This window comes from Periplaneta americana, chromosome 1 (assembly GCF_040183065.1).
Source record: "Periplaneta americana isolate PAMFEO1 chromosome 1, P.americana_PAMFEO1_priV1, whole genome shotgun sequence".
Lineage (NCBI taxonomy): Eukaryota > Metazoa > Arthropoda > Insecta > Blattodea > Blattidae > Periplaneta > Periplaneta americana.
Window position 1 is genome coordinate 165,743,514 of NC_091117.1, and position 67,196 is coordinate 165,810,709.

The 67,196-nt window shown below is 36.3% G+C and overlaps 2 protein-coding genes across 6 annotated transcripts in view; both read right to left on the reverse strand.

Annotated features, from left to right (window-relative positions):
* The window catches only part of LOC138703350 (carcinine transporter-like), a 45,461-nt gene extending 45,095 nt beyond the window's left edge, over positions 1-366 (reverse strand). Inside the window, exon 1 of one of the 3 annotated variants that reach the window (XM_069831156.1) lies at positions 164-366. The gene's annotated coding sequence lies outside the window, so the exon portion shown is untranslated. Of the gene's footprint in view, positions 1-107 lie in introns of all 3 variants that reach the window. The other 2 variants (XM_069831176.1, XM_069831161.1) reach the window with 2 other exon arrangements.
* A 4,213-nt stretch (positions 367-4,579) lies between these two features.
* On the reverse strand, positions 4,580-52,109 carry LOC138703377 (carcinine transporter-like). Of its 3 annotated transcripts, XM_069831212.1 has the most exons (11): positions 48,690-49,065; positions 42,690-42,767; positions 33,358-33,635; positions 32,026-32,135; positions 29,238-29,403; positions 27,432-27,589; positions 18,287-18,458; positions 17,548-17,769; positions 14,245-14,459; positions 9,787-9,974; positions 4,580-6,850 (listed from the first exon to the last, which is right to left on the reverse strand). In XM_069831212.1, exons 3-11 carry the CDS (start codon positions 33,609-33,611, stop codon positions 6,581-6,583), a joined length of 1,755 nt encoding a protein of 584 aa, XP_069687313.1. In that variant the 5' UTR covers positions 33,612-33,635; positions 42,690-42,767; positions 48,690-49,065; the 3' UTR covers positions 4,580-6,580. The 3 variants fall into 3 exon arrangements, with proteins under 3 accessions (XP_069687313.1, XP_069687322.1, XP_069687306.1); XM_069831221.1 differs by lacking the exons at positions 42,690-42,767; positions 48,690-49,065 and adding an exon at positions 51,963-52,109; XM_069831205.1 differs by lacking the exon at positions 42,690-42,767.
* Between the last annotated feature and the right edge of the window lie 15,087 nt (positions 52,110-67,196).

Below are 67,196 nucleotides of genomic sequence, written 5' to 3' on the forward strand. Positions count from 1 at the left end.
TCTCCTGGCACAAGGTCACCCCTCGCGACGGTATTCTACAATAGGCCTAAGTCCCCTAAGTAGTCTCCTTAGCAATGCCATTTATGCTATTTCATTTTTTATTTTACCTTAAATTATATTCACTCGAACCATACCGCACTCACTCAATCACTCTTTTACTCACTGCAAGCTTCCGGCTCGTCGGCCCACTAACAGCAGCGACCAGACACTTGGCTATTTTGTTCTTGTATGTTCATTAAATGGACCTATCAACAAAACTCTGATAAAGCATTACTCGAGTCTTCTATCTTGTGGCCAACTGATAACTAACGTACACTCTCATATTACACTACACTGTAAACCACTCGGAATCTTGTGTTGGTTTAGCGACCCCGCACTCAAACGTTTGAATTGTCTTACATCATCATCACACTTCTTGATTGCATAATGCAGCTCTCAGAGATGAAAGTACAGTCTGTTCACTGTGTTTTTAATTCTGTTGTCAACAAAATGCTGACTCTCTCACGTGTACTACCGGTATATCTAAATATACCGGCCAGAAGCCATTTTAATAAAAGTTTTCTTATTTTGCAGTGTCCCTTTTTCTGTTCCCTTTTTTCCTTAAAAACAAACGTAACACCCATGCCTGAGGCAGGAATCGAATCCACGATGGCAACAATGATGTATGAAACATGTTCAATAATATGGTCAGAACTGGTTAACATACTTAATAGAGATGAAAAACGATCGAGAAAGCGAGACTAACAGCGCCCGCAATGACGAAAACCCGCACGACAATGTTGTATTACGTCGCGTCCTTGACGCCGGAAGACTCGATATTGATCATCTCCCGAAGTCCCGAAGCCAAGCAGCCTTCAATCGCCACAGTTGTTTATACCTGACTGAACTTTTATCTACTTGGCAACTGTTATATATGTATAAACAATCAAGTAGCCTATTTGAAACAACTCTACCTTTCAATGTATAATAATCCGTTCCCCCGTCTTTATTTAATTACTAGGCCCTTATTAAAAGGCTAGAATTTTTTTTTCATATGTTTAAGATCAAGTGTCCAATCTCAAGTAAAAAGAAACTAATGCCATGTTTTATGTTTCTTAGAAATGCAAATTTATTTGAGAATTGTTTTTTTTATATAGCCATAGGTAATATCATATAATATAACCAGAACTAAGACAACTGTTCTGTTTTGTTTTTTTTTTTTTTTGTCTCATTTAAACATTTATAATGCTATTTATTTCAATGATGTAGGCTATGTTATTCAAAGCTACGAAATCTTTCCAAGCCGACCAAATGCTATTTCGAGAATGATGAGCGAGACTCGAAGCGCAGCGAGAATGACGAGCCGAGACTCGAAAGATAAATGCAACGAACACAGCGAGCGAGAGCGGCAGTTAGTTTTGTTCATCTCTAATACTTGTGCCCCTCCAACGTAAGATGACCTGAAGAGAATTGCAAATTATTATTATTATTATTATTATTATTATTATTATTATTATTATTATTATTATTATTATTATAAACAGTGACAATTCCCGCATTGTATCGGTGATTGACGGGAAGAACTGTGAATTAATTTGCCCTGATCATTCTAGGTCGTCGTATTATATTATAAGAACTAGTATATTTTGTCGGTGTTATTACAAGGCGTTCCCAATACTATACTCAGCGCATTTTGAACTGGCGGATCAAGGTCAAACAATGGACTGCATTTGCCGTTTAAATCATGCCCTACACAACAATAGTTGTAGTAAAATGCAGTTAAACAATTTCCCCAATCTAAATTTATGTTTTTGATACAACTGCTTTTCGCCAGAGCGAATTTTTCTCCTCTAATAACAATTATTATTGTTACCATGACAGATACACGTAAATTCTGTAGGACCAAAAAATTAATCTTTATGTAAATTCTTATGCCTATATGTTTTAGCACGAAATCATTGTTTTCTAAAGATTGTATATACAACCATCTATTAACATAATTAACAGCTTAAACATGTATGCAGGGTGTTAAAAAATCTGTATTTTGAGAGATGGCAGTATTAATAAAAACAAGAAAAGAAGTCTAATAGACATGCGACCTAAAATTAAACTTTGTATGAAACAAGGGCTTTGAAATTGGTATTGCGAGAACATTATACCTTATAAAGTGAGGTCTTTCCTTGGTCCTTATTAGCTTACGAATACAGTAAATAAAACTGTTACAGTGTATGAATTCCTAAAACATAGGGCAAAAGAATGTGTTACAATGAATGGAAATCACAATGAACATCGCCTTTGATGTTGATGAACAAGTAGTCATTTCTCGGAAGATATTAATTTTAGGACCCAAGTTTATTAGACTCTGTTTTTTTTTTTTTTTGCCTTGAAGAATACTACCACCTCTAAAACATTGAATGCTTTTTCCTTAACACTCTGTATGCCTGTTCTTTCACCTACTGGCTAAACAACATTTAACTACTTATTTTAAAATATTTATTTTACTTTCAACATTGAATATATTCATTCATACATAGTGTTTTGCCCGAGGGCAGGTCTTTCTCCAGTTTTTCCTATTTTCTGCCTTCTACTTTGTCTTCTCATATGATCCATATCTTAATGTCGTCTAACATATGATAATCTTCTTCTACCCAAAACTCTTCTCCCGTTCACCATTCCTTCCAGTGCATCCTTCAGAAGGTAGTTTCTTTTCAACCATTAAAGTGTCCTTCTCCAGCATCCTCCTCCCGGACATCCGAATGGAGGGATAGTTTACGTCAGGAATATTTTACTGTGGAAGGACTCATCGTGCCATGTTTGAAGTTTTTCTTGAAAAAAATAAATGCGGTAGCTTCCCGTTGCTTTCCGCACACTACTCTCTCTTTCCCATCTTAAAAGATACCAGGGGGCTCCAGCGTGGAGGTTAGGAGAGTGGATTTAGCTAATTAGGCTCTCCGGACTTCACTGAAATGCATTTTATGAGTTAAATATCAGTTCTATCAGGGTTAGTAGGCCTATAATAGGCCTGTATTTGAAGCCGTTCCTTGGAACGTTCAAAGCTGAGGCAGTTTCTTTTGATACTATGGACAAAGGAACAATAATTTTAGAGAAAATGTTTTGAAATTGGGCGGAAGATGCTGGAATGTTAAGCAACTTCTGACAACTCCTTATGTCGTTCTTTCTTTGCGGACCACATTATCAAAAAGAAAACTGCGTGAATGTCAAGGCTAGGATTAAAACAAAGAATATGAAACACATGCACGCGAATAGCGATACTTACATTATTATTATGATATGGCTGTCTCAGTTTGTAATGCTACTATAAATCTTAAGAACATAAAAATTCCGAAATGAAAGTTTGTTTTAAAGACTTTTTATTTTCTCTCTTATATTATTTCCTGACTTAGTTGTCTCATGAGTAATGCCTTACAGGTATCACTTACCAGACTCAAGCATGACTTCGCACAGTTGACTAAACAACAATATAATAACAATAACCGTCGCAAAAGTATGTTCTGTCTAATGTTTTTATGTTCTAGACTTTTACGTAATTAGTGTTTTCTATGTCCTATTTTACATTTTCCAAAGAAAAAATTTTTACGAGTAAATTGCACAATCCTGCCGCTTACTAACAGAAACTAATATCAATCACGCCAAATCTAAGCGATTACAGGCGCGTCTTAGGAATTATGCAGTCGTTACACTCTCTGCGACTGAGTAGTGAGGGTGAATCGCACGACCCAAGTCGCAGCTGCTGTAACGACTGCACCAATCCTCACGACGCGACTGTAATCGCCTAGATTTGACGCGACTGGTATCATTGGTTTCCGCTAGCGAGAGTCATGATTGTTTAATTAACTCGTAAAAATGTATTGTTTCCTATGTAACAGGTAAAACACGTAAGAAAACAGAAAAGATTGTGAAGTAATTATTCCAGAGAAAACGCTTACCTTTCATTCACAGATTCTTTCTTTGTTTTTTTTTTTTTTTTTTTTTGTGTAAAGGAGAGTAAATTTTTTGTCTGAGGAAAATAGTTGTCTTTATTCGCTGATCAAACACATCGTCGGTTTAGAGTGTAAACCTGCTAACCGCCAAAAAGAAAATTTTACAAGGCAAGCAAAAAACTAAGTTTAAATTAACTCTGAAAATTTAGGATCAAATTCGAAGTACAGTTGGCATTTGTACCTGTACTTTGGATTTGGCCCTAAAGTTTCAGAGTCAATTTAAACTCAATTTGTTGCTTCATTTGTAAAACTTTCTTTTTGGCGGTTAGCAGGTTCACAATCTAAGTCGACGACATTACTCATTTTAACTTGATATTTTACAATAACGTCTACTAAACAAGCCAAAGTCTTTGGTCCACGTATAATTATTTGGAATACATTGCATATGGTAGCCATCTTTACTGATCTTCACTTGTTTCTCTTCTCTGGCTGGAGGCTCGATACGACACGGTGGCTAATGCTGAAACAGTTTGCTTACCTATATTCTAGAGTTTATGGATCGTATGTTCCGTATTCATGAACTGTTGTCATAGCAATTTATTAAAAATATTAATTGTGTAATCCATATTTTAACAAGAAAAAGAAATAAAACACATAGCAAACTTAAAATTATTGTTTTTATTTTTGGAATCTTCAATAAACCTGGTAGTGTAATGTGAATATGTGGCAGCTTTCTCTAAATTTTGCATTGAGGCACTTAGTTTCCAGAAATTTGAATTAGTAAATAAAAACTGAAATATATTTGCAAGGTGAAATAAGGTAATATTTTCAGAACATCGAACTTGCTGATGAAACCTTAACTGAATGACCTTTCTTTACCTTTTAATTAGCATGAAACTAAATTTAACTCTTCTCATTGCTGTTACTTGAGTAATAGCGATACTTGATATGAGAGTATGTACCTTTTTCTGTCTTCAAATCATACACATTATGTATATCTGTGGAGTGATTGTATTTACGAACTTAACATATTATTTAGTTTAAAATTACCTAATATGTCTGTCAAGCTCAGTGAGTTATATGACAGTCAGAATGAATAGGACGGTTAGGATTTCTTGCGACTTCTGAGGTTTGAATTAGATCTACCATTTTCATACTATTTCTCCATTACTATCCCATCTTAATTCACTTCTGTTAGTCTCTGTCGTTTATTTGCGATCTAACAGTAACACGTGTTTAGCGTATCTATTATTATTATTATTATTATTATTATTATTATTATTATTATTATTATTATTATTACAGCGCCTTTAACTATAGTATTTTAACTACACTTTTCACGGAGCAAACTTCTCTGCAGAAAGTGGATAAAAGTATAGAGTACTGCTTGTAGCATCTTTGTTTTAATGTTAGAAAGAAACTCTATGTATAAAAGTTACAGGAAGTGAAAAAAGAATATTTAAACATGTTTCTAAAAGCTATGTTTTTTTTTTTTTCAACAGCATTAGTTTCTTTGGTGGATTTCCTATGCTAAATCGTGTAGATTTTCAGTCAACAAGGAGGAACTTTCTGTCTGCATCAGTACCTACTGTCTGTTTTATTTCAGGTAAAAATTTGCTATTAGTAATAAATTTGACACAAATTTTAAGCGATTTTAACATCATTTATAAAGCTAGTGAAATAACTGAAGTGAAAACTATTTCTGCTTCAAAGTATTTTGAAGTTAATGGGCTTGATTTTTGTAACATAACACGTCTTCTGTCTTTTAAGTTATCAGTTGAAAGAACAGTAACGTTCATACTACAATTTATTCTTGTATGTCTTGTAAACTACTATCCTGTCTACCATTAATCTCTTCTTTCTTATTCATCTCAGGTGGCAAGGTAACCTGTCCTTCCAGCGTTAACAATCCCTTCACATAACTTTAAATTAGCCAGAGATTCTTCTTCATTTCGATAATAAAATTGATCTCTGTTAAGAATAGCCTCTCTTTGTCTATTAATTTCAATACGGAATGAATGTGAGGTTTTGAGGAACCGGAGAATTATTTTACAATATAGTATAATGTAGTAATTATTATTATTATTATTATTATTATTATTATTATTATTATTATTATTATTATTATTAAGGATGAAATTACAGGAGAATGGAGAAAGTCACACAACGCAGAACTACACGCATTGTATTCATCACCTAGTAACATAATTAGGAACATTACATCCAGACGTTTGAGATGAGCAGGGCATGTAGCACGTATAAAATGAATTTGAGGGAGATGGGATATGATGGTTGGGACTGGAATAATCTTGCTCAGGATAGAGACCGATGGCAGGCTTATGTGAGACCGGCAATGAACCTCCGGGTTCTCTAAAATAATTTTATTATTATTAATATTAATATTATTATTATTATTATTATTATTATTATTATTATTATTATTATTATTATTATTATTATTATTAATCAGATAGGCTACAGATATGTGTCGGTTTTTTCGTTACCGAGCGACGTGAACAGCGAGATGAAGAGAGGTCAAACATGTCTCTGTGTAACCATGGTGATGAAAGAACCCACAAGGCCACATCGAGAAATGCGCAACGTCTTTGAGTCATTTACGTAATTGCAAGATACAGGATTATAATGTTTGATTAGTTGTGTCATATTTTGGACAAAAGGCTGACGTCAGTCTCCTCCTCTCGGGGAACGATGTACTGCGCGGGGTTGGTAAGAGCCTTCTCGTAATTCTTGGTGGAGTTCCTCCTGGGCATGCTCCAGAACTTCTGGTCCAATCCGAAGTGTGCGGCATCGTTGAGCGTTTCCGGCAGCTTCTGGTTCAGTGTCTCTGGTAGAAGTGACACGCAGACCACTCCCACCAGGCACAGCACGCTCAGAATCGCATACGGGTACCGGGGGTCAGCCACAGTCCCCTGCAAGTAGATAGTCTCTTGTCATTCTACTGAAAACCGGGCTTATTATATTGGAGAGGTTTGGTTGTGTTTCCTAATACATGATCTTTCATCAATAATTTAGCCATTATCTATCACTGTTAGTCGACCTGGTTGGCGAGTTGGTATAGCGCTGGCCTTCTATGCCCAAGGTTGCGGGTTCGATCCCGGGCCAGTTCGATGGCATTTAAGTGTGCTTAAATGCGACAGGCTCATGTCAGTAGATTTACTGGCATGTAAAAGAACTCCTGCGGGACAAAATTCCGGCACATCCGGCGACGCTGATATAACCTCTGCAGTTGCGAGCGTCGTTAAATAAAACATAACATTTTAACATCTATCATCACTGTTGAAGAATTTGGAAAAAATGTTCTTCGTTAGGCCTATAAGCAGGCAGTGCCCGATAGGAGAGAGGCAAGTAATTTCAGGTTAACTGTGTTCTAGAGTCCCTCTACTGTGTACAATCGAAGGAGACGTAAGTCGTGCTCCGTTTAACTTAAGACGGAGTCACCCAGTCATTTACTGTTTACTTGTTTTGTGTTGTAGTCGACGAGTAACTTACATCATGGACTAGAGACCACAGAATTTTGCATTAATTTCGAAAACATCGTGATATAATATATTTCGCGTTTTATCGCTGATTAATTGTAAGATAATCACAATAATTTTCTATAAATTGGAAAGGGATTTTTACGTGAAAAAATAACCCTATATACATAATTAGGCGTCAAAATAATGATAGAAATGTTTCATACATCAATTTATTCTGCATATTAAAATTAAACGTAACTTTATAACACCGAGGAAAAAAACATTATTTGTAGTATGCAATATCTGCTGTTTTATTTGTGAAATCAAAACATAGCGGGAGTCAAATATTATTTTCTTTCATTTTGCGCCTGCGATCACTAACAATAATTGTACTTCGAGAAAAACCTTTTTGCATCAACAGATGCACAAGAAACAGACACATTTCAACACAGCAAATGTAAGTTCAGGGCACTTCAAGATGATGCCTCAATCACGTCATATTTAACATTGAAAGTGTTGGTTGATTGTTTCAAAACTATTTCTTTCAAAGTATGAAATGCTACACTCCAATCAGTACTTTTTATATCCTTAAAGTAACTCATTGTTTTAATATTGTCTGTGTGAGTTCATTAACATTATTAACATTTATCTGTACAATATTTGCAGGGTTCAATAATTCATTTACATTCACAAACAATGAATATGAATTATGTAACTCGCATTTTAAAATTTTCTGAATTACCAGTTTACTGAGATGCTTAAATTATTCTTACATTTAAGTCTTTCAGTCCAAACTGAAATAGTTAATTAATTTGCCTTTGACTTCCCTACATTACCAGAAATTACTATACTCATTCTACACTTCTGTGGATCTGTGGTCTCTACCTATCCCTCTCCACCGCTGACCATGACTACGCACGCGCAAGTAAACAAACCCGTACCTATAGGAAAGTAACAGCAAATCTGTTTCATCGAGCACTAAGTTTCGCTGCTTGGTTATAACCTTTATCGCGTAACTCACAGGGTACAGCTGAGTTTGGACACCCTCTCTTTGTTGACGGGTTCTTAGAAAAATTACCAACAAGTAGAAATCACTCTTCAACCCGAGAGAGGTCGCATAAGCGGCGTTTTGCTGAGTTTAGCACCACATTTGATTTTTCCTGTTGTAACTTTTGAGAGGAGGTGAAATACCGTGTTGAAGTGACCGTAAGTGCAAGTTTGAACCAATAAATTATTGAGATTTGCGATAAAATAATGAGTCTAGGAAATTGTATATTTAGTATGTAGAATTACATTTGTTTATAGATCTTTTGTTATATTATTAAGTTTTGTACTTGTGAACTATATCAATAAATCAATATGCCAATATGACCGTGTTGAAGTGACAACACAGTTTTTTTTTTTAAACTTGGCGCTTCTTCTGATGTATCACATTATATAGCTTTTGTTTAAAGAATGGCTATGCCTGTTTTAATACTTCCAGGTTTCATTATATTGAACTGGCCTTTGTACTGTAAAGTACATGTTTTTATTTTATACTGGAAAAAGGTACGTTGTCTGGCAAAATACCTGCATTCAAGAAAATGTTTAGGAACTTTTAAAGGGAAATAATAAACCCGAATAGGAATAGCAGTCTACTGACTTTACAAAAACGTGACAGTAATTATCCCATCATAATTGAGCTACTGGTCTGACAAAGTAGCGTGTATTGCTCGAAGAAAATTCAGGTACTACCAACACTTATCAAGTCAGGTAGAGAGAGAGAGAGAGAGACAAACTTGCAAACCTTTCCATTTTGGTGCGATTTTCATTTGAATTTTATATTTAGCAAAATTCTCATATAGCGACCAGCGGCGGGTTAAGGGGTTACCAATTTTGATGATCTCTACGGCACTGTTTATACAAATTTATACAACACTGAAATATTGAAGTTGAATTTGCTCGTTCGATTTAGAGAATATCAGTGGTAATAATCAAGATGATGGTTCGTCATTCTACTGAAAAGTGGGCTCACTACGCTGGAGAGATTTGTGCTTGTCTTTTTAATGCATGATATGTCATCGTCAGTTGGTGCAATTACTGTGTGTCTAATCAATTGGATTAGCCAATTAAATAAAGATCTCTCATTGAAGAATTCAGAAAAGACTGCTTCGCCATAAGCCTCGTCTATCACAGATGGCTCTTAGAAAAATTACCAAAAAGAAGAGGACATGATTTGTGTCACAAATTTTCGTGATAGGCACAGTACTGTTTGTTCGGTTTAGATAATGTCAGTGGTACACTTGTAATGAATAATTGTAAGAATTACTTTCAGAGCAAATGGACTCATATTGCATAATAAATTAGAGGCAGAAAAACAATAATAAATGGAGCCTTGCTGTAGGTACCAGATAAACGATGTAAGGTCCCAGCGCTCCCAGCAGATTGGAAATGAGGAACCCGACAGACGTGCCGGTCTGCCGCAGACACGTGGGGTACAGCTCCATGCACTGCAGGTAGGACGAGTAGGCCGCCACGGTGAGCGCGAACTTCACTATCAGCACCATCGAGATCAACAGCCACGACAAATCTGGACCTGCGAAAAAGTTTCGTTATTAAAGTGACATCTAAGGTTTTACATGTTTTAAATATAGGCTGCTCTATCTTATTCGTGAGTAGAAGCTTAAGAATTTGATTTGGACTTGTCTAACCTATTTTGTTTCCTAACCGCACATAGATCCGCTCTCTATATGTAAATCCCACAAGGGTAGCTGCCCTTCAGTAAGGGTTGCCAAAAGACACAGCATACTGAACAAATAAAAATAAACATTTGTGTTATCAGTATTATTTTCAAATGGAAGCTACCCTTGGGAAAGTACGTTTATTCAATAATTATTAGTAATCAGATAGAATATGAAGAAATTTAGATGTACAGGTGATTACGTAAAATCTGAACAAAATATTTCATTACGTCTATATCAATAATTTTTAAAATTTTTTAAGGAATTCCAAAAGACTTGAAACATTCAACTGAGAATTTTGGAACTGTTCCCCTTGCTCCGAACAATAATCCAAATACTTCAATCTGTCCTTGTTTATGATAATGATCCCTAAGTATTGAATTGTAGGGTCATAGACGGTCTACTTTTCTTCATGTACTGCTATGAGTTGTTCAACTGCAGTTTCAAAGCTCACGGTGGGATCGATGATATTTGCTCTGTCATTTCCTCTATCAATGACAATGGTGTCAACTCGCCGAGAACTTCCATCTTTTGCAAGGCAGTGGACTTCTTGGTGAATCTCGTAGAAGGAAGGAAGACTTTTAGCAATAAGTTAGCAATAATTGAGCCGTTCAGAGCAGAAGTGGTGTAAGTCAAAAATGGGTAATGAGGTTTAAAGTAGGCCTAAACATTCTGTAAAATACAGCGCAAAGTAGCAATTAATATTCAGTTTATTTAAACTATTAGTAGTCAGTGGATAGCACGAAGGACATATGAATTGCTACTTTTCCTTGTATTTTACAGAATTTTTACTTTAAACTTCATTACCCAATTTTGACTTACACCACTTTTGCTCTGAATGGCTCAATTATTATTCTCCTTTGGGGGTGGTTAGAGGCGAACTCATTGCACATGTTTACTGAATGTTGACTTGTAGAGTATTTGCTTGTGCCGCGTTCGCTGAATGCGGACTCTTGTGGACTCAGTATTTTTCTACTCTTTTCACTTTCATTTTTCCAGTTTTTGCTAAAACCTTTACTATCTTAATTTTCTCGCGGCACACCAGCGGATCACTAGTGGCACACTGGTTGGAAATGGCTGCTCTAGTGTCAAACGTATAATACGTCACGAAAATTTCATCATTACTTGCTTAGCAGCGGAAATGAATTACATCACACTATTCTAACGTCACTTGCTTAGCAATGGATCTTTCAAAAGAAACACAGTCAATTCGATTGTAAATAACTGCACAGATGTGTGATAGCTGTGTATTGAATGAATAAAGAATAACAGCCAAATTAATGATATAACACATAAATTGGATTAAATTTAATACACTTTCAGTGTTATTCACGATCCTTACAAATAAGAACCAATTCGTTAAAAATCTAAATCACAACAGCCAACAGTGAACATAAACGTTCCACGTTCCTATGACTCCCTGTCATTTTTCTTGCACGTTCATGTGCAATGTTTAATGTAAGGTCAGAAATTGCTTATTTCATTGTGAGGAACAGCATCGCATGCAAATTGACAAGACTGACAACAAGGCTTAGAACTCAAAAGATATCATTACATTACGTGTGACGTAAGGAAAATATTTGGGGTTGAGAGAGATGAAGTTATAGGAGACTGGAGAAAGTTACACAATGCAGAACTGCATACATTGTATTCTTCACCTGACATAATTAGGAACATTAAATCTAGACTTTTGAAATAGGCAGGGCATGCAGCACGTATGGGCGAATCCAGAAATGCATATAGAGTATTAGTTCGGAGACCGGAGGGAAAAAGACCTATTGGGAGGCCGAGATGTAGATGGGAGGATAATATTAAAATGGATTTGAGGGAGGTGAGGATAGAGAGTGGATTAATCTTGCACAGGATAGGGACCGATGGCGGGCTTATGTGAGGGCGGCAATGAACCTGTGGGTTTCTTGAAAGCCATTTGTAAGTAAGTGACGTAAGTTGGAGAGGTGTGAAACTGAATTCCAGATCTAGTTATCAGTGAAATACTAATGTTGATAATCCAGTTAGTTTACATATAGCGACATTTTTTGCATTGCATGTTATTTCCAATACTGTTATTTCGCATACCTAAAAAATGTGGGTATTCCGTGTCATTTCCGATACCAAACATAATTCCCGTTCTCAATTAATTCGTTGTCATTTCCAATACCACCCGCTAGAGCAGGGCGTGACGTCACACAGCGACTTCCTGTCAACTCATGCGTTATACTGTTCATTTATTCAGTTATTGTCTAGAATCGTTTCCTTGAGGGCAATATTTACAAATACTCACAGGGAATGTTCAAGCACTACGTCTGTTAGTCGCTGTTAGCCTTCAAACATAGAAGTCATTGACATGTTAGTAACGACAAAAAACAAGCCATCTTGTGTACATAAAAGTTATAAGTACAACGTAAGTAAACTAAATAAATCTACGACGAATTGGTTGTGTGAAAAATATTACACTGTAAAATGCAGAGGAAGAATTACAACAAACGAAAATCACCAACACAGCTGTATTGCAGATGTAGCAAGATATGAAATAGAGAAACTTAAATTCATTTGTAAGAAAAGGGCAAGAGAAGAAGTGATGCCCATGCCAGCAGTGTATAGGGACGTATTTCACTAAGTTTCAAGTTTAGGTTACAAGTTTATGACGGAAATTTTCAAATTCAATTCTCTAGGGGCCGTTTATTCATAGATATTCTTAGCGCGGGCTACCGGTGGATGATCAGCGAACTAACGTTTTTCGTATTCATAAATCAGTGTTAGCGATATGATATGATATGAATCCTGTACAAGTAACCAGTCGATATCCGGGGCTAGTTTAGCACGCTTGTAGCGCGGGCTAGCAAAATATCTATGAATACCACCCTAGTCTACAATTCTGACTTCGTTCTAGATTAGCTATGTTGTAATTATTATTTAACATTTATGACGTATGTGTCAAAATATACGGTCATTGTGCTAAGCAGTATTGAAAATGACAGTATGGCAGAACCATGAACAGACAGTATTAGAAATGATTCGTTTTTGAGTTAGTGTTGGAAATTTAAGTATTGTAACTATAGGCGTCCAACAAGGAAAACTCGGTGCGCAGAAACCAGCGGGCGTGGCTATCTCGCGCAGATGACGTATGCTGGTTAGCGCGTCTGGCTGCGAAACCAGGTGGCCTGGGTTCGATTCCCAGTCGGGGCAAGTTACCTGGTTCAGGTTTTTCCGGGGTTTTTCCTCAACCCAATATGAGAAAATGCTGGGTAACTTTCGGTGTTGGACCCCGGACTCATTTCACCGGAATTATCACCTTCATCTCATTCAGACGCTAAATAACCTAAGATGTTGATAAAGCGTCGTAAAATAACCTATTTAAAAAATTGACGCATGCTCCCGTTCCCAGCATGCTCTCATGCCTACTATAGGGGGGTAAGAGGGGTATAGCATGCGCGCCGCGAGGAGTTCGAGCTGAGTTTTGCTTGTAGGATACCTATAACATATTCATTTTTCGTAGTTTTCACGTGAATACGTCTTTAAAAAAATCGACCGATATATGGGGTACCAGGATAGAAACGGCGATGTAACGACGTAACGTTTGCAGGGCGATCTAGTCCGACACCTTAACTTCGTGACTAATAACACGATTGGAATAAATAAATGTGGTTTCGTTCGGTCGGGTGTACTACTACGATGCGAGTATGAACTTGATTGGGGCCCCGGGAAATTGGCGGCCATTTTCGGCGTGCTCAAAAATGTTTCGTGCAATAAGCCTATATCTCGCGACTCCGATGTGCTAGCTCCCTGATTTTGATGCCAAATGAAAGAGAACGTCTAGATCTTTCGATGCGTATTCACGTAAAATCCACGGCCCGACTCATTTTTTCTTTTTCTTTAATGCTCATTCTGCCATGGCTGTCCGGGAAGTGGTGTTACGATGGCACGGAAAAAAATATGACATTATTTTTCATATTTTCCATGCATATTTTGGAGTCGCATTGACTATATCAGCTACCGGATCGTGTATGCTGTCCGACATAAAATGAAATACTGCACCTCCTTAAGCCAATTAATCGAATAACGTCATATTGATAGAATAATGAGCGTATACTCTATTAATGCATTATTTTAGATTTTTGTACTCACGCACGACGGCGAAGAGGCACGCGATCTGGAAAATTGAGGCCACTAGGAAGGCGCAGGCCTGACTCCAACGTCGTCCCAGTCGATCACACAGCGCTCGGCCGATCAGGTAGCCGGGCAACTCGACCAATGCCTGCAGGAAGAAGTTGAGGAACGGGTTGCCCGACATGCCGGCCACGTTCAGCACGATCGTGTAGTACAAGATCTGCGTCAGCGTCCTGAGGAACAACCATCGCATTTCTGTTTAATTGATAACTGACTTGATAACTCGTGTTCTGTTAAAGTTTGTCGAGTATGGCGAAGTTCGATATTCGCCGATGTTCGCTCTGCAGGAGGAGGCTTGTCGTGTTTGTTCCACCTTGTTATAAATATTTTTGCTGTTCTCTACACTCACTCTTTCATGTTTTAGCACAGATCTTGCGATTAGTTTGTCATATGAAATAAGACGAAGTTTGTAAAAACCTTGGTTGTCGCTCTCATGTTCGAACATGGCAGGACACTATTTTGAACTGCTTAAGGATTTGAGCACAGATCTTGGATAACTTTTCATATGAAACAACACTGTAATGTCTTGGTTTCCTCTCTCGTGTTTGAACATTGCACAATAATAGTCGTTACTATGAACATATGCGGTTTTTAAATATATTTTTGTGAATGTTTAGTAATATTAATAATAAGAAAAATTATCTATATTCATTACCAGGCTTCGAGACTTCGGACCCAATAGAGCAGTTCAGTGGGAAATCCGCATAACGGCGTACTGAGTATAGTGGTAAAGCGTACAGAGGGTGGGGGTACTGTAGAATGAATGCCAACAAGTACGCAAAGGAAAACGCTCTGGATTTGAAGGTTCTGATGAATAATTTGGTTTTCATACAAACTGTGTCTGAAACTATTACACGGTTAGAGAAGTCAGAGCAAGAGATGCCGGAAGCCCTCAAATTAATTTAGAAAATGATGCAGAGAATTAATGAGACATCAAGTACACCGGCTACTGAACGTGTAAAACAGAAGTGGAAATCAATTTTATGTAAAAATAACGGATATGGAACATTGTGTAATATAAACAGCAAATTAGTGGACATAGAGTCACCCGAGAATAAAGGACTGTCTCTTAGAGACTGTAATGATGTTAGGTTTTTTCGTTTTACTCCTATCACGTCATGCGACGTAGAGCGCAGATTTCTACAGTACAAACTTTGGCAGATAACCGAAAAAGATTTACGTTTGAGACACTGAAAATGTATCTTGTAGTAGGTACATTGCAATTCGGTACTGTAACTGCACTTCCTAAAGACGACCACTAGGTTAAATAAAAAAAAATTAAAATTGCTACATGCTTATTTCCATCATTAACACTGTGTATAATTAAACACAAATGCTTATAAAAGACAGGAGAATAAATGCTTTTCACATTCTTTTGACATTATCATTGTGCAATGTATATTTACTTTCAGAATGTCCATATGTGTGTTTCCCCATTCTACCGTGCTTTACTCTAAATACCAACGTTATTACCACAACACATCTATCTACCTGCAGCGAGTCAACAACCTATAGTGCATGCACAGTAAACTTATTGTATCGGGTCCAAAGTCTCGAAGCCTGTTCATTACTGTGCGTAACTTTGCAAGACATCCTTATGCAGCTAAAATATAAAGGCGCAGGGAGAGGAGGAAGTATGGAGAAAGGCACCGAACATATGTAAGAAAAGGGGAAGATTGAAGAAACGCAAAGGAAGCTTCGGGTCTACAGAGACTCGACAAACATGAACCGAACATAAGGCCTCTGACCGGTTTTCAACAGACTGGGTTATTTTAGTTTACATGCTTCATTTCCACTTACTGTTGGGATGCCTATGGAGTAGGGCAGCTGTGGCTAAAATGCGATCGTGCGCCGAGCCACTGTGTAACCTGCAACGTGCATAGTACCTATGGAGGGAGGCGGACACCCGAACGGGAAGTGAAGCAACTGTCTGACTTATTAACGGATTTTCATTTTCCTTACGTCAAGCACTTAAATATAATTTTATACAGTATAAGGTTACAAACTAATGTTTAGTACGTGTAACGAAGAAATAAATGAACAAGAAAACATAGGACACATTATCACAACCTAAAATTAATTGTCTTCAGAATGTCTCTGCGGCAGAGTTTCAAAATCAGGAATTATGTCACTTACTGCCAGTCGTAGTTGATCACGAAGGTATTTGTCTCTCAGTCGTGATCTAAATTTGGTTTTTACTATTTTCATTGTTGAAAATAATTTTTCACAAACGTAAGTTGTAGCGATAAATGGCTTCAAAAGAGCAAGCGAAAGAACGAAGCTTCGGATATTTATTTTTTGTCAAAGATTTGAAAGGTTGAACCTTTTTTGTCAAGTCCTTACACCTAGCTTTCATTGTAACATTACATTGTAAATCTGTGAGTTTAAATTGAAGACCTAACCGCATTATTCGTACATCTGCTGAAAAAAAAGGTTGGAAATAATAATAATAATAATAATAATAATAATAATAATAATAATAATAATAACACTTAACCTTTTAATGTTTCATCAGTAACATGTAGTAACTTATAATGCCGTTTTATGTTATACAACCGTTTTCCTCGTAATACTTGTGAACAAGTCATACATTTAATATTCTCATTACATTGCCAGCAAAAAAAATGCGTCCTCCCATCCTACTTGAAACTTTAGTTTTTGTAGAGGTACACGGTTTTGGGAGAGACATTGCGACGATACGTCACTCGCAGATCAGAGACAAATACAAATAGAACAAAATTCGACTCGAGTGAGTGAGAGGTGGGGGTTGTAGGAGGCAGGAAGAAAGGGAAATGCACAGCTATCATTGAGACCCACAATGTGCTCGTGAGTCACATTTTCGCCACGGCTGGAGTAGGGCGAAGTTTGTAATACCGTATCTTGTTATCCCCTCTCATGTTCGGACATTGCACGACACTAATGGGTACTTCAAGGATTGCGCAAGGAAGGAAGTTCAAAATCAACTTGGAGGAATGGTATACGACGCGCTATGCTAGAACTACATCTGGAGGAAGGTCAGTAGAACAACAAAGAAGAATGGGGATGGGTTCTCGGAAGATTGTAACAACCGATATAATAATAATAATAATAATAATAATAATAATAATAATAATAATAATAATAATAATAATAATTTGATTAAATGATTAAACCACCACTTAAACATAGTTTGTTTACGAATACAAAACTTTTTTTGATGCTGTTAATAGTATTTAAACGTATGGATATTCAATAAATATCAACTAACATTTTATTACTTACAAGCTCAGAGAAATGAGGATTGTGTTTCGTACAAGACGACGGTTTGCAAACAAACTAGCAACTCCATAAACTTTTTCTTTCTTTCCTGAGAGTTTCTCCAGCATCGAAAGGGCGTTGTCTGGTAGCTTGGTTCCGTTCTGCCTAGCCATGTATTTCAAGACTTTCAGACATTTTCTTGCCTTTCCTTTCGTTGCCAGCCATCTTGGAGATTCAGGAAATGTCCTGTGGTTTGGAGACCATAAACAATGTAATGTAAATAACATAGAAATATTCTTAAAATAGAAAGGAACAAAGGAGAATGAATAAATAAAGTCAGAAACACAAAAAAAGTAAATGAGAAGGGATATAAAAAGTAAATAATTAAAAAAGCAAATAATATTTCCTAAATGTTGGCAGTACCGATGTATAACGAACTACAACCACAATAAATTACTTAAATTATTTGTATAAATGTTGTGTGTGAAAGTTTATTAGAAACAATGTGCGTCACTCATTGCTCATCCTGTTCTATCTCTTAGCTTAGACAATAAGATCTACATTGATGTCCCTGCTAGTTCCAATAGAGCTTTCACATCGCATGAATATTGCCTGATATGATAAATTTGAAGATTTCAGACACAGTTCACTAGTTTTTAATGAAATAATTTTTCAAAATATGGTCAGCACTGCTTAAACAGCTTCAGTTTATTGTCCTCAGTGTTCTAGAGACTATCGTGTTTAGTAATAAGTAGCAACTGACCTGAATGCGATAAAAACGATTGCGCAAGGGATTGAAGTGATAATCATGAAGAGCTTCCATTCTCCGCCAGTAGCCCAGGCGATCATAGGCATCAAGCACATGCCAGTTGTCCAACCCACGCACTGCAACATTGCTATCAGCGCCCTCTGCGATGCAGAAGACACCTCCATTCCTAAAATCATGCGTCAGAGAGTGTCATTGAAATTCAATAGATAAAATTATGACACAGCTTTTACTGTATTTCTTTTAGAATAGGCTTATCCATGCCCTTTTTAATGTTTAACCATTTATATTAAAAAAATAATAGTTTGTAATTTCGCTGTTAGTTATTTCTGCACACCTTCTATTTTCCATTCAACTCAGAACAAACTTCCATCGTAACACATTGATTTTTGTTATTACTTCATACCTAGTCAGAATTGGTTCCCCACATGAGTTTATATCTCTATACCAATGGTGGGCGTTCCTGCGGCATTACCGCAGTGACGTCAGACCTCAGCGAAGCATCGAACATACCTCCTACCTTCCCCTTCCCCCACTCCATGAAAATACTGCGCGTGTACGTGTCGGATTATAGTGGATTGCTGTACTTCGGAGCTTCATTACTGATACAATGTCTTTCGCAGAATCATATGAATCGAGAGGATATCACACTTACAAGAAAGGCGGTTCTTTCATTTCTCATGTTTAGGATCAGTTACAAATATTCAGGATGCGAACTTAAATATGTAGGTACATTCTTAAAATATACCACCTGTTATACGAGTTCAAAGAACACAGATTCAGTGATTTTCAAAGGATGGAGAAAGATTTCAATATTTTTTCCACTCCTTTTCATGTTTAAATTGAAAATGTTATTCCAGAATTGCAGTTAGAGGTACTGGATTTGCAGAATGATGGCTTCTTGAAAATAGAATGTGAAGGTCTACTGGGGGCTAAAATTTTTTAAAAGGTGTCCAGTACTACATATCCACTGCTTAGACAGTTTGCTTAAAAAATAATGAGTACCGTCATTTCCCATAACTATGGTCCTGGAACATAACTATTGTCCACGATACAACTATTCAAATTTTATACTACATAACGTAGTACCTCGTTTATATATATTCTTGCTGTACTGCAGTTTGAATTCAAGTCACTGCAGCTTCTACGAACGGTCTATGTTACTTCTACAATTATCTTTAAATGGTTGTATCGTGGACCATATTTGTGTTCCAGGACCATAGTTACGGGAAATGACGGTATGTATTCATCAACCTACCAATGCGAACAGCTGTTTTCTAAAATGAAATTTATAAAGTCCAACCACAGATCCCGCTTAAGCGATGCTCATCTCCTTGCGCAACTGAAAATAGCATGCACAGATATAAATCCCAATTTCAAAGAAATTGCTTTGAAAATGCTTAATTAAATATCACGTGAATGGACTATTCTAATTACATGAGGTAGGTAGGAGTGTAGTGGCGCAACTGTCTGTAAATCCGTCACTGCACTGTAGAGTGCAACCCCTCCCACAGTATGTAGTTGCCATTTAAATTCTGTCTTGTGCGTTGCGTTCATTTTGCCCACCACTGGTCTATACCATACCGGGAACACGCTATTTCTCTTATGATGCCTGACAGCTATAGTTGACGTAATATGACGTCAATAGTTACCGCCTTCTTTAATATCATGTTTTGTCTCATTTACGAAGGATAGGTTGCTTAGTCTCTGTTTGTCAAAGTGGTACAATAATTGAGGCATTGACATGGGAAAGGTCGTAACTGCCAAAAATTCGAATTTCTAGGTTTTTCATTGAGAAAGTAGTAAATGGCCATGCCAATGGCACAGAGAAGGTAGTATGTCCGTATGTAATGAAACGAAGTTGGAAACGTAGTCACTAGATGTTTTAAGTTGTATGTGCACAGCTGTTGGCGCGGAGAAGGTAGTAACTCCTTTTACAACATCAGAGTGTGTCTAGACAAATATGGGCTGATAACTGTGCAGGGCAGAATAAGAATCGGATGATTCTAATGGTCCTGATTTACATTATTGCCATGAAACATTTTTATTCAGTGGACTTGAAATTCCTGGTTTCAGAACATTCTTACATGCCATGTGATAGGGAATTTGGCATCATAGAGAAAAGAAAAAAAAAAGATGGAAGACCATGCTTCCAGAAATGGTAAGGCCTAATAATGTAATAATAATGAAGGATGAGGATTTCTTCGAATTTTCTGCAGAATGTGACAAGTTTTTGAATACAACTCCTATCAAATCAGCACCCTCAACTGGATTAGACTCTCAAGAGCTGATTTTCCTCTAACAAAAACAAGACAGTCATTTAATGACCTTGAAATGTGGACAGAGCACAGAATTTTTAAGAAAGGACAGTCATTAACGTCAATCACTAACTTACAGTGCTTACAACGCCTTGAAAGAAGACCAGTCGTCCCTGATGCCAAAAAGAGAGACTTGTTATCTATGTTAGACTTTCTCGATGAAAAGTATCATGCATTTTACCGAAAAATCTGTGCATAATGTATAAATAACGTTAATTCTCAGTTTGGCTAAGGAGTGATTTCAATGTTGTATTTTCATAAAATAGGATTTCACAGATAAATCTGTGCCAGACTTTTCAAATTTCATATGTAACACAAACATGAGTGTATGCCTTTCATTTAAAGCAGTTTCTGTAATAATGTAAGTGAGAAAGTGTTTATAAATTTGTTTTTTGCTTCCCCTGAAAAATTTTGTTTTTGGCAGTTACTACCTTTCCCATGTCAGCGCCTCAATTGTGCTTCACTAACTTTGTAGTAGAATTGTGCAATGGATAATACGAGCGGGTTGAAGAGCAGAAGACTAAAATTGTGAAAACATAAAGTAAAATCAGTAGTAATAGTGATAATAGAGTTATGCATACACTGTCAGTTTCGTGCAATTGCAGTGTTTTCATTAGTAGAGTTAGCAGCAGAGTAAACTAGAATACTTTTTAGCCGAATTACTCTACTCTATCGAATTTGGTAGAGCATACGTTCACACGAAAATGGAAATAATATGGTAGAGTAGACTCGTACAGCGTAAAATTTAAATCACAAAAATGAACATCAGGCATCGTCATTTTGCTGTGAGGAAGTCTTTGAAAATGATTGCTGCAATTTTCCTTAGGGAAATGACTTCCAGTTTATAAGCCATGTTGATCATGTAATTACGAAATGTACTAAACACATTCATTTTAATGTTAGTAGAGGAGCTGACAACAGCATAGCCTAATTTGTTCGGACAAATTGGTTGTAGTGATAGTTGTAATTAAGTGATGTTTGCAACTTGTCACTCGTGTTGAGAAGGGCAGTATACTATTTTGCGGTATTGGAATGTATTACCTTATAAATAAGCAATATTCAGTAAGTGGTAATCATGATATAGATTTTAATTAAGTTACTTTAGCCTTACCCGCATACATTTTTAGCCTGGTAAATTGCATAAAGTATTATTCCACTCTTTATTTCGTAATAAAGTGTGTGCTGATGTATTTCGCTATTTATTTTAATTCATTTTTAAGTTTCTACCTTGAAATCTTGTCCCTTTTCCTTCCCACTTCTTTCACAATTATGAACCAAAATTAGACACTCAAATGTAACGGGATATTCTGGTCGTGTTGTCAGCATGGAGCAAAACCATTACTTAATACAGGAAAAATACAAGGTAAGGTATAGCCTACTGTATGTATATTGAGTTTCTTCGGAAAGGAGATAAATTTCAAATTCCTACCGGTAATCGAACCCGTATATTCCGGATTTCTTTGTTAAACACGCCATCGTTTGGGGCACAACGGAAGACATGGGATTTTTATATAAAATAAGTATCACTATAGATAAGAGACATATAGAAAAATGTAAAATAATTCAGCAAAAATTGCAGGAAGGAAAACAGTATTTATTTATTTATTTACTTATTTATTTATTTATTTATTTATTTATTTATTTATTTATTTATTTATTTATTTATTTATTTATTTATTTATTATTTTGCTAATAATTGTAACATAAAATATAAAATATACAGAGAAACTTTAGCTCGCCCCTGAAAGAGTAGAACTCGTGCTCAGGGGCGGATTCCTGAATTGAAATTAATAATTATACAATACAATTTGCAATTATAGTATATAAATTTAAATTTACAATTTTTCAATTTTTATAAAATCCATGCATAACTTTTTAAATTTAATATTAGAACTATTCGAATTGACAAGATTAGGATATTTAAATATAAATGTGTTATACATTCTTGGGCCTAAATTACTACTATGATTAAATGCTGTAACAGTGTTGCATTTTGGTTCAAACAATCTTAAAGAATTCATATCTTTTGTTTCATAACTATGAGAATACAATTCAAAATCATTTCGATTTTATGTATGAATTTTATTAATACAATATAATAAATTTGTCTTACGTTAAGTACATTAAAAGTCTAGAAACAAATTTTGAGATGGAAAATCAATAGGTTTATGAAGACATATTTTAATTATTTTCTTTTGTAATAAATAAATTGGATTAAAATTGGATTTAAATGAGCTACCCCATCCTATAATTCCATACATAATTACCGATTGAAATAAAGTTAAATATATTGTACGTAATAAACTTATTGACAAGTAATTCCTCAATAAAAAATAATATACTATTTTACGTAATTTATTACAAAGGTAATTAATGAGTTGGTTCCATTTTAAATGATTATCGAACATTATGCCTAAATACTTAACTTCAGAGGACTCTTTAATAATTGGACATGTACACTGTATAAGACAACAATCAGAATTATGTAATTTAATACTTAATATAGATGTAGGAGGTTTGTTACATTTTTCAGATAATGAGAATGGAATAATTATGGTTTTATTTTCGTTGATAGAAAGATAATTTATGTCAAACCATTTTTTTTATTAATTCAAGTCCATTATTTGAATTATTATATGCATCATACCAGGTTTTTCCACCAAAAAGTAAAACTGTATCATCTGCATAAGAATAGTGAACACCATTGTATTGTTGTAAGTCAATTTTTAATAAGTCATTAATATATATTAAAATAGAATAGGGCCTAGAACTGTGCCTTGGGGAACACATATATTAATAATTAAAGGTTCACTTGAATAATTTTCAATTTTCGTTATTTGAATTCTGTCGTTAAGATACGATTTTATTAAGTTTAAAGCATTTCCTTTGATTCCTAATAAGTCTAATTTCTCAATTAAGATATCATGTTTCACTGTATCAAATGCTTTTCTTATGTCCAGGAAAATACCAATACATTTGTTACCTTGATCAAATTCTCTAACAATTTTTTAGTAACTTGATATATTGCATTATCTGTACTGAATTTTTTTCGAAAACCAAATTGATTATCACTTAATATATTATGTTTATCAAGATAATTCATTAATCGAACTTTAATACATTTTTCTAGTAATTTTGAAATACATGAAAGAAATGATATTGGTTTATAATTGTTCATATTTCTTTTGTCTCCTGTTTTAAAAATAGGTTTCACAATTGCATTTTTAAATTTATTTGGGAATTTGCCATTTAGAAAACATAAATTAAAAATATGAGTTAGAGGTTTGGCAATATAATTTATATATAACCTTCTTAAGTATTTTAGCACTTATGTTATCAGGACCAGGTGATACATTATTTTTTAAAGTTTTGGCTATATTGATTATTTCGTCATCTGGTCGGGGTAAAGATACATACAAGCATTTATTGAAGTTACATTGCTAAGGAAATTGTTATTTTTTATAGACGATACAATATCCAAGCCAATGTTTGTAAAATACGAGTTAAATTCTGTTGCAATGTGTATTTTATCACTTGAGATTAAACCATTTCGAGAAACAATCTCATTAAATTGTTCTTTTTTATTTACTTCAATATTTGCCGCTTCTCGCACAGTTTGCCAAAACATTTTAGAATTATTGCTATACTAGCCGTACCCGTGCGCTCCGCTGCACCTGTTAGAAATAAATATAAAGTAATTACATAATTAAAATAGAACGTTTGATCCAGGGAACAACTTTTACAACTGCGCAAGATAATCTGCTTCGCTCATTACCCAATTTTTTTTGCATTGCATTTATTGCCTATATATTTTATGTACTTTAACACTATTCAATTGAGCATAGTTAAAATTTGAATTATAAATTAATGGATTGCTAAGCTAACGTACTATTACTGCATACTAAATCAATACACTCTCGTTCTTCGTTAATTCTCTGAGATTAAAATGAGTGTACATAAATATTATTTTAAGAAATACAGAAAACGAATGTACAAAATAGCCTATCAAATTTTCTGTGCATAAGAAGCTATTTTAATCTTACCTGTCCTCGATTTACTCAGACGTTACTATAATAACATTATAGCATTATGTCCATCTAGAGAAACTACACTTTCCAATGGTGAAATAATAATTAATTATACAAATCGGTTAATTTAGCTTCTGATATTACTTTATACAAACACAGAAATATTCTCTGTAGGCTATGTTTAGTAGCTTTCGATTGTTGATGTTCAAGGCCCCTGTTTAGATTGTTATTGTCCATTTGTTCTTAATTCATTGCACCGTCTTAGATGGCGTTATTTTAACTTTAAAACTCATTTATCTCATTAAATATCAGTCCTATCAAACTTTTGTAAAGAATAAAATTTATCGAAAATCATTTTTAAAGAAACTTTTGTCATGTAACATTTTTCACAAAAATCAATAATAAGCGATATATTTCGATTTATTTAATTCAGGCCCCCTTATAACCTCCCTTTTAAATAAAGTATTTTGAATGCCATATAGCCTAAAATCTAAGTTACAACGAACTTAATTTATATTCCAATTTTCATATAAATCGGTTCAGCCATTATCGCGTGAAAAGGTAACAAACATACAGGCAGACATACAAACAAAAATTTCAAAAATGCGATTTTCGGTTTCAGGGTGGTTATTATATTTTTGGAAAATCGAAAATTACCAGAAAAATTTCGGCTACAGATTTATTATTAGTATAGATTTTTCTAATTTGATGGACAAATAATTATAATATGTTATTATAAGTATAACGATTGTCATGTGAGTTTAGATATTTTTCTGTTATGTGGCTGTTAATCTTGAACATTAGGAGGAATAAGTTGACGCGAACAGAATATGTAGCAATTGAAATCATTAGAACCGAGCATGATGGTGTCGTGGTTAGTAGCCTGTGCTTACCTTGTATTCGGAATGTGTTCAGGATTCGATTTTAAAGGCCCTCTATCTTGGGTCTTTTATGGTTTCCCAAGTCCCCCCCCCCCCCAGATAAATACCGGAATAGTAATAATTACATAATGACCACAACCCTCTTACTACCTAATTTATAATCTTCAATCATCACATTTAGCATGTTATCAGTCATCTTCCGTGACAGGCTAGCCATGTGTCCGGTATCAAGCACACTGAATGGCCGGAGATACTGTCCTCTGTCGCCAAACATGAGAGTAGATGTGGGGAAAACCGTGGACAACGAAAACTGCAGAAAAAATTAATAGAAAAAGTTGAAAATTATACTTTGCTGAATAGAAGGCTTAATAAGGATAAAGGGGAATAACTAATAATTACAAGCAGTAGTTACACAATTTAAGTACGCCTACACACAACAAATTGGGAAGACCATGTTGAGCAATTAGTAATTGAAGAGCAGCTAAAAGCAGCGTTTTACAACCAGCAAGCAAGAAGAATTTCAAATAACTGAGTAAGAGATTATATTTATTTATTTATTTGTTTATTATTATTATTATTATTATTATTATTACTATTATTATTATGCTGCATGTTGGGATCATTACACATTAGAACATATTAAAACATTGGAAAAGATTAAAAAACGGACTCTCGAGCGTTGTCGTAATAATTCAACATTAAAATGGGACACACTCACGGACAGGAGAACGCGAATTCGATTATGCGCAATGTTCAAAACATACAGAGGTGAGCCTATCTGGAGAGAAATAAAGAATAGGTTGCAGCCGTCATATTACTCTTCAAGGAACGACCACTCACATAAATTGAGGGAAAGAAGACAGAGGACGGACACTGGGAAGTTTTGTTTTCTCAATCGTACTATCAGGGATTGGAATGCTTTACCTGCAAACTTACTAAAGGTTTTATCAATAACCAAAAGTCCACATCTGTGGAGTAACGTCAGCGCATCTGGGCGCGAAACCAGGTGGCGCGGGTTGAAATCCCGGTCGGGGCAAGTTACCTGGTTGAGGTTTTTTCCGGGGTTCTCCCTCAATCCAATACGAGCAAATGTTGGCTAACTTTCGGTGCTGGACCCCGGACTCATTTCACCGGCATTATCACCATTTCATTCAGACGCTAAATAACCTGAGTTGTTGATACAGCGTCGTAAAATAACCCAATAAAATAAAAATAAATAACCAAAAATGTATTTAAAAATAGACTTAAGGACTTTACTAATAGACGGTAGTATATTATGCACACTATTTAAAGGGTGCAGTTGGTCTTTTGTTATTTGAAGTGTTGTATCAGTGAAGAAGTGTGTTGTGTCAGTGAAGTGTGTTTGTGTAAGTGAAGTTTTATACTTTCTAGTGGTACAGCAAAGCATTTGAACAGTGAAATGTTCTTGAAGTGTTAGTGAAATCAGGATAGTATAGATGAAATGTGTCGTAGTACCAGTGCAGTGAGTGAGTTGACAGCGAAATGAGTGTAGTGCTGAAAGGTATGTACTTGTGCATGTAGGAACATATATTCGTGGGTTTTAGTTCGAACTTAAGGTTGACATACAAATTAGATTTACTTTAAATGTTATTTTAAGTGATCGTGCTTCATTTAATTTAGGATGCTCCTTGTTAATTTTATTATACTATTATTATTTATTATTATTAGCATTAATTATTATTAATTGTGTTTATTATTAATTGCCATTATTGAGTGTAATTAGTTACCACTGCCACCGAATATTTATCCATTTGCAGTGTGAAGTAAATATATGCATTACATACATTATTATTATTATTATTATTATTATTATTATTATTATTATTATTATTATTATTAATTACATACAAAAGCAAGCAATGTTACTAGAATGATAGAAATATGAAGTACTTGCCTATGATGAGAGGTGACTGGAAAACTACTGCTACAGGCAGGCTAGCTATAATATTAGCTGCAAGAAACAAGCTGTAGTAGCTTGCAGTCAGGGCGGTAATGCATCGACCCAAAACTAGAGTTGTTACTCCTAAGAATAGCACAGGGCGGCGGCCGATTCTGGAAGGTAAAAATATTGTAAAGACCTTCTTGACAACTGTTAATTCTACACGAGGTTAATGCCATGTTCTTTGTGATAAAAAGTGGATTCCTGAACTTTTTAAAATATCTACTGAAGGAAATACTGTTTTCAAGCATGGAAGGAGTGGTAGTAGGAAGAAGAAGAATAAAGTGCATAAGATTTGCTGATGACATGGCGTTGTTAGCAGAAGAGGAGCTGATACTAATGGATATGCTACTGGAGGTAAATGACAGCTGTGAGCGGTATAGGATGAAGAGCATGGTCATAGAAAGAAAAATACAGAAGATAAACTTGCGAATTCTAAATGAGAAAATAGAGCAAGTGGACAGCTTCAAATACTTGGAGTGTACTATAAGCAGTAACATGAGCTGCTGTCAAGAAGTCAAAAGGAGGATAGCAATGGCCAAGGAAGCTTGTAATAGAAAAAGAAGCATCTTCTGCGGGCCTCTGGAAAAAGAACTAAGGAAGAGACTAGTGAAGTGCTTTGTATGGGGTGTGGCATTGTATAGGGCAGAATCATGGACATTACGACGAAGTGAAGAGAAGCGAATAGAAGAATTTGAAATTAGAATATAGAGAAGAATGGAACGTGTGAAGTGGACAGGCAATAAGAAATGAAGCTGTGTTGGAAAGATTGGGTGAAAAAAGAATGATGCTGAAAATGATCAGGAAGGGAAAAGGAATTGGTTGGGTCACTGGCTGAGAAGAAACAGTCTTCTGAAGGATGCACTTGAAGGAATGGTGAACGGGAGAAGAGTTCGAGGTAGAAGAAGATATCAGATGATAGACATTAAGATATATGGATCATGATATATGAGGAAACAAAGAGGAAGACAGAAAATAGGAAAGACTGGAGAAAGCTGGTTTTGCTGTGAAAGATCTGCCCTTGGGCAGAACACTAAATGAATGAATGAAGGAAATGGCTAGCATAATTACTTTTGTTAGATATTTGTCCATAAGTTCATGATTTTCTTCAGCGTAAAAACGTTATTCACTTCCTTCACCTATTTCAATACATACTTTATACATCATTGAAATAATGTGTAATTATTGTCACTTTCTCTAAATCCATCTAGACCTTTCCTTATACTGTAATGACTGAATTACTGCCATTCCTTGTCCTTGTCATTTCAACCAACCTAATCTTGTATCTAATAATTCATTTTTATATTTATCTTGAAGTGAACTGAACGTATTTGACCTTCATATATTACTGTCGTTACATTTGAATTTTATGTCAATTTGTCTATTTTATATAGAGTGATTAATAAATACCTGTAAAAACTTTGTAGGTGTAATATAGAGGTAAAACTGAGATTAAAAGTTGTATATAACTTTTCCCGCAAATCCTTACTTTCAGAGTTATGATGCATAATGTCGTATCTTGCTAGGCATAAAAAACATGGGCCAGTAAAGCCATCAGATGTATCATACAATAATGTATTCGCCTACATAGTTACTGCGGTAGATGTTTGTTATTCGTAAACCCCAATACAGTTGAGCTGAGGAAAAGTATATTCGTGGCCATTCACCTTGAAGTTCATACCGATATCATCTTTGTGCTTCAGAAAAGTATGACAAAGAAACCAGACAAGATAATATTACATAAGGAATGTAATTACTTACGTGTCGCCGAGGGACCCAAATACCAAGGTGCCAGCCACTTCTCCAACTCTTGCGAAGAGCAAAGTGTTGGGCACGTAGAATTCCTTGTCACAAACCCAGTTCTCCTGGGACGGAGCCGTCAGGGAGTACCAGTCCGTGTCGTACTCCCATCCATGTTGACATGTTACTGCACGAAGAGACGTGGAAAAATCTTTGAGTTGGTGGCACAGTGCTTTCTGGATCGAATGCGTGAAAGCTGCTTATTAAGTACTAGAATGATCCAAAAAGTAAAGTAAAAAGAGCTCTCACGGGTGACATATTTTACCCCTTGTTCCATTTTTCCGACCCGGTCGCAGCAGCATTCCACAGCTGTGTCACGCAGATGGCGCATATTTTGCGTGAGACCCTCGCAATAGAAGTTGTAAAATGGCTGCGGCCATGGCAACGTAGTCAAACGTGGAAGTGAGTAGTGTGATCCGGTTTTTGCGTCTGAAGGGCACCTCATCAGCAGAAATTCATCGTCAACTTGTTAAGGTGTACAGTGTGAATTTGGTGCTTCCGATGGGAGGTACTAGATCATCCTCCCTACAGCCCCGACCTGGAACCAGTAATTTCTATATTTCGGAGCGCTGAAGACGCACCTGGGTGGCAAGCAATTCAAAACCGATATGGCCGTTCAACAAACTGTCATAACGTTGCTTCAGGGACTTAACACAGATTTATTCTATTCCACGTCGATGCCTTGGTCTGTCGTTGGAACAAGTGTTTGGACATGGTGACTATGTTGAAAAGTAATGCGTACCAGTGCACTTCTACTGTGTATCAGTATATCTAGTTTTGTCCATAACAGCTCTTATTACCCTACTTTTTTAAGCACCCTGGTATTATATTAATAAATATGTTCTTTCCAGCGAAGAGCGCTGTTTTTTTTACGCCTTTATTTAACTTATCTCTGCTATGGGATTGCTTTGTTATTTGGAGTGATTGTGTTTCGTTTCATCTTGCTCACTTAAAGTTTGTATGAAGTTTTCACTTACTATCCCGCTACATTTTATTTATATCATAATTTATAGTTCAAACTATACCTATCTCTTAATGGTCATAGTTACCTATGACGCTAGCGGTTTTTAAAAACTCCTTTCCAGTAGTACAACAAGTAATCTCCTATTGGCAATATTCAATTCCCATCTAACCTAACGTCGTCTACTCCCACAAAGTCTATTTTATATCTAGCTAGTTCTTTTGCTACTAATGTTACCCTTTCTGTTCTATAAAGACTAGTGATATTCCAAGTATCAAATTTCATAATTTTATTCCTTTGCTGTGTTCGCGCCAAAGAATCAGTCTCATTCCGAGTCTTAAGTTAGGGTTTCGCAACATGCTCTTTTTTACGGTGATGGGTTGTTAGCCCTTCGTCCAACCCCCAAGCTATCCGCAACTTCTCATTCAATTTATTCGCAGCTACCCCCTCCAAAAAGAGAGACTAGAATGGAATTTACGGAGAGGGGGCACTACGGCCCAGCACTGCGACCTGTTGAGATCTATTGCGCTGTACTGTTTTCGCTGTAAGAAAAATCCTAATGTAAACATAAGCACGTTGCTGTCATACCCGTGATTGGCTCCCAGTCGAAACACTCACATGACGCAGCTAAATATAATTCGTATTTGGAAACCACAATCTTGTATTATTTGAAAATAAAAAATTGAATTCTAGTTGTTAAATACGATGAAACATATTTTAACTCCACTCATGTGTAAAACGTTATGTAAAAGAAAAGCTACTTTTATATTTTGTTATGTACTATGAACGCGGATGAATACCAACAGTAATACCGAGGTAGTCTGTTCTTGTAACAAGCTGGCGTCACTTGAGCTGGTAGTTGTTCACGTAAGCACGTGGTACTGAAGTATGGCTTCTGTATCCTCAACTGTCCTTTTTGAAGACATAAGACTTAAAAATAATTTAATGCAGTAATTATAAAGTAAATGTTTCCTAGGCAAACGAATGCATAGTAGTGAGGTTAGGCCTACTTGACGAATAACGGGAATTGTTTAACATGAAACAGAATGTACAACAGTAGGCGGGAACAAGTACTGAGAATCTATGGCGCCAAACAGCGGCCAATGAAGCCTCACTCCAGTCACGTGCTATTGTTTACATTAGGATTTTTCTTACAGCGAAAAGATTTTTATAGTGGTGCATTCTCAAACCCACACCTGCTGACCGCACTAAGGTTCTGTGTGTACCCAGGTTTCGAGCAGGCAACCACACTCGTCCCTAGGCCAGCCCCTCCATGCGTCGCCAGCCGGCGATAGGGGATTGCTGCGGAATGATAACGAAATGGAGAAATGGTGACGGAATGATGTAAATGTCTAATATGGGGAAAAACGGGACAGCCCCAAGAAAAACCCCAACTGCGACCTTGTCCGCCACAAGTGTCACTATGACGGTTTTTTTCGATCATCTCGGGTCCAACCCTCATAAAGCCAGCCAGTCAGCCACCCAAGCAGTGCATAAAAATGTACAGAATAACAGAGCGCATATAGGTTTGGCCATTCCATGCTCGACGGGAGCAACCGCTAGGCTTATGACTTGGCGAAGGAAACTCTTGAGTTATAGAGTAAGGCAGACTTGTAGAAATATGTTAACAGGTCTGTCTTGAAGAAACAAGGGTGATAAAATAATATTCTATTTTATTCTATCTTTCTACGAGACTTCAATAAATATTGATAACTCGCGAACAATTTTCCCAACAATTGGTTGGCATTTCTGCCACAACTAAACTTACAGTAGACAAGTAATACTTACCTGTTGCTGTCTCATTGTTGACGTGTTGTAACGTACCAATATCGAATGGAAAACTCAAATTGAACATGGTGCATTTACTGAAAGCTTCGTCCATGCCGGGCTCTTCTACTCTGAAATTTAAGTACTACCGATCATTAATATGACTAAATAATAGGTTTATGATTTGTTCTGAATTCTTAATATTATTTATTATTCTCTGTCTGTTCTCCATTGGAAAGTTTTTATCGAAAACACACACAGCAATGTGCAATAATTAGCTGTAATTCGATTTTAATTTTGACAAGGATCTCATAACATTAAAAAATGCTTCTTAACAAAATTGTTTTTCACATCTTTATAAATATAACGTCATTGCTATCGCCATCATCATTATTACCACCACCACCACCACTACCAGTAATAATATTCTGTGTGTATTTTCAATTCAAGTGATTATTATCCAATTCTAAAGAAGCTTTGTGCTTTGTAGCGTTTTTGAAATAAATTGCATTTAATTGAACATTACTTTCAGGTCTTGTATGGATTCAATAATTAAAATATAAAGTTATATAAAATTTAAATATAATCGATCTCGCACGTCAGTTTCATTTCAGAATATCCTTCATATCGTACCATTTAAAATTTATTATTATTATTATTATTATTATTATTATTATTATTATTATTATTATTATTATTATTATTATTATTATTATTATTAGTCATTGGATCCGAAATTAGAGGGTTGAAATTCATATGAGGATACTGCAAGATTTTAAGAACCACGGACACTGGCCTAGATTGAGTTTTATTTTAAATATTCCTATTCCAAGCTTATGGAAATGGACTAACAATGGCGGCCTACTAGATGATTGCGCTACTCTGGATATTCACGGACTCTGATGTTACCATTCTCACTAGCTATATGATGTGTTTACGTGACTTTGTTTTATCAGCCCACAGGGACCGTGATATATGAAAGTGGAGAAAAAGTAGAAAATCTGAGGGCAATTAAAATCATTTGGATTGATTACGTGACCTATAATAGTCTAAGTATCTCCGCAGTGCTTTGAGTAGCCGAGAATCCGCTAGGCAGAGAATTCAAGTGTATTTGGTAGAGAATTCAAGTGGCAGCACTGGCCGCTAAACCTATGATGGACTGGATGTGCGAGGCTATCAAACCGGAATGAATGGAGGAGTGCCAACTTTCTACAGCGTTGTTTTCTAGGGTTACTAGAACTTTTAGAGCTGCGGAGAGACTTTTTGATCGCACTATAGAAACAGTTAAACAATAAATGCATTATTATTATTATTATTATTATTATTATTATTATTATTATTATACTTTCTCACCTGGGAATTGTGAGTCTTTTCCACTCGGCGACAGTCAAGTTTGTCTCATTTCTTCCCGGCACGTGGCACCAGTGGCTAGGCAAACTGACGGCCAGGATGACATTGAAGGACGGCATGGCCACGGCCATGATAAAGCCCATATTGAAGAAGTAATTGAACCGTGATTGAAACTTTCCGTCCATTCCGACGTATTCCAAAAGATCGTTGAACACGTCATCTTCGGGATTCTTCTCCTTTGTTTCTGTGAGATCCATGTTTCCAGACAGTGTGACCTAGAACTAGTCGATTTTCAAAATTAAATTGTTGGAAATGCTACATAAAAGTATTAATGCATTAACTCGTCAACACTAGGAATACTGGATATGATGACCAGAGCCTGATTTATCATTTCAGAGGCCTGGAGCTTAATTTAAAACTCGTTAAGCATTATATTCCCTCTGTCCTGGGTATGTCCCTTTCTTGTATTCATCCTAGCCTTAAGCGAGCGCCTTGGTCCACGCTGACTACATGACCAGAAAATCGCACTGCTTTTGATTGTTTAGTAATGTTGCTTCATAATCTTCAGAAGACTGAGAAAAAAAATTAGTCATTGTATCCAGTATATAGTGGGCGGTGATGGTGATGATGGTGATGATGATGTCAATTAATAATGATTGAAGTGGACATGAGATCGAGAATTCCAGGTAGTGGAATTAAACATGCCGATTCTCAATAGAACTCTGAACAGGAGGCTAAACCTCTTCATTGATTTGTGGTTCTGGTTGTATTTTTATTGTCCAAGTTAAATAAATATAAAACACGATTGTAGTAATTCTTACAGTTATATTTTTCCCCGTAATTAATACAGTAAAAACATGCAATTTTTTAAAACAATATCCACCCTTAAAAATTAAATGTTAGTTTAAATTAAAGTTTCATTACGATCTTCGATCATTCTCACGCACTTGACTCTAAACTCAGCCCTATTCCAACGTTGACAATTCTAACAACAGCATGGCTTGTTAATTTAAGATGGCTAAGATGTCAATAATATGCGTAAGTACTATAAACATCCAATAAACAAAACTCAGTGCGCAGAAACCAGCGGGCGTGACTGTCTCGCGCAGATGATGTATGCTCCCTTTCCCAGCATGCTCTCCGTCTCCAATCACACTACCGGCACTATGCGCATGCGCACGTATTATCTTCTTGTGCTGAACTGAACATGTGTTATTGCTACAGAGTCAGGGAGTCACATAGCGTTTTACATTAAATATTAATTTAATTTAATTTAAATATTTAAAATTTAAATATGAGGACAATTCCAGTGAAGATAGGCACCGATTGTGACTTAGAAAGAGACGATGTTGACATCTTGTAATGTTATATTCACTTAATTGTTTATCGTTACAGCTGCTCTTTGAGTGCACATGTCTGCAACCGTAGCCGTGATAGCTATACCAGTAGCCGCTTATTAAAGAATCCGCCTACTGCAGGGGGGTAAGAGGGGTATAGCGTGCGCGGCTCGAGGAGTCTGAGCTGAGTTTTGCTTGTAGGATACCTATAAAAATTAGTTACATCGTGCAAAAACGAATGAAAACGTATTTTAGTATTAAAAGCAATGAAACGATATTATTCTTCTAAGCATGCATTATTACCAAAACCATACAAAGTAAGAGAATAGTCCAAAGCATAGGGAACCTAGTACGGTAAATTTTGGATCTCATGAGACGAAATTTACGTTGACTTAGTAAGTTCTTTATAGCTTATTCATAGTCATTCTCTGTTTAATCCAATACTAATCAGCTTTAAAAATAAATAGATTAAAAATAATATTTTCTAAGAAATATTTAATGAAAACTAATTAAAAATAACATGTTCTAAGAAATATTTAATTAAAACTAACCTTCAATAGAAAATGTACTCCACTTCGTCCTCAAAACGTTTAAAAAAGACAGCGAGTTTTTTAGGACTGATGATAAGCTTTGACCCACATTAAAATGTCATATTCTCTGTGACATATCTTCCTCAATAATCGAAAAAATTATATATCTTAGCAAATGTGGGCGGCGTGATGCATGGGGTAGCCTCAACACATTATTAAGGTGCTTTGGTTGTGAAACGCGCATGAATCATTCGTTGTGAAGCTATAGTGGTTGTCAAGTACAAGAAGTATGGTTCTTGGAGACTTGGTTTATTATGGCCAAATAAATGTTCAAAGTATAACATGAACTGTTTCTGATTTGACCACCCGTTCTTCGAGTACATGAATTAAGTTCCTAGAGATTATTTTTTTCAACTGCAGGAAAGAATATATGAAGTGGGGGATAAAAAACCAACAACAACTGTTTTGATGACATAAACTATTGTTATATAGTTTTCCTTTCACAGCTTGATTAAACCCTTCAGGCTCACGTTGCCCTTTCGGCGTTAAAATGTTCCCTGATTCTTGTACTGCGCCCACTCCTGTCTCATACATGGTATATTTTATGGTGTGCAAATTCATTCATAACCTTTTTCAGTGTTAATAATGTGTCGTAATATTTTATTTTTATTAAGGAGTTAGATACAGCTTACAGAAGTAAAATTTTTTAAATATTTAACATTTTTTCCTTCATTACTGTAGCTTGTACAGTAATGAAAATTAATATGTGTAAAACACTGTCCTGCTATATGAAAAAAAAAATATATTTTTACGATTTTTATCGTCATCCAGACTGCAGTGAACTTGAAACACTTGGACACGTGCTTGGACAATGTCCTAAAGGCGAGCTGCTGTTCAATGCTAGACATCATCGTGTACGACATGCTTTGGGGACATCGTTAAAAACTTTAAATTGGGAGATTCATGAGGAAGTACATTGTGTATCATCAGATGGTTCTTTCAGACAGGCAGACATTATTGCTATTAATGCACGCTTAAAACGGGCTTTTGTTCTTGATCCTACTATCCGTTTCGAAAGGAACCTAAATCAGGCCACCGAAGTTGATATTGAGAAGAAGTCTATATATGAACCTTGTCTGCCGTATCTTTCTCAAAAGTACAACGTCCCTCTTAAACAATGGCTGTCATTGGTTTGCTGTTTGGCAGTAGAGTTCTATTACAAAATTCACATGGAATTATCTTAAGGAACTTCACATTCCTTTTGATTATGTAAGGTCTATTCTTATAAATATTATCAAGGATTCTCTTTAAATATTACATCATCATCTCTATTTAAATTAATCCACTTACATTATTTGCCTTCAACAAGTAACTTTCTTTTTTCTTTAATATTTCAAATCGCATTATACTGTTCATGTATATTGTATTCAGGTCACTCAAATTCTTTGTTCTGATGTCTTTCATAAAAATATATTTGTATATTTTTTTAAGTTCAAAATGGTGCCAGTTCACTAAGCAGTGATGAAGCGTTTCCCCCATAACTCGTACATTTTTTAACTTTTTCATGTTCTCTCTTTTTTATTTTATTGCTGAAACTCATGTTTACAATATCATGCTCTTTCAACTATATTCCTTAATAAATATATATTTTTTAATTTTGTGATTAATATTTGACCTTTTTTTAAATGAATTTATTTTTTATCAGACAATCTATCAAAGGTAGAGAAGTGATTTTGCATGTCATGGATAAACACATACAAAAAATCTCATCACAGAATGTTGAATAGTTTTTGAGTTATGAGAAAAACGCTTCATCACTGCACAGTGAACTGCCACCGTTTTGAATTTTGAAAACAATATATATATATATATATATATATATATATATATATATATATAGGGTATAAATATTTTTTTAAATCATAAGAATATTATTTTCATATAGCAGAAGGACAGTGTTTTACACATTATTGATTTTAATTATTGTAGAAGATACAGTAATGGAAAAAAGAATGTTGAATATTTCCACAATTTTACTGCTGTAAGTTATATCTAACCCCATAAATCATTTGATCTTTGCCATGCTAGTGAATTCTGGTTTCAGTACTGAAGTACATGTAGATAGATTACTATGCAGAAATATTTGAAGCCAGTCTCCTCCAGCTGTATGAGGATCTTTACTACAAGTAAAACAGTTTTTTATATTGCTGCTCGTCGCAGGTTGATGGGCGACAAACGCACATGTTTCCTATTTTCTTTTGGCCCACATGTTCCGCAATTTCAAGTTCTTGCTCTCACGTGAAGCTTGATCTCCTTTCAGATTTGCAAGAATAACAGCAGCTTCTTCGTTCGACCTTTACTTGGAAGGATGGTGCAAGGTAGATATACATTTCTTTATCGACAAATATAACTAGAAATATAGTATTTTAGTAGTTACAATTTATATAGTCATATAATCCATTAGATGTGTTGAATGTTGGGAATCACTATCAGTTGCAAAAAATGGTGATTGCTGTGACTGTTATTGTCCTAATACGTCTAGAAATACACTGCTGTCCTCTACGCCAATATATTTTTTATTTTTCCCAGCGAAATATGGCTATTATGGAGTTCATAAGTGTCGCTATTCAATGACCAGATTGTTTATACATTACAGTAGAACATTAAATACTTACATTGTTTTCTTGATAATTCCAAAAATCTAAGAAAATTCTGTAGAACATAAAAACACAATTCACCACACAATAATTGTGGCTTGTTGCACGGAGCTTAGAAAGGGCTTCTGAAGAGAGCAGCAAATATCACCGTCATTAAATATGGAAGTGGAAACTTGCCCTGAAGTATTAAGGTACGGTCACACGTCGCTACTTTTGCAGCGCTGCAGTACAAAAAAACTTCGCAACTTTCGTACTGCGATGTGTGAACAACGGTGCAACCCGAAAAGTAGCGGCTGCCGAACCTGCTGCCCGCTACTTTTTCATGCTGCACGTAGCGACGTGTGAACAGGATTCTCAGATTTTCAGTTTTGATATCGGTTTTGTTGAAACTTTTTTAGCGGTTGAGACCAGTGTTGCCACCCAAATGTGTCAATGATCCTTTTATTGTTTGGATATAGTTTAATGTTAGATGTGATGAAAATAAATTATTTGTAAAGTACTAAATGTAGTCAGAGTATATTTGCTAGTGATATAATTAATTTTTTTTTTTTTTAATTTTTCGTGGCGTAATTTCAAACAGGAGGGCTGCCAACATTGATTACGTGAATATGGTGTTGGCTATCATTTAGGTATATAGGCTTTTTAGTAGCTTTATAGTAAAAAATAATGCCAATTTCTGAACTAGTTAGGAAATAATAAATAATTAAGCTATCGCATGAGTTTCATAATCCGAAACTCTAATGCCGACATAACCACAAAATGTATATTGAAAAGTCAAAACGGAGATGGAAAGCTTCAACTAGACTGCGGGTGTAAAAGTAGCGCCTTCTGTGTGAACAGACTCACAACCTCCAGTTGCAACTTTTGCAGCGCTCCGGTTGCGCAGCACGAAAAGTAGCACCGCCGCTGGGTCGAGGTGGGTCTTCTTTGTTAATGAAATAAAAGATAAATATCTTAATAATACCAAATAACCCTGCCATGAAACGTTATGATCAGGATGGTAATCTACGTGTCGAGGTAGTTAAGTAACAACACACACTCCCAATGTTAAACACAACCATTTATTTAGAATAAACAACAAAATAAATTCGTAGCACAGAAAATATCTTCTTCGCAGAGTAATATTAATCAAATCCAGCTAATTACCTTACATAGGTAGGTACTCCCCCTCGCTGGCATCCATCTTGTCATACAACCTTGACATAACCAACACTCAGCACACACATAGCCGTTACACTCAAATTGGCCACCCCTCAAACGTCACACAACAATGGGTGCTTTCATTGTGAATTTCATACTCGTCAAATTCGTTCTGCTGCAATAACTAAGTAAAACGTAAACCAAAACCAACTCACTGAACTCCTTGTAGTTTGTGGTAGACTTTTAGTTATATCACAGCTAGAGAAAGAATAACCTGAAATAAAAATACCGACCGGTATTTAACCAGAGTTGACTGCACGCTAGTCAGACAGAAAAATGAATGCAGTTCAAGATAATTAGTATATCACAAAACTCTCCGCTAAACTCCACACGAATATCTTCCGCGATCCAATCGCAGGTTCCCACAACTCGTTCGGCTACGGTGTTGCTAGTAGAACTATCGAACCCCGTTCGATCCCCGGTCTACATTCGAGCCCGTGCCCTTCGAAACATTCACAACTGCCGGCACACATCCCACCTGAATGAGTCCATCCACCAGACTGACGCTACAATCGAAAGAAAAACTCGGCGTCTCTATCTTAACCAATCAGAAAACGTAATGAAAAATACTAATTTCTCCCCAGGATATCAACCAATCAGCAATAAATACTAAATACCAATCACTCGCCAGCCATAGGCTAGGCCCTTGTTTTCAACTCATCACAGATTACAAGAAAGAACACCATAGACTACGGGAAAACAGAAAGGTGAGAGGAAAGAAGCCATCTACGAGAAGTAAGAACACCTAGATCAGAAAGGAAAAACCTACAAGCCATCTATGAAGAGTTAGAATAATTAAAACTAACAGAGAAAAGTATAAAGACAGAAAAATGTAAAAGAAATAGAAAGGAAAAGAAAGACGTGCCGAAATGAAACGGCACAAGTAGCGTGCAGCGCGCTGTTTTTGACTTAAGTGTGAACACGACACACAACTTTTGCAGCTGCAGTACAAAGTTGCGCAGCAAAAGTAGCGACATGTGACCGTACCTTTACTATGGTTAAATTTACCTATTCTCATTGTCACTATGAGAAATGTAACATACGAATATTGTAACAAAATTCAGGGACCGAAAATAAAATTACAATCTAATACCATTTTCTTCTGGATTGAAGAACACAACAAGTAATAATGTAAGAGAAATAGTGATAGCGATTATTCTCAGTTATCGCGATTATTACCTCCGCTGCGAAAATGAATTTCAACCTATGTAATAAAATGACATTTTTAGTACGTGGAAGTGTGCTCGAATGAAACATTTCAATATTTCAACCGAGATTGCAATTTGATGGTGCATTTCATTAGCGTTACACCAATCTTTAATGAATGTATATTGTTCGACCGAACAATTTTCTAATTAATAACTTATTTGTCTCTCCATTACCCAAGAACGAAAGTCACGAGTCTGTCTAAATGATTCGGTAGGCTACAATGCTATATCGTCGTTGATTTTATAAAACCTCCTGTGAGACAGTACAGAAAATAATTTTTCAGGAGGAAGAAAAAAATAATTAAACATTAACAGGCCTACACTGACCCTCGATGGTGTCATTTATGTTCATCATATTCACCAACGTTTTTAACCGAAGTATTTCATATTTTTACGTATGCCCATTGACTAATAATTAATTTTTCCTTCCTCCTGAAAAATTAATTTGTGTACTATCACATCGGAGATTTCATAAAATCAACAACGATATACCTACTCATGTAACGAATATCATGTCAGTGTATTGGCATGACTGTTAGAAAGCTTCTTGTCGTGGCAGAGGGAGACAAATAGAGCAATTTTTTTGTAAGAAACATATGTCCGGAAACGTATATATATATATATATATATATATATATATATATATATATATTTCCCGTCAATTCCTGTATAGGAACACTTATATAATCAGATTCAGCAGATGATGAAAATAACATCGAAACTAGTCAATCAGGTACAGTAACATCGTTATTTAAAATATTAACACAGTTAAGTCGTTATTTTATTAATTTAAATAACTTAGTAGTTAATCAGTGAGTTTAATTATTATGTTCTTAAAATTATTAATAAATGCATCCGTGTTACCTTGCAACAGGAAAGAATTCTGACATTATCTGCTGGTTATGTTGCTTAGCGTTTAGAGTGTTCAGACTCTCTTGACCAGCAGGCAGATACATCGCGTATATTTATGCCACTTGAAGTGCAACTTTAATTTAGAATGCAGCATTTGTTCCCGAGGTCGACAGTACAGTTTACGCTTGTTGATAGCGTGTCTGCCTCGGTGCACCTTATCAGAACTTGACGTGCACTTTGTGTGCGGAGCAACTGCGAGTGGGGATAGAGAGACTGAGCGGATTTATCGATAACTATCGGTATCCATTACGACGTTACATAGTTCATACTAGAGAAAAACGAGCGAGAATGCAAGACTAACAGCGCCCGCAAAGCTGAAAACCCGCACGACAGTATTTCCTGTCGTTGACTGCTTGTAAGCAAACGTTCAAAACATAGGGACTTCGGGAGTGATCAAATCTCGAACGTCAAGCAGCCTTGAATCATCACAGTTATTTATACCAGACTGAACTTTTATCTGTTTTGAAATAATTAATTAGATCCTTCAAAATCGGGAAACAAAAAATCTATAATACAATTTAATAAACCCTGATACACAAGGTACAATAAAAATCTACTTTTACAAGTTAATAAAATAACCTATACAGTAAAAATAAACTTTTGACACCTGTTATATGTATAAACAACCAAGTAGTCTATTTGAAACATCATCTCTGCCATTCAGTGTAGTAATCCGTTCCCCAATCTTTATTTAATTACTAGGCCCTTATTAAAAAATTAGAAAATTTCTTTTCGTATGTTTGAGATCAAGTATACAATTTCAAGTTTCTTAGAAATTCAAATTTATTTGAGAGTTTTGTTTTATTTATATAACCATAAATAATATCTGATAGTAAAACTAGAATATTTTGATAACTGTGATACTGTTTTCCTTTGTCTTTCTGTATCAATTAAACATCTCTAATGTTATTTATTTCAATGATGTATGTTATTCAAAGTTACGAAATCTTTCCACGTCGACCAAATGCTATTTCGAGAATGATGAGCGAGACTCGAAGCGCACTTTCGTCTCATTACAGACAATGCGAAATAGTACCAATACAGTCTATTGTTCCTAGCACCCTCACAACTCAAGCTTCGTGACTGCATACACTAGACTGTGCCATTATTCTAATAACTCTTTTTTGTAGTAGGAATATACTATTACTATCTATAGAATTTCTCCAGAATATTATTCCAAAACCCATTACAGAGTGGAAGTATGCGAAGTACGAAGTACGTATATTGTTTTTAAGATATTGATATTTACTATCTTTTGCATAGATCTAATGGCAAAACATGCTGAATTTCATTTGAGACAATTTTATATTGGTACCTATGCCACTCCTCTGCGCAATGTTGTGTACATCTCCTGTCTAAGCCATTCCTGCACCCCCACTATAATTACATGATCTTCATTAGCAAGAACTTTAGCAAGAACAGATAGATCCCCTGCAACATTGGACAGAGTAGAGTTGAATTTAATACAACTGATAACAGTATATTTCTCACCCAGTGAAGCCTGGAGCCGTTGAGTTATTCCTCTGCCATGACTGCTACCATTAGCGCAGTGGCGGCTCCTGCATATTTCTTAAGAGGAGGAAAGAAATTAACAGCACAAATGACACCTTCTTGAATGAAACATGCTACAAATTAGCCTACATGCATACATGTAAGACCAGGTAGTGTTGGGGTTGGCCTTCCCTTCTGTATAGCAGTAATCTGTTCTTGTAAACTGAGTTTCCTAAATTGTCCAAAATATATTATGATTTCACTTCCATTCATTGTTGAATAATTGCACAAATGAACAATTACAAGGAAATCCACAACCTCGTAGCATTTTTGAGCACACTACAGCATCACACATGTTGGAAGAGACTAGCTACTAAGTCGTAATCGGAACCGTTTTACGGAAATGGAAATGGGAATGGGAAATAATCTGAGGAAAGCGTGAACACTGCACCCACCCACGTGGTCTGTGTTGCTACATGTACATTTTACAAGTTCAGAATCACATACTTTTGAAGAGTTCTTGTAAAGTCATACTATCATTATTGTTCAAAGCTGCCGGTGGCCGATTAATTTTTATGTTAAAAATGATGTAGTTTGGAGTATCTACTTTCAGTTTCAAATATATTTGTACAAAACTGACAACTTGGCTGTTGCCCTGTCTAGTAAACAATGAATAGAAGTGAATTTTAGGAGCTAACTACGTAAAACTACTTCCTCTTTGTTTTACATAAACCCGACTTTAACTTGCAATAATATCCACGAAAGTTTCAAACCATGAATAGTAGCCTATATAATGTGCAATGAATATAATGAATAATATTTTTGATTTAAAATTTAAAAAATGTTTACATGGTGTCTTTCATAGCGTTGCGTTAAAACTGTTTTTGTTGTCTCCTCTTAGATGTGTTATAGTCCGGTTGAATGTAACATCGTTAGATGGCAGCGGTAGCGAGCTTGCTGCACGACCAGTCGGTTTCTATTTCCCGCCCATGACTGATTCAGAGGAGGATCTCCTCCCTCTCCATTCATTTACTTGCTTTAAAACTCTGCTTCTTTCTCTGGCCGCTAGTGCGCTGTTGTCTATGTGTGTTAACTGCAGTAGAGGAGGAATGGAGTGCCTTTCCTCTACACAGACAATCTCGCATCTTTCTCACAGTTTTCTACAGCACATGAGCGCGCGTCGTTTAAAATTCGATCAACCGAGTTTTTCTTGTAGCTGTGAACTTAAAAATTATGGAATCTTCCTCGAATTTCAAGGCACATATTTTATTCGGTATTTAATTTCAAAAGAAGAAAATGTGAGGACGTTCCTCCCTTCCCTCCCCCGAGGAACCGCCACTGCATTAGCGTGAAAACACGCTGGAGTATTTCACTTCGCCGCGCACCACGCCTTGCACCTCGCCGCGTGGTGATCAGAAAACAACGCAACGTGAGAATATGTTGAAGCCGTTCATCTCGCCGCGCATCGCGCCGTTCAGCGAGATTTAAATAGGTTTGATTTTTCAGAGTAGCTGCCTGAAACTAGCTTTCTAATTATTGGCTGTTGTTGCAAGACAAGTCATTATTCTCTCCATCCGTTCTCTCGATGTAATCCACAGTACAATTGTGATATTTATGACCGTGTGACCTCCTGCCGATGCTGACAAGGATAATTCAAAACAAGTGTAAGAAAACGAGTGCGGTCTGATTCCACAGGCAAAGTGCTACTGGAAATAGAGAGGGAGGAACATTGGCGTAATATAAAAGAAAAACATGAGATATGGATTGGACAAGAAAGATGAAGATATTCGTTTTACGTCTCTGTTACAGCATCTGAACAAGCTGTTTCCGGTTGACAAGATGATATTAAGAATAAATTTTAAGCAAATGAGTATGGAAAGAGCGTATTATGACATTCACAGTGCAGTAAGAACCATTTCTGTGCCACTCTCATCTTAGATGACTTCTTGAGTACCGTGAGACAAATAATGACTTCCAGTGGCAATAATTAGTTCATTTGCTATTGCACATTCTCAATTTTCCCTCAGGTCTTACAACAAAATTCTTGTTGATTAATATTTTATGGTCATTTTTGAAGCTATTATTATTATTATTATTATTATTATTATTATTATTATTATTATTATTATTATTGTTATTGTTATTACTATCATTATTTTACCGGTGTAATTATTATTATTATTATTATTATTATTATTATTATTATTATTATTATTATTATTATTATTATTATTATTATTATTTTAACGGTGTAATAATAATAACAATAAAAATAAAATAATACTTTTTGTTTCGTTTTGAAATAGTTGGCAGAGTAGTATGTACTGTAAAGATGGTAAGAGTAGATGAGCTAAGAGTAAAGATTAGCCTAAATGGGTATCAGTAGGGATGAAGAGATAATATATACAAATGTTAAGTTAATATTAGAATGTAACTAAGATTATTATGTATGTAATATAAGGGCGAGTTAGTAACAGAATCGTAGCATAATCGTATAATAAATAGGGAATGTAGGACTAGTAAAGGAAATTGGTATGAATAGGATATAAAATAAGATAGGATTAGAACGTAAGAAGAGTTAGGTAATAAATGTAGAAATATAGTGAGTAACAAGTGTAGTGAATGGACATGGAGGACATATTGGATGAACAAAGAAAGTGTGATTATGGTAGTGTGAAAGTTGTAAATAGTGTAAGAATGGGACTGCTGGCCCGAATACAGAAATGTGAAGGGCCGCCAGAACCAGAATGATTAGTAGAAGAATAAACACTATCATATATCAAATAGCATCGTGTTCAGACAAACGAAGTGAGAATATCTGATTCATTCATGGTCTTCAGAAGGCAAAGAGAACACACTCTTTTGCCGCGTCTGTGGCTCAGCGCTACCGTGCTGATCTTCCATCCAAATGGCCCATTTTCAGTTCTCTGTCAGGTCGTGATGGAATTTGTGACGGAGAAAATCAGATGCTGGGGAGAATTTTCCCATGATACTTCAATTTCTCTCTTTCATTCTACAAATACTCTCCGCTTCCCCTTCATTTCATGTACCATCTGCAATAGTAAAAAATAAATTGGGGTGAAATCTTGGGTGTAGTACTGGTTTCCGATAAAGGGCTTGAGACCCGAGGTCCTGGAGTATGTCAGGCACTCATATGGGGGTAAAGGGCTGAATTAGGATGGTCCACCAGGCAGCATTGGATTCATAAATATCACCCAAGCCTCTTGTCGGAATGAAACAATCACCGCATATAATGTGCATAATGGACCAATGTGAGCCCAAGAGCGAAATTCTGGAGCGATCCTTGAACGCATCCTTAAGGCTCTCTCTCTCGCTTAATAAAGAAATAGAAAGGAAGCTACTTTCCTTACGCTCAAAAACGCATTCCTGGACCTTCCTTACAGCCATCTTCATTAAGGTTTTCGGCCTTGAAAGGCCTAACATGTTAGATACCAAAGTAAAACAAATTGTTTCCACGCATTGGCCATAGAAAAAATAGGCCTATTAGTAGTTACTCGTACTTAGTCGTTTTGTAAGTTGAAAATAATCACTAGATTAACCTAAGAAATTTATATGATGGTAATATTATTTTTTTTTTGTTCCGTAATTTTAGTATTTTTCAGTATTCTTATTCTTTAGGTTACTTACGAAAATATTTATTATTTTTTTGCATTAATATCCTTTAAATTTGTTGATTTAGGCCTATGTTTCAAAACAAAAAAATATATTTAAAAATATGAACTGCATTTATGGTAGGGTGTAAGAAGTACTCACTCGAAGTTCCCAGTAACCTAGTTGGTGAGTGATGAACCGCGAAGACGAAGCTTAAAGTAGGCATCGTAAAGTTGCGCCGATTATCACGAAACACTGACTTTTACTGTGAAAATGTGCCTACAACAAGATGTCAGCCTTGCATATTTATGGCATGCAATGTCACAGACTGCTGTGTGTTTATGTCCACCTTAGTGTGCGTCACTTGCTGGTTTGTCACTATAATTCTTTACAAGCCTTACAGAAAAGTATTTTGTCATCAGTTGTGAACACCTGTTTGAATTTGGTAACATTCTGACTCAAACAAACACTGTCGCTACATTTCACTTTCCCCATTGTTACTGTACCTTAGTCCATCAGTGCTCTATATTTTTTCACATATATCTAATCTATGCATACCTAATCTATGCATCGTTCATGTAATGGAGGGAAAAAAACTTCTGTAGGCATCAGAAAATGCTAAAACCGGCAAGCTGACAACAGTCAGTAACTTAGGAATTACACATCTTAAGCCTGCTCACGAATATAATTATTATTATGATCAAGATGCAAGACAAGCAACTCAGTGCGACCAAGCGTTGAGCCGTATAGAATGAGGATGATAATAATTTTATGTATGGTATCCTCTCTCTAGGATTCTATCCCCCCCTCATCAGAAATCTTAATTCGCACCCTGCCTTACCAACATTTTATACAGTTTACTCTTCTGAACTGTATGCAATTAAAAAGCCTATCAGAATGTACTGAAACACCCTGATGGCGATCGGTATCTACTATTTACTATATGTAAATCTGCTATAAAAGCCCTACATAACTCATCCTCTAAACCTCCACTGATCAATGAAATTCAAAATTATTATACTGAGATTTACAATAAATTAAAGCAAATTGTCGTAATCTTGATCCCTTCCCGTCAAGGTCTGCATGAAAATGAACAGGCTGATATTGCAGCAAAAGAAGCAACTCGTTGTCCTATACAAGATATGAACATTGACACTTGACATAATGATATAGCCACTCACCTTAAGAAAAAATTAAATGATCTCCAATTGGCTTCAAACATCTACTAGCAAACTCAGGGAAATTATAACTGCTTCCAGTTTATCCTATCCAATTAAATGTATATTCCGAAGGAATCAAGTTCTCATCAACCGACTACGTATTGGACCTACCAAGCTCACACATGGTTATTTATTAAAGAAGAAACTTCCTCCAGTTTGTAACACTTGCAGTGAAACTCTTTCTGTGAAGCACATCATCCAGGACTGTCCTCAATATGTAATTACGACAACAATTAAAAATCCCTATCGATATAGCAAAATCTCTTGGTGAATCATCTTACTGCACTAGTTTTTCAAATTAGACCTAAATGGATTATTTTATAAATTTGTTTAATATTTACTGTAATTAACTTGTTAAATGTCACTTTATTGTTAAAATAAGTTTGTGTAAAGAATGTCGCGATATTACTTTTGTTATGTTAAAGCGACAATAAAAACATAAAAAAAATCGCAATTTATTGTAACCTCTGCTGCAGGGATATAGCCTAAAACTTACAACAACAAAAAAGAGAGCTTCCAATATTCACTCCAAGATCCATTATACTCCTTAGCTGTAGTTTTATTAATACAGCGGCAAACAAGAACTAAGCTTCCTTCTATATATCTTAAATTATCAGAGCTGGGTTAGGATTTCAGGTTTTTGTCTGCACATTTTTTTTTATTGTAGGCACACATTTTTACACATTAATAAACGTCTTTGACAAAAATTTCTTGAGGTATAAGACTATAAATTCCCTGTTTCTTTTGGGACACTTATTTTTGTAAAAACACAACGTAGAAGAGGTAAATTCGTTGAAGCTGTTTTAGTAAATCACAATCTTGTTTTAATTTTTAATATAAATGCCAGCTTATTAGTAAAATGGCGTTATTTCATAACCATAATTTCCGGAAGAACGAATGAACACACCAATAGTTTCTAACAAAAATCTCTGCAGACAGATGAGAGTATGTATGCCAAAAACTTCTTGCTCGTATGGTTTTTGGAGAATTCATACAAATCTGCCGATATCTCGAAAATGATTTTTTGCAACTTAGGAATACGTTCTCTTCTACTTCCGTAAATAAAATTTAACTTACAATGCAAATTCGTTCACTCTATAAAATCGTATGGATGACGATGATGATGATGATGTAATCATTTGAAATATTTTACTATGGCTATACTTACCGTGTTCTGCTTTGATGTAAATGAGAAATCCAGGTCCAGGGTGAATATTTCTCTTGCACACTTTTGTCGTGGAGCAACTTTCCTTAAAACTCTTGCAAATGCACTCGACAAACTCTTAGATTTGGTTTTTAATGAAAGAACCCTCGGAAAGCATAACTCGTTCTCACTTTTACGTAAATCCAATAATTCTTCTTTTACGTAATTAAATATTTAGTTCAGTAATGAAAGATAACGTATCACCTGAGGCGACATGCAAACAGATGTATCAAAGAATTTAGCTTTTATCTTGTTCTAAGAGAGGAACATTAGTTCCATTTGTGTATCGTCTTTGCTTGTTGTAGATTAAGGCACGTGAAAACTTCAAAGTAGTGCCAAGGGGCTTTAAAGGGACTCTATATTTACAATAGCCTCGGCTCGCACTTTACGTTGATAAGTCATTACGCAGAGATACAGATAAAGCATCTGCCACAATGCAGGTTCTGGATTACGGAACCAGATTCTATAAGCAAATAAACTTTTTGGTGATAAATTTAGCACAATATTGTAAGCATGAAATATCTTACTGTACAGGCTGCCATTAGTCTCGAAGTCTATTAACTTTCCATACGACCTTAACTCTGCCAGGTTAAATAAAGCCATTATTATTATTATTATTATTATTATTATTATTATTATTAAAGTAAAAAAATAAATTTTGAAATGTTTAAAATTATACGAGTTGTCAACAAAACGGTTTTACTGAGCGCAGATTGCACCCTCACTTTTTGAAATACATACACCGTTAAATATAAAAGTATTTTACATTTAAAACATATTAACAGAATTATTGTGTAAGTAATCACCACGAAAACTTGTAACGCCAAATAATTACATTATTTAAACCAGTAAAAGTTGTATTTGCCTCCTTCAAAACTGCAGAATGCAATTTGAAAACTAAATGATGTTTTGGGGCATGAACTAGTGCTGGTATCTAGCTGAAGTGACAGTGAATTCAAAGAGTTATTCATGACTGTAATTATATTATAATAAGTATATTGTCGCATTTGAGAACGTAGCGTGAGCTGAACTACACATATCTTCTGGAGTGTGTGTGTTCTTAAACAAGAATTGAACAAAGAGCGAAAATTAAATTTCGTGTTAGATTGTACAAAAGTGCTATGTATACGTTTCGAATGATTAGGGATATGTACAGGCGTATCTTACACGTGTTTCTGAATAGTATAAAGTTTTCGCCACTGAAGAAAATCCTTACAAAACGATGAATATTCGGGTCCAATGAAAGGTACTCGAACACCAGAATTTATTGAAAGAGTACAGGGAATATTTACAAACGATCAACGTGCAACGCTCTGAATCATTTTGAAGCACCTGTGCATGAATATGGAAATGATTCAACAAACAATTGGAAGGAAACTCAAGGTCTGTGTGCTGTTTGTTCCACAGAGACGATCAACAACAGTAGGGAACTCTTGACACTACTTACTGTAAACAAAGTCTACTTATTTAAAATTATGTGTTGTTTCCAGTATGACTCTGAAAAAGCGACAAAACTCGAAATGGATTTCAGTAAGTTCTTCCGGCGCAAAGAAAATTCGCCATGGTAGACATTGTAAAATACCAAAATCATGCAGATTAGAGTGGATCGGGGGAAGATGCCTAACTTTTTCTTTGATTGGAAATTTAAGATACTATTAATTTAGTTTTGAATTCCATATTGAAATATCAAAGTCTGGAAGGTATTTTGAAACTATATTTTTGGTACAAAACAGAAAACATTAATTACCTTGTTTATAGATACAGATTTTCTTCTTGCCTGCACTGTAGGCATCTTTCCCCGATAGGCTAGTCGGGTAAGACGGCAAATGCAGTTAACACATTTACTGATATATGTATTTTACCAGAACTTGGTTTGATACATGTATATAACCAAAATGACTTACTCTGAAGCTCATGGAACTTTCTCACTCGTTTATCATACTTAGCAACACTGTCATTGCACATATTTTATTGTCGTATGCAAGACTCGTGAAATCACTTCTTGCACAAAACGAATTCAATCCAGTACATTTTATGTCATCATTCTTTTTAGGCGGCGTTTAAGGGTACGGTAAGTAATTCCGTATGCTTGTGATGCTCTAAAACAGTTCATACCCTGCGTTATAACATGTTCCATCGCAAGTTGAAGACTGTCTTCAATCCACTGACTTCTATCAGAGGATCTTACTTAATGTTTACGCATTCCCTGCAATAAAACAAAAAATAAAACTCTTGCAACGAGATGCTATCTTACCCAGAAAAAAGTTATCATCTTCCCCAAGTATCGGGGTAAGATGCCAAGGTTGTTGGTTGTTAACAATACAAACTTTTAGAACCTTTACTACAATATCCATTACAAAGGTGTGACAGTTATTACAAATTCAAGGATGTATTAAAATTTTAACGTACCTTTGCAGTTATTTTATAGCAGAAAAATGAGCTGTTTTCTTGCTTTTCTTCTTCTCACAACAAGAACACGTGGCAAAATGAATTGGCTTTCACTCTACAGACATTCAACTGTTTCAGTGATCATGAAGACATGCGCGTGGCGTTCTTTCTTGGAAGAATGTGAAACTACAAAGAAATAAGCATCTTTCCCCGATAGTCATCTCCTCCCGATTCACTCTACTTTCTGCGATTACTACGGCCAGAGAGTTACTGTTGCATACATCCTGGATATTGTGGAAGATTTGTTTTAGAAAATCCGTCTCCACGACGTCAGTATCGAGTAGGCGGCAGTTGATTTCTGTTGCATGACAAAGCACCAAGCCATAGGGAGGGATTACTATTTAATACGAGAAAAATTCGTACCGGCACCGGGAATCGAACCCAGGACCTCTCAGCTCTGAGCGCTGAGCGCTCTTTCCAACTGAGCTACATGCCGGGACACGATACACGGCGCCGGCCGAACCTCTCTCGTAATATTCAATGAGGTGGGCGAGGATTCATACGAATATGTGATATAGGGAGAGAGTTTTTGGCCAGCAAAAACTTCTACCGTATTCACTGGACTTAAGCACTGTGTGATTATTCTCTCAAAACTCAAAGCACCTCGAAAGGAGCGAACGTCATTCAAAGGGAAGAAATGAGAGCACTGAAGAGAATTCAAGACATTGCCTGCAGCTAGGCTATATTTTTTTAATTATTATTTGCTTCATGATTGTTGTGTGCGTAATGTAGTAATGAAATCTACTTTTAACAAACAAAACTGACGTTGTTCATGCATGGAATCATTACCTTTTTTTGTAGCATAAATCCTGTTTTCCAGTTGCAGCATTGTGTAATAACTTTATCACAAATTCGGCAAATCAACGACGTCTCACTGGCGCAACTTCTTGCATCGCAAGACTAGTAATTGTGTAAAAATAGTTAATTGCTAGATTATTTCCACGTACGTATAAAGACATTTGCATCTCTATAATAGCATTACATTTTTTGGAAGTTTGTTCGGAGTTAACTCAATGACAAGAGGAATAATATATAGCATGATGAACGTACTGAACTTAGCGCAGTCAACCGTTTCAACACAAGACTTTGTTGTTTTCCTCAAAGTCAAATATTGAATTAATATGAATAGACCTACAGTACGTCAATGGAGTCGGGAGTATCTTATCGTCTTTTATTTGTTTGCTCAGTTCAAGAGAGTTTAGACTACAGTAATAAAACGTAACAAATATATGACGAACTTTCAGACAAAAGTTTTTATTTTCGGTGATAACGTAGAAACAGCTTAGAGATTTTATATTATGTGTACGTTTCGTTATCATTAGCTTAAAAACTATCAGTATTTAAAGTATCTATTGAGATTTTTTTTTGTCTATTTCAAACCAGACAGTAAAGTTTAAAAGATTTTTTTTTCTTTGTAGATGTTTCTCTTAAAAATATTTACTTGTACTTCTACCCAGTCCAATAATGACCACTCTCTATCGCTCTCTTTCCTTTTCTGTGTGCAATACCTATCTATGAATTGATCGCTGACAACCCAGCCAGTGGTTATACAGGGTGTTTCCGAGGTGATGTTACAAACTTTCAGGGATGGTGGCGAAGGGCACATGTATCAATTTGAGATAAAGAACAATGGTCCGGAAATGACTGAGTTGAAAGTTATAAGCAAAAATAGTTGTGTGGAAATGGAATTGTAATTTGGCACCTCGTGCCCTCCTTCCCTTAACCTTTGGAACAGTCGTGGAAAGATGGTATGGGCCGAATGTCTCCTACGTGGGTACTTGTCCCGATACAATATGTGAGCTTGTCTACTGTTCCCATTGGCTCATCCGTATTCGAAAATCAGGTCTGCTTATTCCGCTCTCGTGTACTCCTCCATTTCACTAGGACTCATCGACTGAACACTGCAACTTGTACACATACACTGCTGTCTACAGACGTGCATATCAGGACCGACCATGTCCGTTACATATTATGCTATCTGCATTGCTTTAGTGTAGTTTCCTGTCCCCACTCATCAGACAGCGCATTGAATGGAATACTGTAAGTAGACAACGTAAACAACGTCAGATGAATACAGTATGTGTAAGATGTAAGGAATAAAATTATTTCATTTCCACACAACTATTTTTGCTTCTAACTTTCGACTCGGTCATCTCCGGACCAGGGTTCCTTATCTCAAATTGATACATGTGCCCTTCGCAATCATCCCTGAAAGTTTGTAACACTACCTCGGAAACACCCTGTATAATTTTAAAAACTCAAATGATCAATTATTCCACGAAACAATCGTGATTATATTTAGTTCTTCTAAAAAAAAGTCTTTCTTGTATCAAAGCTTAACTAGAAGGCTAAGAGAAAGACGGAAAATAGGGAAGATTGGAGGCTGCTGAGTTTGCAGTGAAAGACCTGCATTTCGGAAGAAAAGTATTTATGAATAAATTTGTAAGCGACTGTACAAATTTTCGAATTTCACTTCAAATGCACAGATAATAATCTATGAGAAGTACAGTAAAGAGAATTGTGCGCAAGTCGTTTTGTCTGTATGGCATCGAGCTGGAGAAGGGGAAAATGGGATCAGGGACAAAACAACCAGAACTTTTCGAGGATAATGCTACGATAAAAGAAAGCACAAATATCTTAAGCTAACAATGATGATGGATGTTTTCGACTAGACTAGACTGCAGTTCGGAAGGCGGTCGGCTGCTATATGCGCCGTGGCATTTCTGGTATGTGACGTCACAAGCTTGTACAGTAGAACCAATCGGAATCAGTCTGTAACAAGTACTTCCCGAGTTCGTTTGTTCACGTGTAAGTGCTTCAGTACATTGAATAAGTAAAACTAACATTTACTGTGTGTGTGTGTAAGATAAATAAATGGAAAAAAGACAAGTATTGCACAGGCAGGCGCGGAAAATAGTGTTTAAGGTGTATAATTATTTTTAAAACGTTGACGAGCAGAACGCTGCCGACCATCTTGATGCTGGTTGCAAGTTGCCAACGCGCAAGAAACGACTGCAGAAATATGTGGTGTGGAATTGAGAACCGTGCAAAGAAAATTGTTAGTGAAGGAAAGAGGGTTTGTTTGGTGTCATGCTTACAGTAATCAACGGCTAAGTAAGGTCATTATTGTCTTTTGACCATTTAAATTCTCTCTTGCGCTATTTGTATTGCACATCCGCGTGAAGTACGATGTGGCAATGTTGTACGCTGCCTTGCTCTCTCTATGCCTTCCGAATTGCCGTCGATTTTAGTTGTCGGAATGGAGTAAACGGGAGTGCTACGGTGAAAATCACTACTGTAGAGAGTTACTACTGTTATGTATGTCATGTATGCGTGTGCATTTATAACGGTTTTTATTTCTATTAGTCAAGCAGTTCGCTCCTCTATTGATATTCTTGAATAACTATTCATTATTAAAGAAGTTGCTGCAAAAGATCACATAGGCCTATTCTCACATACAAATAAATTAATATTATAAATTAAATTTATTATAAATAAAGAAATTCATTTAGAATAGACCTACTTATAATTTACAACAAAAGTAGCCAAGTATGTTTGTTTGGATGAAGAAATATCTATATATGTTGGCCAACAACTTTGAGAAATTATGTTTACAGCAGATTCTATAGTCAAGATAGTAGTGGTCGTTAGCATTTGTGCCGTGGTTCGATATTTTCTATATTTTCCTATTCTCGACTAATGATTGTAGCATACTCATCTTGATATTCTGGCAACAAATGGTCGTAAATCCGTGTGAAAGATGAGAACCTCGGTAACATAATAAGATAGTCTTTTAATTGCTTTATTTTACGACGATTTATCAACAGCGATGGTTCCCTAGCGTCTGAGTGAGATGAAGTTGATAATGCTAGAGAAATGAGTCCAGGGTCCAACGCAGAAAATTACCCAGCATTTGCTCTGAATGACTTGAGGGAAAACACCGGGAAAAATCTCAACCAGAACTTGTCCCAAATGAGATTTGAATCCGGACCCAATCGTTTTACTGTCAAACATGCTAATCGTTACTCCACAGCGGTGAACAATAAAATAGCTAAAGCGCAGCTTTCACACTGCGCGAAAGTCTTGTTAATTAATTAGAATTCCACGATAGTCATTTCTATTTCTTAGTTGTCATTGCGCTGACCTCTCTTCAAGGGAATATAGCTGACGCCAGGGTTTTTGGCGCGTGTCCTTGAGTACAATGCACAGTCTGCGAACATCTATTGATGTGTAGCTGAAAATGGTACCACCTCCTATACACGTCACTTCAGCAATCTGCCAACCACAACTGTCAGTCTTGCTGCCCAGACTGCGGCAAAAGTAAGATACTCGCACTTAACTTTCCTGCGGTGTGTCCTTGAGTACAGTGTCCAGTCAGTGAGTTTCTGTTGCCACTGCAGCTGAGAACGGTACCTCCTCCTAAACACGCGTCACATCAACAATCCACCAATCACAAGTGCCAGCTTTATCGCCTATAAATTGCTACAAAAGTTAGACACTCACACTTAAGTTTCCCATTACTTATTTCACGTGCCAATATCGGTGGCGCGCCCTATACCATCACATGCCTTCCGTGTGCTAGTGTAGGCCTATAAGTTTGAAATTGTCTGAAAACGTTAATAGGCCAAATTGTACAAAGTAAATTTTCAGCCATCACAATAGAGCCTAGTAATGATAGATATGATAATAATAATAATAATAATAATAATAATAATAATAATAATAATAATAAACATATTTGCTGCTATGAATGTAAAAGAAAATTGAATATTCATATCCTAACATTAGCCTATAGTACTTTTCCTGGACTCTACTTTCCATTTTGTTTTGATTTTGAAGCCTGTGTTTTAATACCAGAGTAAATGCCAACAGCTTCCTTTTGCGCAGATTTTCATAACTGATTATAAGTTGGTGACGTTCTTCCAAGCCTGGCTGATGGCTTCAAAATCTCTACATAGTGCTCCTCAGCGGAGCGAATACAACTGCCGGAGGAATTGGAGATTACGAATAAAGCTCTCCTCCGGTGATCTCCGGTATTACTGTATATCAGGGCTGGGCAGCAAGAGCGGATTCTACTCTCTTACGGGGAGCCACATGATTTCTCTTCATCCCCTTACTTCCCCGCCGAACACCGCGCAGCGTTGATTCAGTGACGGATGAATATTGAGCGTCCCCGTTTAGAGACTGCTTCCGCTCCCGATGCCCAGCACTACTGTATATGGTTAGAGGAGGTATACAGAGGAATGCGGAGATTCGGAGGGAAGCGACAATCGAAGGACAGAGTTCTCAAGGACGACCGGCTGGCCGACAGACCGGCGGGACTGATAAAATGGCACTGAAACGAGTATCCGACACATGAAAATTCTTTCACTCGCTTTAAATTAGCAGGATTTTGTCAAGGAGGGGAGGGTTATTATTAAAATTGTTTACAATTTTACACTGTCGGTATTTTAAATGTTGTGTATTATTATTATTATTATTATTATTATTATTATTATTATTATTATTAGACTTAAAAGCAGGGAGATAGAAAGGAAGATAAGAAAAGACGAGAAAGAGACTAGAAAAGAAAGAAGGAAAACAGGAACAAGTTTGATGAAAAGGGGAAGAGACAGGAATTTAAGCAAAGGTGAAAAAACGTGGAAAGGAAATGAACAGGAATAAATTAAAGTGAGAAAGGGCGGACGAAAAGAGAGATAGTAAAGAGAAAGGATTACAGAATGGTAAATTGGAAAGAAAGCTTGTAGAATGCATGGAAGGAAAAAAACTGAAACCTGATATGAAGAACACAAAGGAAATTACAAATGACGATAAAGAAGGAAGAGAAAAGAAAAGAAAATAGAGCGATTGGAAGAAGGAAATAGAAGGCAAGAAGACGAATAGAACAATGATTTTATTGGTAAAAAAATCTTTCATCGCAATTTCTCCACTGAACTTTGAACCGTACCTGTGTTACGGAACATCATATATCGAGAATCAGGCCCCTAACAATAGCCATGACGTGGACAGTTGATGGGATAATCGCGGCCACTTGATGCGATTTAGTGCACGAAGTTGTGGCTGTCGCGCTTTAGTGTTGTCTCGTTGCGACCACTTAACTCATTGTGAATGCTATCATCACAAAGTAGTTCCGTTTGGCCTCCACTCGAATTGCGGGCATAGGTAGTACCCTAAATTATTATCAAAGAAATCTGGAACTCAGACAGTGTTGCACCAGTTTCCTGTCCTGTCAGTATAGTGGCTATGAGGTTGTGGTTTCGGGTTTCAATATTCGCCTTTTTTCCACTTCACCCATCATACACCGCAGCTTATGCAGGCATTGCAAGACGTCTTGTACATTGGCGTTCAAAGATATTTGACCTACAATTTTCTGACCGTGTAAGCGAAATTTCTAACCACGGGATAAGTCAAAACCAAAGATATACAAAAATGACAAACTTTGAAATAGTTCCGCTAGATCTCAATAGGTGTCACCATTATTGGAGCTATTAAAATATGTCTGGGAAAATGATGATGTAGATTAAACATAAATTATTATCATAATTGACAATATCAGCGGTTTCCAACTAAACCCAGTGTTGTTTTACAATCAGCAGAGAGGATTTAAATATTGCATTCTATAATGCATGTATATTTATATACGATTGGCAACACTGACTTACTTTCGCCATCTATTCATAGAAGTAATAACTAAAGAAGCCACACTTACACCAACAAATTATCGATCACTATCTATTAATTGGGTCAGGTATCTTTGAACGTCAGTGTACACAGGGTCCGGTAGAGGAAAAGGAGATTTTTAGTAGTGTATAATTAATTATCTCTCACAGCATAGTTGTAGAGTGGAAAATCGTAAGTATTTTAATGTTTAATAAAGGGCTTTGTATTATCGCCGCGGTCTCATGCTTAACATTCGGCAGGTCATTGAAATTTACTTGTACAGTGAAACTTTCCTTAACGAACATTTCCCAATAGCGGACTCCTCTCAATAGCGGACATTTTAAAATTCCCCTGCAAAATAACATTGGCCATTATGATAAAATTCTTCCAAATAGCGGACATTCTCAATAACGGACGCGGACACTGCAATGTATCTCCCAACAACAATTAAAACTTCCAAATAACGGACAGCGTGAAAGAAAAAAAAAGAAGAAAAAGACGGTTGTAAATTAAACGAAATTCTAACGGAATTCTTTGCAACAACCATTAACGTCCATTTGAACTTTCTTGTACTTTATTGAAGATAAGCAGCACAGTTGTTAGTTGTGATACTGTATGTGAGCAGTCCGTACTTTTTTAGTTTGTCAAGTTGAGTGTTCGGAAGTAGAGTCACATTAAAAATGTCACTAAAAGAGAAAGTGGATATTGTAAAGAAATTAAGTGTTCATGAGCTGGCCACAAACCTTAATGTGGGAAAAACTCAGGTTAGTGAAATTTTGAAAAACAAGGATGTTATTTTAAAATCATACACTGAGAATGCAAATGAGAACACAAAAAGAGCTTTTCCTAAAACTGAGGGGCTTGCCATTGACAATTTAACATACGAACGGTTCTGGCGTGCTAGAGCAAATAAGATGCCTTTATCTTGGGACCTTGATTAGAGAGAAAGACTTAGAAATTGCAAAAGAGTTGGGTTATTCTGTTTACTGAACTGTACTGTAAAATACAGTGTTGAATATGTATGAGAAATGTTACTGTTCTGTATACATACTAACGATTTTCTAAATAGCGGACACTTCTCAATAACGGACATTTAATTTTTCCCCGGCGGTGTCCGCTATTAGGAAGTTTCACTGTATTATTGTTTTCAATTTCTTATGTTGCCGCTCCAATCACTCTCCTCATTTTCAATGTTGCAACCAATAAGCTGCTTCCATTATAAAATGACACCTACTTGCCTAATCCACATGGACTAAAACCGAGGTTGCAATGTCTTGTGCTGAGAACGAACATTAAGGTATGTGATTAAAAATTATTATTAAAGAGTTATTATTGAGAGTTAAGAATGTCAAATTACTCGTATATGAAACAATAGTAATAATAATAATAATAATAATAATAATAATAATAATAGTCATTAAAAATATAACAAACTAGTGCTTATTCTTATCCAGGAAGTAGACGTGGCAACGTGACGCTTAGAGTGAAACCTACAGAGGGCAAAATTATGTTTTAAAAGCACACCGCAAGTTATTGTATGATGCCGGCATGTTAAGCATGAGACCGCGGCGATAATATCATCGTCAATAACTTGCATAAAGGGCTTTGATCTAGTCTCACTGGAAAAAATTGTAAGAAACGCAATAGATGGAGCAGTCTATATTATGTTCATCAACAGATGAATTCACAAGGGGCTATGTTCTATCTAGCTGTTCTACAGTATCGGTTTTCGACAAAGTGGCTGTGTTGTATTTAGTTACAAGAGGCAGTCAGGTTCTTTTAGACAAAATCAGAAGTTGAAAGTGGCAGGAAAGGAGTATGTGTCTGTTAATACATAAGGGGATTGTGAAAGGAAAAAAATATCCTAGATCAAAATATAAGAACATGTTATTTGAGATCTTTACTTCACATAACCTACATAATATTTACACTTGTGAACTTGTTGAACATACAAGAAACAGCAGATATGTTCATCAGTACAACTAAACAGAACACAACTCAGGCACCTGGATACGAGTGACATCAGAAGAACAAGGTGCTGTGTTCATGAAGAAGACACATTTTGATATTGAAGATTGGAGACTTGTCCCTGTTTTGGCAAACATAAATGGTATTCAAACCACCTTGTTGCAGGAATTCGATTTGTTAATAACATCAGTGCTGAGGAAGAAGAAAATTGGCAATGCTGCCTTATTTAGAGGAACAATATCACAATTCCCTTAAAGAACTTTGTTCATAAATGTGATAGCTTGTCGTTCCATTGTTCTAAAATAATTACAGAACTTAGCCCATACTGCAGAGAAATACTACCCAGTTTAGCCCTTTCCCAAAATCAAGAGTTAAATTTATGTTTAAAATGTATTTGTGGTTTCGTTTGCTTGTTTTTATGACTAGAAGTATGTATGTATAATGCTTGTTATTATTCGGTTGAGAAACTTTTATCATCCAGTCTACTGTCGAAAAATCTGAAAGTTAGAATTTATGAAACAGTTATATTACCGGTTGTTTTGTATGGTTGTGAAACTTGGACTCTCACTTTGAGAGAGGAACAGAGATTAAGGGTTAAGTGTTCGCGTAGGCTTCCGCGGCTGGTATACATGGTGTGTGGATAAGCTTTAGGGCTTCTACCGCGTTGTCTTGGTGTTATTGGCTGACGTTTCGACCGCTGTGTTGTGGCCATTCTTCAGAGCAATTGTTGGATAAGGAAATAGTCTGCCAGTACTTATATATATAGTAGTCTCATCCGGACAACGGGCACGGTATCAAGGTCACTCTTTGGGACCTTATGAGGGCCAATATTTAATATGAATACTCCCCTTCATATAGACCTCAACCGGATTGGACCACGTAGGACCAATCAGATGCCAGAAGGAGAACCTACGACCTATCACAACAAGTACTCCCCCCATCGAGACTACTATATATATATATATATATATAAGTACTGGCAGACTATTTCCTTATCCAACAACTGCTCTGAAGATGGCCACAACACAGCGGTCGAAACGTCAGCCAATAACACCAAGACAACGCGGTAGAAGCCCTGAAGCTTATCCACACACCAGAGATTAAGGGTGTTTGAGAATAAGGTGCTTAGGAAAATATTTGGGGCTAAGAGGGATGAAGTTACAGGAGAATGGAGAAAGTTACACAACACAGAACTGCACGCATTATATTCTTCACCTGACATAATTATGAACATTAAATCCAGACGTTTGAGATGGGCAGGGCATGTAGCACGTATGGGCGAATCCAGAAATGCATATAGAGTGTTAGTTGGGAGGCCGGAGGGAAAAGACCTTTGGGGAGGCCGAGACGTAGATGGGAAGATAATATTAAAATGGATTTGAGGGAGGTGGGATATAATGATAGAGACTGGATTAAACTTGCTCAGGATAGGGACCAATGGCGGTCTTATGTGAGGGCGGCAATGAACCTCCGGATTCCTTAAAAGCCAGTAAATAGGTAAGAAGTATGTATGTATAGGTTCTTTTCTTTAAAATCATTTATCTGTGTTGTTTAGAAATAAATACTTTTTCAATTCTATTTCAGAGTATTGTTTTTGGTACATAGCCCCTTATGATTTTTCACTGCTCATGTGACTTACACTTTCATTCATTCAAGATTCAAGTGGTACATACATTAAAACATCACAATATTCTCAACCGAAGGCGTTTTTTAGGAGATTTTAAATCGCATGATGAATATGAAGACTTTATTGACACTTTGTGGATGTCTGACGAAGCACATTTTCATCTCAGTAGTGATCACTTGAAGGATTACTTTTTAGGAAATAAATGGCAGACTATGTACTTTACGATCTCACGTATCTAATTTGAAAAAATAAATTCTCGGGTCAATAACAAACTATTTATAGTCCGACCATCCGATCTGTAAGATATGCGAAATGAACCTTAATTCCTTTTCAGCCTCGGCAATTCATTTCTCCCCCTGTATTCCTATTTCTCTCTTTTCTATCCCTCTCTCTTTCTCTCCCCCACTACTCACAATTTTGAGCCTTCTTGCAGGACAGTTTGTTTGCATTTGCAGTCCAGTGTTGTCAACTCAACATGAATACTGTAGCACGGAGTGGTGAAAGAAATATTATTAAGCAAGTAATAGCATTTTGCATAAGTCAATCAGCGTCATTAGACCTACTTAAATTAAATTATGAATAAGTAATAATTAACCTTACAGTATTACAAGCAATATTCAAGAGACATGATACTGTTTGACGGAAGTTTGGCAATATCCCTATTCGGCAAGGTTCGTGGCCTGCTGTTTGGCGTAGTGGGAGAGAAACGGGTGGAATGGGGTGAGTAGAGGCGTTAACTTTTCAAAGAACGACGACAGCGCTGAAGGGCATAGATTCGATGGTCCGACAATATAATATCCCGTTCCTATGCCGGATTCTGTTTACAGCAGGAGTTTCCAACTGGGGTTTCAGTGAAATATATGTGAATGTATTTTAACCCTAGAATGCATATCACCTCACAAAACCTATATTTTGTTGCTATATCTTTGGATGGTTTTCAACAGCTCTGAAATCACAAGTATTCATTCATTACTTAGAGTAGTTGTCACTCCTCGGTTGGCTGAGAGTTTCAAAACAATACACACGTTTCACGAGCTTCGTGAGGTGGTTAGTAATCCCACGTATACAGGCACGTTTGTAAGTTTTTATAGCCGTTTCTTGTCGTTGTGTTAGTGATGGTGTAAGAGGTGACACAATGGGCATTGGTTCGATTCCCGCTTGGGCTGATTACCTGGTTGGCTTTTTTCCGAGACTTTCCCCAACCTTTAGGCGAATGTCAGGTAATCTATGGCGAATCCTCCAATTTTGGCTGAGAGGGAATTTGCACTTTAAAGGGTAATTTTAAATTAAGGAAAAGGTAAATTTTGCCAATGAACTTAGTCATTATTCTCGTCGCCAGATCTCGAGTGTCCAGCTTAGCCGTAATAAATATTGTCCGTTGTTCACCATGGCACAGGGTAGGGTTTTTCATGTCTAGTAAAGAGTAGCCTGCTAGCACAATCTAGTATATACAGTCACGAAGCTCAATACGTAGTAAATATGCATCCATATATAGTTGCTAACCACTTGGATCGCTAATATCGCCTCATTACATACAATGCGAAATAGTACCGATACAGTCTATTGTTCCTAGCACTCTCACAACTCAAGCTTCGTGACTGTATATACTAGACTGTGCTACTAGTCTTATGTAGGCACTCTTGCCATAGAGATAGGGGTTCGAGATCAATTTATTGTAATCATATAATTATGTTATTTAGTATTCCAAGTATATTCACACTATACCATCAATAAGGCAATCGTATAATCGTGTGATAGAGATATGACACTTGAAAGATATACTGGGTGTTCATTTCAAAGTGTGTCATGACATCACTGTTGTGAGTCAGCGATTTGAAGCGAGTTTCAGCTTTTATGTCAGAGAAGTTGCCTATTAATCAAGGCGTTCAATCTGAACTTGAGAACGTGTACGGTATAACTTGAATGTCGTAGCAACAGATGGCGGTCTGTAAAGTCTGTGTGCTACCATAACCTCTTTCGAACTGTGTTTTGCGCAGGCAAGTCGTACGCAGGGTATTTGTTATCATCGATTGCGTACGGCAACATTCCACAACACAAATCAAAATGCTCCGTGTCCATGTTGACCGTCCAAGTTAATGTCAACAAATACGTAAGTAATCGTCTTAACCCACTCCCCCATATCCCGACAGTAAGAAAAAAAATTCACTTCAGTACGTGTTTCCAAACAGTTCACATTCTTGCCACTACTGGCGTTACCGTACGTATCGGTAAGTAATCTTCAGAATGAACGCCGTACTTGCTAGGCAACTTCTCTCGCATTAAGGTAATACGCCTTTGCGGAAGTGTAGGGAGATTGAATTCTCTAAGCTCATCGGATAGCCACATGACGACATACAGCGAGCCATGACACATTTTGAACTGAACACCCAGTATTTCTCTCCATAAGACCAACGCATTTTCATAAATCTTACAGATGGAGCTACGTTACACAAGTATGATAATGATAATCAGTAATGGAGAAATGTTGGAATTTCGGTAGAGGGAACTGCCACAAAATTGTTTTTGTTCACCGTAAATCCCATTCTGAATTTCTGGAATATGAATCCGGATTCCGGCGTGAGAAACTGACTTTCTAGCATTTTGGACGTACGAGCATGGGTTGCATTGAAAATAGATAATGTTGAACTATGAACCAGAGACAAGTTTCCAATACAAACACTATAATAGGACTGTGAGCCATCAACAGAAATCGAAGTTGAGAGGACGTATTTTAGTTAAGCTCCGGGAAACAGTAGTATACAGGACAATGTCCTACGCATAAGTGATAATGCAAGATTGAAATAGGTGCAGTGTCTTAGGTAAAGTGGGCGTCATTATTAATATAGGGCCTATACAGAGCAAGAATCGGTGGATTCAATTTGAGAAAAAGTTAAATATTAAGGAAAAATGATTTCGGTATTAAAGTAGACTTGTAATGGACCGTAGGTATGGTGACAGTAATGCTGCGAGTATTAATAATAGGAGGAATGGAAATAAATCCAGGACCCAAGGACGATAAAGTAAATCACTGAAGGAAGTAATTAAAGGAGAAACGAAGGTAGGATTCATGAAAATCAGGAAATGAAAGAAAATTTACAAGGTTTAATGATTAGATTCTTCGCCAAACAGTGAATATTACTGTGGAATCCCGGCCACAAAGTTACTCAATTGAGTGCGCTCCTTGTCTAATGGCAGTTGACTTAATATATATATATATATATATATATATATATATATATCGAACTTGGAATCAGGCCACAAAGGGAAAAACACTAGAGGAGAGGGATTCGGTCCGGTGCTGTGGATTGAACTTCGGCGTAGCTAAGTGGTTAGAGCACTTGGTATGTAGAACCAAGGACCCAGGTTCGATACCCGGTGCCTGAGCGAATTTTTCTCCTCTAGTAATCATTGTTACCATAACAGATATATTCTGTATGACCAAAACTTAATCTTTACGAAGAAAATTTACAGGATTTCGATCAGACAATAGCTAGCATAAAATTAAAAATGTAAGTCGCCAACAAGGGGATTGAGGAACTACAACAGAAAAATAACCAAATGAAGAATAAGATTAAATATTCAGAAGCTAACTATAAGAAAAATAATTTCATAATTTTCTGTGTGTAGGAAGTTGGGCACGAACACGGAGTGAAAACATATGACGCAGTGTGCAACATGTGTTGGGAATTATTTAATTTAAACGTTATGGAGGCCACGAAGAAACATATAGACTAGACAAAGGTATAAATCGTACAATTTTAGTAAGATTTCTAAGCATGAAAACAAAAGATGTAATTAAGAGAGCGGTAATCTGAAAAAAAAAAAGAACTGAAAGGAACAAAAATTAAAAACGAACAGGATTTTATCTCTGAAACAAGAAGCAGAAAAAATACTGTTATCATTCCTGAAAGCAGCAAAGACTAAAGAACATTTTGTCATTACAAATAATGATAACTTAGCTTAAAAGTAAATGGCAGATTATACGACGAAGAATTTCTTCAAAAACTTTGGAACATCACAGAAACACGGAAGGAAGTTGACCGTACGAGTACGAGAACAACTGAGTTAGGTGAGGGCATCGACCGGGAGATAACGCAGATGTCAGCAAAAAATTGTAAATTATGGTTTATTTAACGACGCTCGCAACTGCAGAGGTTATATCAGCGTCGCCGGTGTGCCGGAATTTTGTCCCGCAGGAGTTCTTTTACATGCCAGTAAATCTACTGACATGAGCCTGTCGCATTTAAGCGCACTGAAATGCCATCGAGCTGGGCCGGGATCGAACCCGCAACTTTGGACTTGTGTCCAAGCACTCTACCGACTGCGCCACCAGGCCGACTCCAGATGTCGGCAGACGACGGACAGTTGACATCGAGAATCGAAGACCTAAACATATGGACAAGGGAAATGTAGAAGCGGAGCGAAGGATTCGACAACACAACGAGAGGCAGTAGTCAGCAGTCTTAGCGCGAGAGCAGGAGAAGAAGAGAGTGCAATGGACGGCAGAAGCATGTGTGAGAAGAGACGGGGGGAACTAAATAGTGTATGGACAACACAAGTGAGAGAATTGAAAGATAAAAGGGATTTGAGAGAAGTAACCACGAAATCAGAATAGATGAGGGGTCGGAGAGTACACACAGAAACGGGAAAATGAGGTGACGAGTCTATGTTACCAACACTGAATAGAATCCAATTGATGTGGGATGGAAGTAAAAAGCACAAAGCATATAATCTTAGAAACAGGTGTTCATAACAGTTTAGAATGTTCTAATGAAAGTTTGTATTATGTTGTGCTGGTGTTAAGGAAGTAATTTCGGAATAAATTCAGTATGAAGATGTGTAATAATAGTAGACTACAATTGAGGACCGTTTTTGCAAAACTTGCTAACTGCAAAATTTTGGTGGATTACTTAACATAAGACAGGCCTCTACATGATGTTAAAGGCTTCTTAGGAAAATCTTATTATTTCCTTCACAGTAGTGTGTTAAAGTGTGATCGTTTTTTTTAAAACTTGCTTTCTGCTAAGTGAGAGTTATAGAAAAACTTGCAGTTATTTCAGTTTTTTGTATCTCATATAAAATTTAGTTTTTACAGTTAGCAAGTTTTGCAAAAACAGTCCTCAATTGTAAAATAGTGAAGACTATAGTGTACAGTTAGGGTAACCATTTACAAATGGTGAGATCGAAATTAGTTATAGACCTAATAATACAAGAACAAAAGAAGGGGAAATTTATTAAAATACCAGAAGGCATAAACGGCTCATTAGTGGATTTTTAAATGAGATAATTTAACAGAGCAAGTAGTAGAGAATGGACTGAAAAAATAAATTATTCATAAGAATTGAAACGTTGCGATGTTGTATGTAAAGGCTGTTAAAAAAAAAGTCTCCATTATTTTAGGAGGTGATAGTATGCATCAAAACAAGAAAATAATGTCTAATAAACATGGGTCCCACAACACATACTTTCTGAGATCTAAACACTTGTTCATAGGAGGTGCTCAATGTGACGTCCATTCATAGCAATGCATTTCTCTGCCCTACAATACAGCAGACTACCAGATAATCATACCGTAGTTGACACCCCTGGCATGGAATAATGATACGTCGCAAGGAATACTGAAAACAAAAGTCTGGTTGCGGATATGAGCGGGGTTCAGCAGAGATGGTAGGGCCTATTGTGAATTTTCGTAATCAGGATATGTAGGCTGATGAAAATCCTCATGCAGTTGAAGAAACAAGGCATAAGCACCGATTCTCAACTTATAG

What these genes read in the sequence shown, in the direction of transcription:
- LOC138703377 (XM_069831221.1), bottom strand. Translation starts at nt 33,611, where the DNA reads ATGGATCTCACAGAAACAAAGGAGAAGAATCCCGAAGATGACGTGTTC. An exon ending in CAACAATGAGACAGCAACAG is followed by an intron (nt 29,404 to 32,025) that starts GTAAGTATTACT and finishes CTCTTCGTGCAG; the next exon opens with TAACATGTCAACATGGATGG. An exon ending in GACCTTACATCGTTTATCTG is followed by an intron (nt 6,851 to 9,786) that starts GTACCTACAGCA and finishes ATCTACTTGCAG; the next exon opens with GGGACTGTGGCTGACCCCCG.